This window comes from Perca flavescens, chromosome 1 (assembly GCF_004354835.1).
Source record: "Perca flavescens isolate YP-PL-M2 chromosome 1, PFLA_1.0, whole genome shotgun sequence".
Taxonomy (NCBI): Eukaryota; Metazoa; Chordata; class Actinopteri; order Perciformes; family Percidae; genus Perca; species Perca flavescens.
The window spans coordinates 13,871,573-13,934,260 of NC_041331.1; the positions used below are offsets into that span (position 1 = coordinate 13,871,573).

Consider the following 62,688-nt stretch of genomic DNA (forward strand, 5'->3'; position numbering starts at 1 on the left):
AGCTATTGTGCAACAGCTCTCAAGTTCATTATACACAGATTAATCGATAAATATTGTGACTCACGTTCCCTGAAACAATGAATAAAATAGGAAAACTTCCTATTAGAATAACCAACCCATTTTGTAACATCAATTGAAAGCGTAAAAACACTAAACAATCAACTCAGCAATAACCATCACTTTGTGTTGTGCCACAGTTTGAGAGGACAAAAACCGCCAAAACAGATTAATTCAACTAAAGCGCTCTGCCTTCGTTGTTGTCTGCCGAGAATCACATTTTTTATTGCACTTACGATAGCGAGAAGTCATTGTTGTATTTACTGTCTCATTTACTGTTTCTTCTGCATCTACCATCTGTCTGTGTGTGTGTGTGTGTCTGTGTGTGTGTCAGTCACAGGGAGAACTGAGCAGCTGGGCAGAGAGCAGACAGGATTTAAACAGCAGCAGCGTTCAGCGACTTTAGGGTGACAATCAATCTTTCAGGGTAATTAAGCTATGATCGAGCAACAACGGCAAGCACCACTGCTCTCTACTGCTGTGACAATCAGACAAATATTTAATAATAAAGTCCACCATGAACCAGATCATGAGAGTAACAACATAAACTCTTGCTAAAGGTACTCCAAGACGACAGATATTCCATTACGCAATGAGGTCTCCTCCGTTGACCCTGAACAGCCTGTTTAATGCTGCTGCTGCTGCTGAAGAACCCTTAATGTCACCATTCCATTAGAGGTGAACTTAAAAAGCTGAACCAGGCTGCAAACACACAAACACAATCACTTGGGCTGGACAAATCATGTACTGATAGAAATAATAAAAATCACTAATAAATGGTAAATTAAACTTTAGTTAAGTAGTAAACAGTGGTAAACAATGAAAGGATTCATATTTTTACTAATTATAACTAATGCTTTAATGTATGTTATAACAGTTTATTGTTGCACATATTATTAACGTATTTGTTAATAATTAGCATATGATTTGTAAACCTTAAGAAATAGTTTGTAAACTGTCAATAAATAATAAATTTGGATGGCTATTATAAAGCAATAAATGCAACTGATTATTTTATATCCTTTTTATAGATACTTTGCATCTCTAAACATTTAGAAAGCATTTATCAGTTCACAAATAATCAACAATCATCTCTTTATTGGATTACCATAAAAGGATTTAAAGATTTAAAAAAGATTTAATAAAACTAACTTTCTGTCATATTTGCTGAAACTGGCCCTATGTTCCAGTAGAACTACATGAAGCAGGTCATTTAAAAAAAAATAAAAAATCTGGCTCCTCTGGTACCACCTACAGCCTGTAGTGTGATTTGCAAAAATCCACAGCTGCCTGTTCAGAAGCACCAATCAGGGCCAGGGGGAGGGTGTCTAACTGCATGTCAATCACTGCTTTCGCATTCATTCTCCCTTGTGGGGGAATGGGCTTAGGAGAGCGTTTTGGGCTTTAGCGGAAAGGGAGGGACTGAGAAGTTGTCGAATTTTTTGGGCTAAGTCCTGGATCTTCCCAATCCTACCTACAGCACCTTTAATGGGGCCAAATAAATGTTTTATGATGCTTTATAAACACTTTTTAATTCACTAATTGTTATAAGCATTAGTGGCAAGTTAATAGTGGCCATAATGTTGATTGATGGTTTATAAAAACAATTATCAACCATTATCAAAGCATTAACTATATATCTAAATGTATGAACTAATTATTTTATATTACACTAATGATGAAATAACATCAATTAAAACATAATTTCACAAACAGTGAAAATAAACAGTGAAATGCCAATTGACTAAAGTTTAATTAACCATAACTTTACCATTTATTAATGAGGGTTATTATACAGTATAGTGTTACGGATACAACTGATGGAACAACAGCTAGCAGGAGTGCATGTTTCTGCAGTATGCACACTCCAAAATATACTGCAAACAGTGGAAATGGCAGCACGTTACCCTGCAATTTTGTTGCGCAGAGGCTTGCTGGGGATAATGGCGATCTCCTCGCACACCCTCTTGTTGGTGTGGAAGTCACTGCCCAGGCGTGTGTAGTATTTCTCAATGATGACCCTGGCGGCCTTCTTGACTGTCTTGGTCCTGACTCGCCCCTGAAGAGAAACCAAACAGAGATGCTTCAGTGTTCATACAACTGAGAAATATATGTTGCCTGATATCAGACAGAATTGTCAATTTGTGGAGTGGGCGGATTCAAAAAGTCTGGACATAGGCAAGAGAAACACAGTAACAAAACATTTCAGAAGAATATATTATGAGGAGAAAAGTCACATGTGTAGTTGTCTAGCTGATATTTATTTAACTGGACTGCACATATTTGGTCAAACTGGGAATATTTTCAGCTGCAATGGTATTTCAGAAATAATTTTGCAATACCAAAGATCCTCTATACCGTCTCTGGCGATACCTTACTATTGGTAATCAATTGTTTTGTAGTTATTAACTATCACTATCTCTGCCTCTTTTGGCAGACAGACTAACACAGCTTAATTTGCCACCAACTGTAATATCTAAAGTAAATATCAACAGCCTGAAATGAAAGCGGTGCATTTCCACCAAATCTATGAACTTTCTCACAGGAAGTCACTGTACTGAAGTCAACTGTACTGCAGAGGGCATTTTACTGTAGTCTTGGTACTAAGGGTGCCTGCAAGTGTTCTCAAATCCGTTTTAAAGCTAAGAAAAATGCATATTAAGAGCAATTTAATCACTTAATATCAGAAAGGCACACTTTTTAGTGTACCCTGCCCTTGCGCTGACCACCAAGTCATAGCACCATATATGTATACACAATTTTTAAGATAAAATGTTGAGTCAAACTGTCATTAAGAGTTCAGGCTATTGGTTTTGAAAGGATATTTCCAGTAAAAACAAAATCCTGAAATAATTGTAATTTGACTTGTAACGTAGCTATATCCTTACTATCATATACAACTTCAGTGCCCTATAACGACGATTACACTGACCGTTGAGAAGGCAATGCTTTCCTCTGTAAGCAACGACGACAAAGTCAGGTAACATTTAAAAAACAGAGAATAGCATAAACCGGTAGATACTTCATATAAAGAATTTTGTACAGGTGATATCCGGTTATGTTTTTGACCATTTGGTTGCCAGTAACCTGCGAACATTTTAGCCCGTGTTTACATATATTCAACGCCAATAAAGTGCCATCTATTCCAGCGTTTATATAACGTTGTGCCGTTTGTGTGCAGAGTGATGCTTGTAACCGCTTGATGGACGGACAGACATTGAGGATTGAAAAGGATTGTGAGGGCAGGTGAGGTAAAGTGTTCTCTGCGTTACCCACCATGTTGACTCGGACCGGTGGAAGAGAGGCCCCGGATGTTCATACAGGAAGTTTATAGTTTCGACCAGCTGTCACACATCACCACCGCGGCCAGCAGCGACGCCTACCGGCGGGAGGTGACAGGTGGACATGGAAAGACGAAGGAGGTTCTTGACATGTAATATTCAGACATAAGTAGTGTTTGTTCCTTCCGTGGTGATATGGATGAAACATTATCACACCTATTTTTTGAACGTGAGAAAACTAAAACATTTCTCAGTGACTTAAATAGTCACTTTGATCCACCTTACTCTCTCTTTTTTTATTATGATAATCCTGATAATAACATTTTAGAATATGTAGTGAACTTTTTTTGTTTTGCAACAAAAACAAGAATAAAATAAATGTTTAATAAACAGAAATGGCAAAAGGGACAGCCTTCCTTCCAGGTATTTAAGTTAGAAATAGATTTGCTCCTTAAATCACTTAATATCATTAAAAAATAACCCCCAAAAATGATCAGCTTCTTTGTCTCCTCTACACAGTCTGGAAATCCTGAACAGTTTTCCTCTTTATTTTGTTTTGTATTTGTCTTTTTTTGTATGGGAAATTGAATTGTCATACCATGATGTTTTGTGTATTTGTATCAATAAAAATAAAAAAATATCAATGGTGGATAAAGTCCTTACATCCTTTACATAAGTAAAAGAAGAAATGTCAGAATGAAAACTCACTTACAAGCAAAATCCCTGCATAAACCATTTTATGTACACTATCATTGAATGTACAGTAAGTATAACTATTTAATCATATTCTGGTGTATTGTTATAGTAGATTGTACATACACTTGACATATACTGTAGCCTGCTTATATGTATTTTATATATACAGTATATTGCTGACTTTGCTGCTACTAATAACACCACTGTGTCTCTTTGCTTGAGACAGTACTGTACTTAAGTTTAAGTACAACACTGCCCATGCATGTTACCTTGTAATTTTGATTAATTGCTCTTAGATACTTTCTATTTTTATATGACATACTTCTGTTATTATTTTTTGCTTTTCTCTATTGATCCATACTTATTTTTCTGTCCTTATGCCGCTCCCCTCTGGGGATCAATAAATGCTCATCGTATCTTATGTAAACAAGTTGCAATAAAATGTATTCAATCATCAAATGTCTTAAATATTTATGTTTTCATATTGACATGTTTTAAATTAAATAAAAAATAAAAATCTGTTTTTTCACTGCCTTTTACATTTACATTGTGGGCTTACTATACAATAAGTTAACCAATATAGCTGTATATGTGTAAAAACATATTTTCAGACAATATATAATAATGAATTTAAGTCTTATTCTACAAAGAAACTATTTAGTACAACTGTTAAATAACTGTATTTAACAAGTGTTGTAGGAAATGTACAATATATTACCTCTGACACGTAACATGCAGTGGAACATTTTTTGTAGACCCCAAAAAGATACAATATACTGAATTAAATCCTATTACTCTGAACGCACCTCTGAAAAACGTTACCACAACCTGCAATTTTGCAAGAATTTAAAAATGACAAAACATTTATTTTTAACAATTTTAAAAAAAAAATGGTGAAATGCAATTCCATGGGACTAAGATCATCTTAGCTTTAAGATGCTTTTGAAAATGAGGCTTAGTGAAATTATGTCGTACGTTTATCCCAATATTTATTTTTACTTTCTACTTCATCCCAATATTTATTTTTACAGTTTTCAAACTGTTAACTTTGTCTAACTTTTTTTTTTTTTTTTTTTACTGTGAAAGACCGGATAGTTAGACCTCATCCGGCCTCTAAAAAATATTCAAATAAAAAAAGTAAATATCACAACTCACTGACATACTGTATGCAACCTGTGACAAGGGAACATTCATTTAGAGGCATGCACAATCTCACCATTGACTACGACAACTCATATTGGAGTGCAAAATTTGCTATACACATTAACTATAATACGTTATGTTGTTCTTAATAAACGTGAAGAGAAAAATCCAGAGAATAATCAGATTATCCTGCAAACCCTGCTAAAAGCCCCCTCCTCTCTGAAGTCTAAATACTGCCCCCAAACAATTCAAATCACATCTTTCATTCACTCTGAAAACATCTAACAAGTTCCAAAGGGTCAGACTGAAATCCTCACACAGGCACTGAGAATCCATGAAGACAAAATTAATCTACGCTGAAATTAGTGTAAACTAGATCGATTCATCGACGGTGTATATTTTGCAATTTTAATTTAAGTCCAAATACAGTATCTGCAGCAATTAATACAAAAGTATCTCAAAAAAAGACATTCACACGAGGTGGAGAGATCATTTATTTTACATAAAAAAGGGTGCAAACTGGAGTTTCCCTTTAGGTGTGGAGGGAATAAAAAGTGATTTTATAAGGTTCATGTGACACATTGTATTGTATGAATCCAAGGAGAAAAAAAAACAAACAAACATAGGTATCTCAGATAAAAAGGACCTTTATCTTTCTGTAAATTAAAAATATGAAACCATAAAAAGCAGAAATGTGGGTCCTTCATTCTTGAAGCCCTTGACTAACTCATTCAAATACATTTTTGAGGTGACATTCATATTTCAACACAATAATGTTTATTTACAGTTTTAAGATTTCTCTTAATCATAGCTCTGAAAAAAAAAAAAAAAAAAAAAGAAATCAATGCTGAGGGGAGGATAAACTCTTGGAGCTGTACAATTTGATTTTCCACAGTCTGAGAGGAAAACAAAAATCAAAGAAATACATATTTTATATCCCAACAGAAAAAAGAAAGTGTAATTGTGAATGCTGTACAATTTACAAATAATCATCACAATATTGCAGTAAATGCCACCCTAAAACCTCTCCCTCAAAGAAAAATATACAGTAAATCCAAGACAATTCTACAGTACAGCAACAAGGAAAAAGTGCCAGAGAACCCATAAAGACCTAAGCCATTCATTCACACTTTTAACTGTCCTTTGCTTTGATTTACACAGCTTTGACACACAGGAATGTGACTTACACACAACCAAATGTATAAAACACCAGTCTGACTGAAGTGAAGTATATCAGAAATAATGGGAACTGAAATGGAATGTGCTGTGAGAAGACATGAAAAAGTTATTTGTTTTACATGGAGGACTGGAAGCCATAACGTCTTACTGACCCAACAGTATATGAGCTCTACAGGGGAGAAAATCCCCTGGGGGGGGGGGGGAAGAGAGAGAGAGAGAGAGAGAGAGAGAGAGAGAGAGAGAGAGAGAGAGAGAGAGAGAGAGAGAGAGAGAGAGAGAGAGCGAGCTCACTTGTCTCCAGATAAGCCATGCAGATACAAACCATACAGAGTACTCCTATATCGCTCTGTATGAGGCCCGGAGAGTAAAAAGTAAATACATTAGAGTAATATATCTATATCTACCATTTCAGCCGGGAGCCGAGGTTGCAAAGATGACCAGTCACAAATCCAACTCTGAAATCATAAACTTGGTCGATAAAATGGTGTTGGTTTCAACATTAAAGGGGAAAGAAACCAACAGAAGCGATTCATAAAAACACTCCTCCACCCACCCCACCCACCCCACCCACTCTTTAACAACACTTCCTGGTACTGAATTGAGCCACTTTGCTCTGCGATTTTTTCAAAATGACAGTGGAAACGTCAAGGACACAAGGTGTAATGCGATGGTCAAAAAAAACAAAACATTCAACTTCATATTTTCCTGGCACAGGTAAAAGGCATGGGCTAGTAGTAGTCTCAGGAATGGCACTCAGGGAATTGGGGTGGGGGGGGGGGGACTATATAGTCTGGATATCCATCGCGCTACACAGAAATACTTTTCCAACTTTTGTCAGGTAGCTGGGATGAAACAGCCGGGGTGTTCGCTAATGCTTCGTGGGGAGAATCGCAGGCAGCCGATGTCACAGGTTTGAAAACGATGAAGGGTTTCATCGACAACAGATTACATTACGGTGAGAGAGACTGGAAAGTGAGTTTTACCTGCAAACCAACATCTAAACTGCAACTTCTCTGGGGGAAAACATGAACTCAACCCTCACGCGATCATTTAACATCCGCTAGCACAGGACTCCTCCCCCCCCAGGTGAGTCTCACAACCTGTCAAACACACTCAAGAGGCACTGAGACATCGCAAAGAAATTAATACCAGTCATTCGAATAGCCTATTTTCCCACCATTCCCCTCGAATCCTACTGTGATAATGACCAAGAACATAAAAACAAACAAAAAAAAAAAAAAAAAAAGGTCCCGTAGATTTTCATATTCAAGTACTTTCAATAACACAATAACTTAGACCCCGGAGTAACCGACACGTCAGGGGGGTGAGAATAAACCAAAAGCTATACAGTGTAAATACACACGCAACAAGCAGGTTTACATACTGATTCATTGAGATAAGTCTACAACATTGTATTTCTGAAGATGATGGAGCAGGTCCACAAAACGCCAAATATAACACTCTGCTGAGAGTTGATTCATCCGGGACTTGATGTGTGTGTGTGTGTGTGTGTGTGTGTGTGTGTGTGTGTGTGTGTGTGTGTGTGTGTGTGTGTGTGTAGAGAGGAAAGACGGAGGGTGTCATGGCACAAAAAAAAAAAAAAAAAAGGAGTGGGCGGGGATAAAGGTAAATTTAAAGTGTATTCCCTGCACCCTATAGGAAAGGCCTAGCACACGAGGCAGCTACAATTAAAGTAACAAGCACGTTTAAAGTACAGTATTAAGAAGGCAGGGTCTCGTCAGGGAAAGCCGGGGTCAACAAATGTAGTGCAGTCATGGTCTTGAGCTTGGTTTTTTTTGTTGTCGTTTCCCTCTTTTTCCCCGTAAAACCATGGCTATTTGGAATGGAAAAACAAACCAAAAAAAAAAAAATTGCATTCAAAAAATTCACATTAGCAAGATATAAAATAAAAAAATAAAACACCTATGTACGTTAATTTCACTCACTGTTCGGAGGATAGGCAAGGTGAAATTTGAGGATATTGTTTCAAGGCAGTCCTCCATGACACTAAATAATATTAAAAAAAAATATTGGTATGGACATGTTCACTTATCCGCCCTCGCTCGCGCTTTGCAGCACAGGGGTCTTCAAACTGGACACAGGGTCAGGGGACACCTTTACAGATTATTACACCAAACCTTCAATTTGGCTTTGCTCTCTCTTGGGAATACATCCTCAGTGTTACAAGGGAAAGTCATTAACTGCTCTGACAATAGCTGGGGGGGGGGAACAGTCCTCAATTTTGGCCTTTATTATACAGGTGACCTAAAAAAAAAAAAAAATAATAATAATAATAATTGCACTGCAAACCTCACAACCATCATGCTGCCAACTCGTTTATCGCACTGGTGATGTGATGTGGTGGTCGACTGGTCGGGGTTAAGGCATTAGACAGCAGCGTTTGAGAGGCTGGGATTTAATTTCCAAAAGCACATCACGCCAGTTTCTCTCGTCACTCCAAAGCAACATCCTCCAGTGTCTACTGGTGTAGGGACCATTATTAACCATCACATTAAGATCAAGAACATGTAAGACCCTCCCGTCCTCTCATCTTGGTCTCACTTTTTTTTTTTTTTTTTTTTTTTAAACATTGGTCTTAACTCTTTAACTGCAATTTCCTTCCCCATGCGCATGACAGATTATATAAATGCTCCAAAGTCATTTACGTTTCTGTCCATACATTCAGTGTGTATGATTTAGAATTAGTAAGAAAACTGGTGGCAACCAAGAGATAAATAGCATAAATAGCATATAGTTTTTCAGCCCCATGTACAAGTGTCAGGTCGCTGCTAATGATCACAAAGCCAACACGAGCAAAACTGCATGTGAGTCAAAAGCGACTGTAGTGTGTTTTACCAGCGGCGTGGTTAAGGGGAGTGCTTTAACCAAGCAGCGTGAGCAGAAATCGTCCTCAGAGAACACAGTGCAGGAGGCGTCTCTGGTCTTCTGGTCTCTCAGGCCCGGGTCCCAGTGCCAGGGTTGGCCTCTTTGGAGGAAAAAAGTGCAGGGGCCAAATGGCAAACGGATGCTCTTTGTGCCTGAGGATAGGCAGTTACACTCTTGGCTTCCCGCGTGTTCAGGTTTACATTCAGTCCCACGTCAGGAATGACCAAAAGGGCTTTGTGTCCAAATGAGTTTCGCAAACTTAACGACGGGCAAACCACTTTGAACTGGGACTTGACAGAGGGGAAATGAAATCATGATTTTGTGATATTGTCAAACAAAGATATCGTAGTATGTAACGGGCTGAAGGTGGCAAGATTCCACATGTCGATCTGTCTTCTCCTTTGCAATACCACAGAAGGGAAACAGGAGCAAAAAGTCAAAAACGAGGAGAGAAAAATACAAATGCTGGGTGTCGGGGGAGGAAGAAAAAAAAAAAAAAAAGTATCCTTTGCAGAATTCAAACAAAAAGGTTTCCATTTGGACAACTGGCCTGCAAAACATTCCAACACATCTTGGAGGAAAAAAAGAAGAAGAAGAAAACGTGAAAAGGGACTCCCATCAAAAGACACAAGCATCTTGTACATCTCAACAAACCATTTTAACGGGTCCCCTCCAGAGAGCAATTCAATCAAGATCTTTCAGTTGGAATGGGACCTTATTGATTTCTGAAATCACAATCAACTGAGCCGGACCTTGGAGCGTTTCAGGCCGGTGGCGGATGATCATTTGTGCCTCGGCGTGTTCTTCTTCCGTTTTCGCTTGAAGAAACAGCAGCACCTGCGGACAGATACAGACATTAGACCGATATGTAGATAAGGGAGGCTTCAAATGAAGCAAACTAAAAAAAAAAAAAAAAAAAAAAAAAAAAAAAAAGCAAATTGGTATGCTGAATTTCAAATCAAACTTTCAAAATCTGAGCAGATACATGTTTTTGGGATCATAATAGTGTGAACTGCAGCTGGCAAAAGATTTGATTACTAGGACACAAGATGGATGCATTGTCATCCACCAAGTGTTTGCATGGTTCTGCACCTCCCACAGAAAAATGGCAGAGGGGACTCAACTACAAACTGCTGCAGTGACTCTGAAGGCAACATTTCTCCTATGCAAAACAATGGGAGCAGTGCACATACAGCACAAGACAGGGTGAGCCTAAATGGTCGATAGAACATACAAAGACAAGAAAAAAAGCTGTGGATCAAGACATAGGACAGTGACTGCGTACTCTTAGATTAATTCATTAATAACAAATAATGGTGCACCATGCAACAAGAGTTAAGAGACCTTTAATCTGAAGCCAACATGTGCTGCTAAAAGAGTGATATCTGATTGCCTAACCCAAATGGAATTTACAGATTTTTTGTTGTTGTTTTTTGTTTGCAGAGGTGATCCAGAATGAAAATCTGCAGAATTTAGTAGACATTTTTTTTTTCTTCTTGTGGTGGAGAGGTGTTAAAATTATGTTGTTTGTTTAAATCTGCGGAAATTCTGCGGAAAACCTGCGGGAAATCTGCGTTTGCAGATTCTGTCTGGCCCTGCTGATTTCTTACAAATGTAACAGGGGTACAAAAAAGATGATTTAGTTAACTTATATCAAAGTACTTTATATCAAAGTTGTATATTATTTTTGCACTGATGTGACATCAAGTTTTAAGTTAGTATGCCTGCTCACATGGCAGCACGGTTTACGGTATTCTTTACTCATCTGTCACTGAACAACATCGGGCGGTGGTGACAAAAAAGTAGAAAAGGGCAGAGACTTGATAGTACACATATGGTAGACAATATTCTCAGGGGTATATGGCACTATTGTACCAGTGAGAGTCTACTTAAAACGGTGTAAATAACAACTCCACTGAGCCCCAGCCTAGGCTGGTCCACTCCCTGTCCCATGAGTCTGATGTGGACGAGCAGAGAGGGACTCACCACAGGTTGAGCATTTTCACGCAGCTACAGAAGAAGAGAGAGGAAACAGTGTAAAGAGAAAAGAAAGATAGATTAATACAGCAAGACTAAGATGATGGGGCTGGGCACATGCCACACAAACATGCACACAAACAAACAGGACACCGGTGGACACAGAGAGGGAACGTTTGAGGTTAAAGGACAAAAGAAAAGGTTACAGAACATCTACTATGCAGCTATTTTCCCTGTGTTAGCAGAGTCCAGGAGCCCATTTAGGACGGAAGGTGGGTTAATTATTTCGGTAAAACTTTACTTGAAGGTATCTACATAAGAGTGACATGACACTGTCATGACACATGAACCATAACCATAACTCTAACCCTAACTCGTCATGACAAAAACCGAACAACACTTAATGGCAAAAGCGTTATGTCATAAATGTTTATTACTTGTTTATGGCACGTTCATGACAGTGTCATGTCACTCTTATGTAGATCCCTTCAAGTAAAGTGTAACCATTATTTATTGCAGAATTCCTGGCTATGAGGATGTTACAGTATCAAAATATGCTGTGTAATGTAAGCTACATTTGCAATAGGACCATCTTTTATTTTTTTTATTAATCTTTTCTGCTTGCTGAATCAAATAAAAATCAATAGCTCATATGATTTAACTGTCTAGTTGCTAATGTTGCCTAATGTCAGACATCTAATGCCAGGAGCCCATTTAGTCCAGGAGCCCATTTAGGATGGAAAGTGGGTTAATTATTTCTTGCAGAATTCCTGGCTATGAGGATGTTACAGTATCAAAATATGCTGTGTTATGTATGCTACATTTGCAATAAGAATGTGCATTAACAATCTTTGTAACTAGAAATTAGAAATTCTAACAAGAAATTGTTCTTTTCTGCTTGCTGAATCAAATAAAAATCAATAGCTCATACGATTTAACTGTCTAGTTTCTAATGTTTCCTAATGTCAGACATCGAATGTCCGTCTCCATTTGATAAAGGATGTTGGACACCGATGGAAATAAGTGCAAGATAGAGTTGACCCAACTATATCACTATCACTATTCTGTAATAAGTCCATTCAAAGTTGTTAGTAACTACTTTTTAACTACTGATTTACTAAATCTGGAAGCACAATTATAACTTAAAAATCTTAGCTAGTAAAGACTTCAAATCAGTTGCTAGGAAACATATGTAGGGCTGTCAATCAAAAGCAATCAACTAGGTAAACAAGAAGTAACTGTAGCATCACAACCATAAAAATAAAAATGTTCCATTTCATTTCTATGATCACAAGCTGTAACAAACTGGTCACAAATGAAAGTGAGCACCATGGCAGTGTTAAATTACAAATCAAGCACTTTATTTCAATGGCTACTTTTCAGGTTTATTGTTTTCTTAAATTATTTAAATGTGTTGACAAAGGACATTTTGTGATGACCTGATTATATCGGTCTTATAATATGTCAGCAAGCAATGCATCATCAAGGCTGTGTTGTAGATGTTGATGAAAGCCTTTCACCCTTGCACAGTTAACCATATGCAGTGCACCAATCCATATGATGCACATTGCACACATAATTTGGGTGATATGAATGTAAGATGATTGCAGAAGTGACACTGATCTGTGTTTTCGTTTTGTTATTTTTAAAGAAATGGCAGAGCAGATTCCGAAAACAAATCCAGTGTGGCAGAGTTTAAATTTTTATGATTTATCTGTCATCGGCTAAGGCTGATGAAAGAAAAGAAAAAAAAGAAAAAGAAAATCTGTATCGGCACTAAAAAGAATCCATATCGGTCGATCCCTAATTAATAATTAAAAAGGATGAAAGAGCATTAATTCACCACAGGAACCTGATATTCTCTAAAGAATTACATCAGACGCATTATTTGCATTCATTACTTCATGTCTTTGTATCAAACATTAACTTGTCTGACGAGGTATCAAAGAGACTGGCAGTAAACACACAATCAGCGTATCAATTGTGTGAATGGAGACAACAGGAGGAAGGCCTGTCATCTGGACCGAAATAGAAAGGAGAGCAGATTAAAGTGAACCTCTGGGAGATCAATCATTTTTTTGGAGAGGGAGGGACTGAAGCTAAATACATTAATAGATTTTTTTTATGTCAACATATACAAGATGCATTTGGATATATTGTGCAATAAACAACCATTTATTACAATGCTACATTGTGAAATCTGAAATTTTACCTTATTATGATTAACAGTTTTTATTTTGTTTTTAAACAAAACAAAACCTACAGCCCACAACATTCATTTACCTTTTTTTGATGTTTTGCTTCTGGAATAATTTCCCCTCATTTTAAATTGTCAGCTGGCCCATTACCTCTCAATAGACCACTTATTCAGCACTGACAAGTATTTTTTTGGAAACCATCTCCAAACTAAACGCACAGTTGCACAAACATATTTGGTAGAACCAATACAAATTCCACTGTTTTAATTGTTTGTTTACCAATTTTTGCATAATTTGACACCCAGTATTTACAGGGGCAAAAGCCATTTATCTGCCTTCCACAACCCAAACTAGGCCCACTTTGATAATATTTTACATTTATACATTTTTGGCAGAGTATTTCAACCATAATCATAAAAGTTTCCAACGCAGCCTCACAACAGGGAATAACTGTGCTGACCTGCACTATTGAGGTCCTGCTTGGTAACTGAGCAGACCGGGACCAGATCAAGGGGGGTCTCCTCCCTCAATTAAAGCAGAGTCTTGGAATACAATCATTGGCTTAACATGAGTATGGTCGTGCTGGCGACTAGAGACAGAGCGCCATTTTAAAGTGTCTTGGCATGTGTAGTCCTCAGCCTCTATTTTCAACCGCTAGGCACTTATTTTCTCCATTAATATACATTTTTTTCTCACAGCGAGTTGCGCCTCCGAAGACCTCTTCTCAGCTCTTTTCAGTCAGCTGAACCTCGTGACATTCAGTTTTAGCACAGCAGGTGGCCAGCCATGGCATCATTCCAGCTGCTGGTGCTGAAGACTAACACCAGTAGCTGTTTAGCTGGTGCTACCAGCGCTAAGATAAAGTGAATGAAACCAATGCTGATGCCTGGGGTTTTCATGTGTTTTTTTTCCACCCATGTTTGCCTCTCAGGGAGAGAAGGGAGTGACTGATACAATGAAATAATGTGCATAATTTTGTACATGTGACTAAGTTACCACGTGGAAAATCTGGTGTGATCTCAACTGGCTGCTACCACGATACACTGACAGAATCTGCTTTGCATTGATCATTACTGGTACTGTTAAAGACATGATGATTAGGTTGATCAACAGTGGCGTATTTCTTTAAGATGGTCAGGCTGCTAGAAGATAAAATAACATCCTCAGTTGCTGCCAGTGTGGCCTGTGTTTGGGGTCGACTGCTCAGGCAGGCTACATGTAGGAGAAGCTGAATTAACTCCGACTAAGAAGTTAGTATATATGGGCTTTCTTTCTTCAAGTTGGAATTGAGGGAACAGCATCAAGATCAAAAACCCTCACAATCAGACAGAAGATAAGAGGGGCAGTAGTAGGATGACAGCTGAGGGATGTCACAATTCAACAGCATAGCAAAAAGTGGCGAGAGAGAGAGGCAGAGAGAGGTAGAAAGGAAGCGCGGGAAGGAGAGAAAGCAACAAATGGACATGGAGGAGAGGTGTGGCAGGTGTATGACACATACTTGGCCTCGTCGACCACTTCCACCTCTGCCTGAGGTGTAATGGGCTGTGTGGAATGGACGGCCAGTGGATCGTCTGCATTCAGCTCCCCGTTGGTCGAGCTGACCACCTGTGGCGCAGACAGGGGTGTTAACTTCAAAAAGAGTTAAGACATTGGGAAGAATCAAAGTGAAAAACTCTTCCTGCTGGGGAGTTTCTCTGGTTAAAAACTAATGCATGAATGATGCTTTACAAATTCACTTTACTTTTATTGTCTTCTCTATGGAATACAGCAGCAAAGAAGAACACCAGATCAATAACAAAAAGCACTTTGTGTTGCATTAACTGCTCTTTCTTGCTTCCGTTTTGTATCCATAGCCACTCTGATTGTCCGTGTGTCCCCCTTATTTAAAGCAAACTTCGAAAACTTAAAAGTTAGTCCCAATGGGCAACAAGAGATGGGTAGAGGACCATAACAATTATGCAGTGGGATATCAGTAAATTGTAAAATCTTCATATTCGCCCACCCAGCTCTTCAAATTCTTGCCAATGACAATAGGCGACAATAAATTTCAACTAATCTAATTTATTTATGTGAACTTCAAGCTCATTTCTGTTTAAAAGGTGTAATAATCAAAGCTTTCATTTACAGTAGGTTTAAAACGTTGTACTTGTATATCTGCAGGGAGCAAATAGGACTGCTTGTCTATATGAATCTAAATTATTTTAATGGTTTCTGAAATTTACTTTCCAGTACAACAGCGTATTAGGGCAATTGGAGGGAAAAAAAAAAATTATAATTATGGAGCCGGGGAAAGGGGTTATATTTCGAGAAGATGTAACTAGGGACATCCTTATCTGTCCATTGCGTTGTAGTTCCGGACACTGGGTCAGGAATAGGGGGGGGCAAGTGGAGTTTTTGTCCCTCCACTTTCAGGTGTTATGGTATGGTAACTATTAACCAGCAGCAGAGCTGCAGGTGTGGAGAGTGTGCCAAAAACACATCTGGTCATTTTGTCGCCAGGCTTCCTTGGTGCACGAGTGGAACACTTGGGCACAGGGTGGGATCAGAAAAAGGTTGGTACATTAGAGGCTGTGGCAATCATGGCTTATCACATTCACCAAAGGAGTTCTCGCCGCCATGACAGTTTGGGAATCCTTTAGATTGTTTTCCATGGAGGAAAGTTATTGTCTGGGACTTGGGACAGATCCCGTATCGTGTTGCAGAGGGAACAGATACCTGCTGCCTTCAGATGGCTGTAGAGACAAGGAAAGGAATAACCATAATAATGGCAACACAGAACGCGAGTGTTGATATTTACATGTTAAAAAGAACCCTTTCAAGCGCCTTGAAAGGTAGCAAAAACTACACAAAACAGACCAATTCATAGCAATGTCTTAGAACAAGTCAGAATGCTTATGATAATATGGTGATTGTGGGCTAAAATCACTAGTATTTATTGCAATAAATTATGACAAGGTCATCAACTGCAGGCATAGTACATGGTAAGCCCCGGCATCTGCAGTGAATCTGCAGCAATCCTAACACCATTCAATTCCATTCATGATAAATCTCCTGGAGATAAAGTTGCTAGTCGCAACATGTAAACATGCAATTGTTGAAAGAACTTGTTTATTTTTATTACTGCATCTACCATAACCCATTCAACTTTGCACAGATATATCAGAACTCTGTTTTGGAGGAGACGAGGTGCAAGATGACCGTTACGTGTCTGCTGGAGGTGCTGGAGCTACTACAAGCGGGCTATTCTGCGTTCTTACCGTCTGTGTTAAAAAATTACACCAGGTTGTACCTTTAGGCATAATGGCCCTTTATGACTAAAGAGCATGCATTTAGCCGTCTAAGCCAGGTCAACCCTGCCATGCAAGAGGCTTCTTGATCTTGCAAGGAATGTCCAAGCGCCATGAGGAGTTGTAGGACCTAAGATCAAAATGCCACAGCCAGGGCTGCTGTTTATAAAGCTAAATCATATTTTCACCATCTGGGGTGGGAGGCACCAGATGACATGCATATGGTGGTGCAGAAAAATAACATTTCCCAGCCAGGGGTAAAAGGGGTGGGGGAGGTATATGGTTGTAGATCTGTCTCACACACACACTGCTAAAATACAAAATAAATGTGTCCTGGTTATAAGTCTGGGATTGTGCATTTACTTAACTAATCAGAAATACCTATAAAATTCTGGAAATAATCTTTTTGGATCAATTATGAGCTGTTATTTCATTAGGTTTTCTAGAGATGAATAACAATAAAAGATGTTTAGGGCGACATTGAAATTTGATCTCTTCTGTCTGACCTAGAAAGCATGTCTTAAAGTGTATAAAATAGCCTCAAGTTAATAATAGCAACCACATTTCCGAAATGCGGAATTACCATTTGAAAATGCCAAACCTTTCTTTAAAAACAGGTTAAAATATATGAATGATGCACCCGAGTATCGTTAGTTTCTTTTTTTTTTTTTTTTACTTGAAGTATTAGTTATTATTCTGGATTAGATCCTATGAGACAGATCTGACTCCATAGAGATTGGGTGGGGGTTGTGGTTGACCAGGTGAGGGGTGTATACCTGCACTGAGCCCCCGTGCCTATCCGCTGCCAGGTGGGAGGTCAGATAGGAGGAGTTTGCTTGGCGTGTGGGCTGCACCTCCCATGCTCCTCGTCGATCTGAGACCGCTGTCTGCTCAGGAGTCGGGGGCGTCGGTGATGGGAGGGGAAGTGGGATTGGGGGGAGGGGTGCGATGGGAGAGGGTGGGGGTGGTGATGGAATAATTGTGTTAGGAAAGATGGATATTTGGGTGTGCGAGGGCAGGTACCATGCAAAGCAGCATGAGAAATGGAGAATTAAATAAATAATAAATTATTAAATACAAGAGGGAATCAAAATCAAAACAAGGCTTCAGCCAAAGAACTGAACAAGAAACTAATGAGCCTAAAGCCAAATGGAGGTACGCTCTTACATCTCAAATTTTGGGCTTTATTTACATTTAAAGCTATAGTGCGTAGTTTCTGTCTCACCCATGAGGAGTTCTAAGTAATGACAACAAAACTGTCCGCGCATCCACATCACAAGCCTTCATTGAGATAGATATATATATATATATATATATATATATATATACATACACACATATACATACATATACACACACACACACACCTTTTAAAAATACTTTAACGAAACAAGCCAATTGTTTGACGAGTCCTCTTTGTAACAGCAATTAACAATAGTGATCACAGCAGAAGTGTTTACACAAACACAATGTAGAGTACATTCAGCAGTGAACTCACTAAAAAAAGGAATTAAAATCCTTAATTGGCAGAGGTGTTTGAATGTTCTTATTCACCCAAACCCTATATGGAGCAAGACTTTGCACCATAGCGCTGAAACATGTGTAAGAGTGAACTGCAGTCCCATGGAAATGCTGCCATTAATGAAACACCTGCGCTGACAACCTCAGCACATGTTCTCACCTGTTCCATCTGGTAAAGAAGTAAAATAATTCATCCCTCACTATTTTATTTCAATGTATGTGAATTATTAAAAAGCATTGTCTCAGTTATCTTTGTGGGCTGCTGTCAATCACAGGAATCCTTTTAAATTTCTGATCTAAAATAGTTGATTGATTAGTTGGTTGACAGTTGACCAAAACAAGAATATGGAAAGAATTGGGATTGATGGTTTAAAAACCATTAATCTGTTTTAACATCTATTTGACAAATTTCTAGGATGCTAACGCTTTGTGGACAACTTTGCAAGCAGGGGGATGTGTGTGTGTACCTCATACATTTCAGGATCTATTGAAACCCTGGTTTTCACTGGGGAAACACACACACACACACACACACACACACACACACACACACACACACACACAGTACCTGATTTCGAATTGGTTGGTGCTGTGAGGGCCGGTCTCTGTGAGCATGGCTCTCTCTCGTCACAGCAGATGCTCCAGAGTCTATATGGACAGACCCCACTGGTGTGGGCTGAAGTGAATAATCATCAGTTAATGCTGTGCAATCAAGCAGCATACAAAAAAAAAATAATTGTTGACCGACTTTAAACACATCTGTCAGTAGTTTATGTGCATTACTTACTATCTGCCTGCCAACCCAGTCGTAAGTGTAGTCAAAGGTGTATCCTTTTCGCTCAAACAGTTCAGTGAACAGAGTTCGCAGATATTCATAGTCTGGCTTTTCAAAGAAGTCCAACCGTCTCACATATCGCAGGTAGGTGGCCATCTCCTCTGAATTAAACAAATATACATATAAAAAACTGGTTTAACTTTTAAAATGGGTACTATAATTCTAATTATCAAAGTGCTCATATTATGCTCATTTTCAGGTTCATAATTGTATTTAGAGGTTTAATTTTCAGAAAACACCATATTTTTGTTGTACTGCACATTGCTGCAACTCCTCTTTTCACCCTGTGTGTTGAGCTCTCCGTTTTAGCTACAGAGTGAGGCATCGCATTTCTGTACCATCTTTGTTGGGAGTTTAAGTACTGCTAGCTAGTCAGAGTATGAGGGAGTGCCATGTTAGCAGCTAGGTGAGCATTATAATGTGTGTTACAAAGTGACGCACGTTCGTCACGGAAGTAAAGGCTGGACTACAATAGAGCTGTTTGGAGCAGTTTGTGAACAGTGTTTTCTGTTAAGTCGCTTTGGGGTGGACTTTGGGCCTTTTCACTTTGTAAACCTATAACGTGCACAAAAAAGATATAACAATAAAAAGAAAGGGGAAAAGCCAAAAAGCATAATATGAGCACTGTAGATTTTCACAAAGAAAGATCAAATCACAGCCAATCTCTATGTGATCATTGTCAAGCTTTACAGCCTCATCCACAAATTCATTCCAGCCATAATCAGTTTACCTGGGAAGTTCTCACAGAGGACCTCGATGGGAGTGTTTCGTTTTGTGTCCCCAATCTTCTGGTATCGTTCTTTCAACGTATCGGCCTTCAGTAGAATGAAAACAGAAAGACATATGAATCCATTCTGAACATTAATCAGAATTATGTGAAAACTCTTTCTTAATACAGGCTGGTTAAAAGCTAATCTTAAATCCTGACTGTACAGCCGATTGGATTACACAAAGTGATAATGAGTTCTTCTCTTCCTAATTCTATTTGCTAATAGCAAACATTGATAACAGAGGTCTTTATATTTACATTCTCTCACTTGTAATAATACTGAATTTGGACTTAAATACAAAACTGACTTTCAACACATTCTGAAATCGTTCATAAACAACTGCAAATAAAACAACAATACTGATCTGTTTATCAGACCATGATGTCAGGGTTGCCATGAAATCATGTCAGCTCTCAGATGTGTTTTTTTTTCTTCATGATAAATGTTTTCTACATAGAATAAAACTGATTTTGTAACACTTCCATGTACTTGGCATACCTTTAGTCCTTGCCACGGTAGACTCCCGCGAAGGAAATACATGAACATGTGGCCTAAGGCCTCCAGGTCATCTCGCCGGCTTTGCTCTATATCGATAGATTTGATAACATTTAACTGAGAAACTTCAAGAATAAAGCACCAAACCACATAAACATGTCAGAACACTACAGAACCAAAACAAAGCTATGAACCTAATCTTACCTTTGCCTAAATGTGTATTGATGGACATATATCGGGCAGTGCCAGTCAAACTCTTATGCTCCCTGTATGGAATGTGTTTTTTGGTCTCAGGGTCGATGTACTCTTTGGCCAGACCAAAGTCTATGATGTGGATGATGTGTTCCTTTTTATTTCCTTGCCGTCCGATGAGAAAGTTTTCAGGTTTTACATCTCTATAGATGAGGTTTTTAGAGTGCACGTACTCCATTCGAGAAATCTGAGGAGAAAGAAAACAGCAGAGTCAGCAAACGGAAACGTTGACAAAAATTTGAAATAATCAAAAAAAAACAGGCCACAAAGTCTGCAAAACAGGAATCAATGTATTAGAATACAAAATACTTAAAACTGACATTTCAATGAAAGTTGACTGCTGCATTATGTAAATGTTTTCAAGAGCATTGTGATATAGTATTTCATAAGGAATTGATGTCAGCATTATTTCATACTAAAAGGGGCACTCCACTGATATACCACATGTAAATCAGTTTACTAGTCAGGGGAGGGAGCTTTGTCAAGTCTGAGAAAATGACATAAGTGACATCACCTGAGTCATTTCAGCTTAGAGACTACCAATGTGTAACAGAAACCCTGCAGATGTTGTGGTCGGGTTGGCTCAGTGGGTAGAGCAGGCGCACATATGCTTAGAGATTTATGCCTCGACGCAGAGGTCCAGGGATCAAATCCGACCTGTGACGATTTCCTGCAAGTCTTCCCCCTCTCTCTCCCCTTTCTCAACTAGCTGTCAAATAAAGGCGGAAAAACCCAAAAATAATCTTAAAAAAAAATAACTGCAAATGTGAAGGGAAGGTCTCATGAAAGATGCAATTGAGTTGTATTATGGGAAATGTAGGATCCAGTGTTTCACACAAAGTAAACAATAGTTTTTTTTACGCCTCCGTCCCAGCGACATATCTCAGGAACGCTTTGAGGAATTTCTTCCAATTTGGCACAAACGTCCACTTGTACTCAAGGATAAGCTAAGATTGTGGAGGTCAAAGATATCCACCGTCGCAGGCTAATTTCCAATCTCGGAATTAAATCATGAGAGTCTTGCTAAAGTTGGGGGGGGCGCTCCCATCATGTAAATCGTTTGGTGTAAGGTGGTCATAAAACTCTGTCCCCTCTTGGCGTTTTGACAAAATCAAACGTGTTTGATATCATCCTAAGTTTTACGTCTTGGTAGTGAAGTTAAATCATGTAAACATTGTCAACAACCAATTGATTGGAAAACCTTGTCCATGGTTTTATGTTCAGTAAGCTTGACTACTGTAACAGTGTCTCTTTTAGGTCTCCATAGTAATCTATTACAGCTGCAGCTGATTCAGAACGCTGCTACTCGAGTCCTCACTAGGGTTGGGTACCGTTTGGATTTTTACGATTCCGAACCGGTACTTTTAAAACGATTCCGATTCCTAAACAGATTCTTGAAAAACTGAAAAATTATATCAAAGAAAGGCTCTTTTATGGATTTTTTAAAAATTGAAAATGATTTAAATTTAACAATATATTAACGTTTTAAAGTACTTAAAGTAAGTAAACCCAAGTCACCTAACACATAACTACAATAATTTAACAAATAACAGTTACACTAATAACAAGTAACAACAAAATAAATGTTGAGTTGGTATGCCAACCAGCTTCAAACTTTAGCAGTTCTTTTGCAGAAAAATGACCATATTTGCCCTCTCTGGCAAGATAGGACACCTCTCCTGACTTATGGCATGTCTCGCACAGGAAGAAACTCTCTCAGACGGTGTCCAAGAGGTCTGTACACACAGGTATGAGTTTGAAAGGGCAGACAATTTGGGGAGGATGTCCCGCCTCCCCCACCAACAGGCTACAGGGTCTTATCCTGAATGATAGATAACAGAGCAAACGTAATACGTTTACTAGCGATCACGTGCAGTGAATGGTTAATATGCTTTCATGTCCGTTTTGGTGAGCCCAGAGGGAAAATATGGCATTTAAAAAGTAGCCTACATTTATGAAAGCTAGCTAACTGTGGACTACAGAGAAAGTGATATTTTTACGTCCATTTCGGAGCGTGTACAAAAAGCTGTCTATCAGCAGTGATTGTAGTGCATGTCCGAGAATAGCGCGGACACGCACTTCACACCGCGAGCGGGCATGTACGCCACTCGGCGGAAAAGGGAGAAAGAAGAAGAAAAAAAAAGAGAGAGAGTCTGCCGCTGTCCAGAGCGACAGAGGGAAACTATTCCAGTCGGAAATTAAATTTGCGTTCTAATCCGGTCCGAATACTACTGTTTGCGTAGGAACCGGTTCCACTATGGAACCGGGTTCTGGTACCCAACCCTAGTCCTCACGAAGACCAAGAAAGTGGATCACATTACTCTAGTTCTAAGGTCTTCACACTGGCTTTTTCGCTCTCAAAAATTGATTTAAAAATAATACTGTTGCTTTATAAAGCCCTAGTTTAGGGTCAAAAATACATTTCTGATCTTCTGCTACATTATAAACCATCCAGACCTCTCAGGTCGTCTAGGACAGGTCAGCTTTCGGTCCCCCGAGTCAGAACTAAAGCAGTGTTCAGTTTTTATGCACCATATATCTAGAACAAACTCCCAGAAAACGGCAGGTCAGTTGCAACTCTCACTTCTTTTAAATCAAGGCTGCTTTCTGTTTGAAGCTGCCTTTTATTAAATCAAGTTTTTGTTCATTTCTTACACTGCACTGTAACTTTTATTCTTGTATTTTATACCTTAGTCTTATTCAGTTTTAGCTTGTTTTTATCTTCTATTCTCTTTAACGAATGTTATTAATTGCTCTTTAATGTTTTATGCAAAGCATTTTGAATGTCCTTGTTGCTGAAATGTGATCTATAAATAAAGTTGCCTTTCCTTACCCTGAAACCACACCTCTTTTTTTCTACTTTTTGGCACAAGTGAGTTACTCCAGCTCTTATTGTGGTATCACTTACTTGTGCCAAAAAATAAAAAGGAAGAACTATGTGAATACAGAGATACTGGCTGAGATTCATGCTTTAGCAACTCTCGGTTCTGCAACATCATGCTTATGTTGTGCCGTTTTTTAGGTTTCCTTACAAATTTGCAGGGGCTATCTGCATTACAAGAGCACTGCAGATTTTGTGCTGACAAAATGAAATGCTAGAAATTTTGAGATGTGAGGTGCCTAAAAGACTGGGGAAAACACCCTCTGAGCCACTCTTGACACAGTGAGATTCAGTGATGGCTTTGCTCTTTTTGACAGCCTACATGACTCTGATCAATAGTATGCGTATACTGACAGATTGTTAATTTGCAGACTCTGCACTGGTAGTCGACCTGCTCCATGGACCACCGTAAGCAGCATAAAAATAATGTTGGGCTGAATGTACCCAAACACTGTAAAACAGCTATGCAGTTTATTGAATATAGTACATTATATATATATATATATATATATATATATATATATATATATATATATATATATATATATATATATATATATAAAAAATTTTTTTTTTCTGTTAAATTCATGACGATTGCTGAGCGGCGCTCGCAACCGCCAGCTATGTTAGACAAGCCACTATATCCATGAGGACTGGTGGATTAAATTGGCTGCCATACACACAAAGTATGCTAGAAAGACACACAGCTGACAACCTCGCAGCTAAACGAAATTGATGCGGTGGCAAAGACAGGCTCGGACAGATGTTCCGTGTGCGCCAACAGCTGGGAAAGTGGCTGCATGTGTCCACGACATTGGACGCAACATCGTGGCTGCGCGACGTGCAGCTTCCTGCAGATGCTGAACACGGAAGGTATGTGCGAGCCTCCAGAACAGCTGAACTGGGACTCAGTTACCTGCTTGTCAGTTAATGGTCAATGATCAGTCAACAAGGATCGACAATGAGTCGGGGGGAAAAAAACAATCTAAGTTAGCATCCCTACCGCAAAGTTGAAAATATTTCCACGAATAACATTGGAGTTAAATTATGAATGGTTGTCAGAAGAGGAGGAATGGAAGGAAAGAAGCCTGGATTCTTCAGTGCAAACCTACAAGTGTGCTCATATGACTGCGGTAACCGCATCAGTCAACATCAGTTGACCTCACGCTAGACAAATTAGAGAAGAGCAAAACTGAAGCTAACGCTAACACTTTAAGGCTAACAACAAGGGCTTTGAACGGCTTTCAGACTTGGCTCAAAAATATCTCAAAAATATAAACATTCAGTCCGTTAAGAAGGCCGAGCTGAATACAGCCTGTAGAGCAAGAAACGTTATTGTCTGATCCAGCTGTTAACTTGTCCGAATCACAAATGCCACCAAAGCAACTGTTGTGTTGGGTTTCCTTTAATTAAGCAATATCAACGCTGTTGTACTGAATATCATCACGACTCTGATTATCTTTGGCACTCTGCCAAGAGCCTAGGACTGAACAACGTAGTAAACAATAGCACTCCCTCTTGTGTGATACTGTTTAATAAAAGGAAACACAACACAGGATCCATCTTGGGCGTGTTCTTGTCAGTTCATTCTTGTCCTTGAAAACAGTTTGCAAAAGCACCTTAACTCTAGGTCCACTTTTTTGCTCATTTGTCAATTTGTAAAGTTTGAGTAAACAAACTCCACCTGCTAAGAGAGTGTGCTTAGACGCTCCAGCAAAAACAAACTGGACAGGTAGACTATGTGTTTAAAAAGAAATGGTCAAAGGTTCTCCATCTGTTTCACATCAAAAGCCATCCAGTGATTCACTGGGGAAGAATTCTTTCAAAATCCTGGAAGGCTTTTATTGTCAAACATATGCACAAAGTGTTCAGTTTTATACTAACATTTCACCAGTAAGTCACCAGTTTGAACTCACCAGCTGAATAGCTATCATTAAGACCGTCTTCAGTGAAAAGGTCCGGTCGCAAAGGTCAAAGAGGTCCTCTAGACTTGGGCCCAGCAGTTCCAGAACCATGGCATTGTATTTCCCACAGGGTCCAAAGTAAAACACCTGGGGCACGCCTTCAGCTGAAACACAAGGAGAAAGAAATTAGACTTACAAGAGACACAAATCCCAACTCAGTGGACACACCTGTACTAATCCTTACATTTAGTAATCCAAAGTCTTTATTGTTTTTACCAAGTGCATCCAAAATATGCAAGATCATTGTAAATATCTTAGATAGCAAACTGTTGGAGGAAAAGAAACTACTATTAGCTATTTGCTTTTCCTTAAACAGTAGTAGTAGTAGTAGTAGTAGTAGTAGTAGTAGTAGTAGAAGATGAAAAAAGTAGAATATGCCTTCGATGTTTTCCAGTTATATGGACGTTAAGACTATTAGGGAGGCAAAAGTGTTTATTATTCCTGTCTCCCTTGACTAATGATATTTCTAAGTTAGGTCAAAAGTGAACCATAACAGGCCTCAAACTGGTCTGGAGGAGGGGCATCACAAGGTTACTGAGAACAGAGAAAGCTGCTAGGTAAACATTTACCCTGATGTAAAATACAACACAGTGCCCACAAATTACACGGTATCACTCCTCAACTGCAGGCTGAAAACTAATCTTTTTATTGCCTCATACTGCATCCTCCCAACTGAATCATGTCCTCTTTGCTCTATTCACTCTAATTGCTCCAAAATCCTTTCCATCTGCCACCTTGGCTCTTATTTTACTTCTTGTCACAGTGCAGTTTAGTGTTGTGCGGTAAAGTCTATTGCAACAGTAATAATGGTAGGGCCGGTGCTCTGACCCGTATACTCCTTCGTATGGGTTGTTTGTAATGCTGCCGATCTGGGAATTAAAGCCCCTCGTACTGTTAAACTTCTAGAAAAGTGTTTGCGCTTAAAGCCTAAAATTGTAACGTGAAGTGATGGCAGGGTGTGAACCGTTTTAATGGTCCCTTTATTCCTGCAGTTTGTCATGAAATTAGACAGATGGCACACAAAGAGGATTTCTCAACGTATAACAAAAGCCTTATTATCCTGCACACACAGTATAACATTCTAATAAATCTAATGTAGTGTTTTGCAGGAAGTTTTACGCAAATACAACTCCTAGTTATTTATAATTATTTGTTATCTGTGATATTCGTATTCTTTTTTGTCTTCCTGACCAAATCCGGACAGGTCAACAGGAAAACAGGTCAAACGGTTTATTGCCTTTGGGGGACGCATGATTCAAAGTTTGACTTTGCTTAGTGCTAGTCAGAGTCCTATTCAAAAAAGGTCCCCTCATACTCAAGAAACTTCAAAGAAATGCTGGAGGTTCAATCACACAGACCTTCATCAGACTGCTTCAGCTGTGTAAAATATAATTGCCTAGAACAGGGATCTTCAACAGGGGGTCCGGGATCCTCAGGCGGTCCTCAAAGGCAATGCAGGGCAGCCTCCAAATTATTGTCTTAACATGAATCAAACATATTAGCAAATATAAATCCCCACTGACGATAGGCTTACTGGCCTATAGGTAAGGTAGTCACTAAGATATCCATCCACAGATACAGTTAAGGATTTAATGTGCCACGTGTATGTTTAACATTAAAACAACAATTATTAGGGTATTTTAATAGCTTAGTATTCTATGCCAGAAAAAGGTGAAGGTCACCCTACACGATATTGTAGGCCCAGTTTGATATGCAACTTAAGTTCTACAATCTACAATTCTACTACAATTTGTAGTAGGGGCTCCCTGCTCCGGCTCTCTTTCAGTTAAGGGGCTTAAAAAACATTGAAGACCTTTGGCCTAGAAGTCAAAAAAAAAAGAAAGCTGTCCGTTCCTAAATCCCGTCCTTTAACACTGAGTATCTGCAGATTCTGAAATAAGAAAGACTCTTTGGGAGCATTACTGTATACATAGTAGCTTTGTTTCTCTTGTGTTCATACTTGGTGATGTGTGTATCTGTGTAGCTAGGGCTGTCAAAATGAACGCGTTAATGCAACTTCCTTTTAATGGCACTCATTTTTTTAACGTGTGATTAACGCATGCATGTTCTGTGATTTCACTAGTAGTAGTAGTTTGGGAAATCAGGAAGCTGCAGCAGTAACGTGAACAGTGTTGCCAACTTGGCGACTTTCTCGCTAGATTTAGCCCTCTTAGCGAAATTGAATCGATTGACAGTCCTGGTTTGAGCAATATTTATTTATGTACTGTATATGAGGTGCATATATGTATAGGTTATCATATTTGCCATTGTTCCTCACCTGTGAATGGAGAGCACACACACACACACACACACACACACACACACACACACACACACACACACACACACACACACACACACACACACACACACACACACACACACACACACACACACACACACACACACACACACACACACACACACACACACACACACACACACACACACACACACACACACACCTTTGTTGTGGTCTCAATCAACTCTTGAGGAAGTGAACTGGCTCCTCAGCTGCTAAATGTTCCAATATGTTCACCAGCTAGCCCCTAACTTCTGTCTAACATCTGCCTGTTATTTTTGCGGGGCAAGTAAGGATTGTACTGTAGATTTATCAGCATGAGAGTGAACCAAAACAGTTAAGTTGCTGGCCTTAAAACCAAAACAATAAGCTGAGGGTAAAGACGCTCTATAGAGCTGAGGAGAACGGAACTGAACTTTGTGAGAATATTCGGTCACTATGAGTAACCCATTTCACATTACACGTAATCATTTGAACCATTGTTATAAAAATATTGATTAGAGCCGCTTTTGTACTAAACTATTTCTAATTTTCTTTTTAGTAACTCCCTAGACGAGAGCTGGTACATTTAGTTTCTGTCCTTAACATATGTAGTATATCTCAGTCTATGTACAGGCTTGAAGATTTCTTTTCCTCTGGACACATACAGGTGAAAATGTTGGACAGGCTGCCAGCTGACAATATACTGTATTGGTTGTGTGCTCAGTTTATTCATGTTTTGTGTGCCACGACGAAGGAGACGGCTCTAAGACATGAGTTTGGACAGTAAAGTTTAGTGAAGGGACCAAATTGCCATCATAACATTTTTATTTTGCTCAAACAATTTAAGCAGAGACTGATAATGAGAAAACTAAATACTAATACTGATGTAGTGGGTTCGAATATTTATACTGAATATGCTGCTGAAGACATTTGACTTGCCAGCTGGGTAATAGGAAATACACTACAGCATGAAAGGTCGCATTAATGCTGTCAGCTAGCATATGGACATGTAGGAGTCCTACTGTGCTCCATCTTGTGTTTCTGGACATCATTATGCAGTTCTGTGGGTTGCTAATTGTACCATAGGAATGAGTGACTAGAAACCCCGGGAGCCTGTGGGAGGCCTAAAAATGCGTCAGATTGAAGATGTGCTGTAAATAAGTGGATAAACGGTTGTTCAAATGAAAACAAGGTTGGTCAAGCTTTTTACTAGCAAAGGGGAAACCGTGGATAGCAGAAGGATCATTATCTACAGCAAAACAGTCCTCATATAAGATCAAATATGTGTGTCCTGTACGGCAAAGTATACTCTAATTGTACAGGAAGACTCAAACTTTAAAACTACCACTTTTGTAGGTACCAATTTTGACTTCTCACATTCAATTTTCTTAAAAATAATGAGAGCAATTCCTGGGTGTAGTTCTAACTTGGGCTTCAAGACATTTCTACAGTGCTTCAAGCAAGTAAACGGTATGTGGCATAGACAAACAAAGACAGCCGTCTGAGCAGAACAGCACGGGGTAAACAAAAAAGAAAGAGGTTGATTTGCCTCTATTAGAGCAATATTTTGCAAGTAAGCTTCTAAAAAGGCTGCTGACTTGATAGATACAATCATGACCTGATTGTTTTGTCCTGTGTTGGGTTTACAATGTTGTTGGCATCTGGTGGTGCTTTTTCTGTGTATGCGTTTTTAGACGTCCTGCTGCACTCTAAATTTCCTTTTCTAAGGATTAATAAAGTGGAACTTGAACTTGATTGTTACTTGAATTTCAGTATTTCATGCTGGGTATGATGTCTGCTCAAACCTTACAGACTTGACACATTCTCCAGACATACTATTTGAAAATAGAGTTAGCTTTACCTATTTTAATAAACTCAAACTAAGTATATACTATGCACTTGTATTATGTAGTAAAATACAAATATTGGATCAAGATATATCATATACACGTATGTCATTACTTAGAGCAGCAGTTCTGTGATCAGAAAAGAATAAATCAGCATAAAAACCATAACTACAAAAAAGGTATTGTATCAGTTCTCCCAGCCATTAAATAAAACAGTCTGTCGGGTGTAAAAGGATAATAACACATTTCCCTATGCATTAGTGCAATCTAATAGGAGGTGCTGGCTGCAGTCCTTTACAACAAAAGGGGAATAAGAGAAATTTGGGATGAATGAATATGACTATATGAATCTGGTTAGAAGCCCGACTGAAAGGCACTCGGCCAACTTACTTCGGGTGCAATTTTTCAACCAGCTGTCAAAAATCAGATCTTTCTCTGGACTCTATAATTAGATATGTCCTGAACTTGGATGTTTTATTTTGACCATCTGGTAGTAGTTGTTCTGTTATTAATAAATTACCCGTCACTGTGACACTCAAAGTCTATATATATATAAAAAATGTATTTTAGTCATATATGTGTTTCTTTTGCACCAATAATTTGTAGACCTGTTTCATCATATTATAAGATTATTAATGCCAGAGCAAAACCATGCCACCTCACAAGGGCTATGCTCAACAAAATGTTACGGAAAGAGAAACAGCGATTTCTTCGTGCATGTCGGTAACATCAAGTATGTTTCTTTTTTTTGAATAATGGCAGAAAACATCACAGAAATGATGTTGGGATAACTGTGCGGTGCCTGTATGTGTGGAGTTTGCATGTTCTCTTCGGGCCTGTGTGGGTTTCCTCCCACAGTCCAAAGGAATGCAGGTTAGGTGAATTCATGACTCTAAATTAAACTGTAGGTGTGAATATGAATATCTATATCTATCTATCTATCTATCTATCTATCTATCAGTCCAGGGATAGACAAGTCACCTGTCCAGGGTGTACCCCACCATTCACCAGGGCTCCAGCCCCCTGCGACAGGATAGGCAGTATAGAGATTGGTGGAACGATGGATTTTTGCATTGTAAGTTTATGTCAAGTGTGTGCAAAAATTGTGTCATAAAAGTGGATGCGTAGAATAAGGAGACAGGCAAACTGCAGCGGCTCTGCAGAATAATCAATGTCTCAAAAAGTCTACTAGAACGCAGCTCTCTAGTTTCTCATGCCCTATTTTTTCACTCAAAGTAAAACATTGTCGGAGAGGGATGTGTTCGCAGTAGTGGGAACAGACATCCAGCATAAGTCTGCCGGCCTTTCTTTTAAATGTTTGTAAAATCTAGTAAGTTGCGTCACGGCGGGAAATGTTTACTTTTGATCGCAATGGTCACAGAGGTGGTGTAGGGTTTCATGACGAGGTCTGACTGCGAATGCCTTTAACAGCTCAATCGTGTCCACCCACCCTTGAACAAACCCTCTTGATCTTCAAAAAAAAAAAAAAAAAAAAAACATTTTGTCCTCTGTCCTGCTGTCTTGTAAAACCAAAGCAGCAACAAAGCAATTATTGACTGCACTGATAAATATTCTCACATAGTATCTGGAAGAAGATGCTTAATTCCTAATTGAAACATCCTAATTAATATTCAGTGACAGTTGGTTATGCACCAGATCCAACACCTGATTGAGCATTTGAGTTTAACCACACTAAGTTATTAAGACCGTGTCACACAGACACTGTGACAACCACATTGGCTGAGAGGAATGTGGCCCAGTACACAGCCAAGAAGAAATGAGGTCACGTTATCCCATCTGGAGGAGAGGACAGAGGCAGGTTAGTACTAAGAAAGGCAGACCCACTCTCTAAATATTTAATGACTTTCCGCACGGTTGGCCTTTTCCAGCCCTTGCCTTTGCAAAACAATAGCCATTATAGTCCCAGTCTGGTTATCATATATGCATGTAGAGCTCTAAAAAGCACATCAAAATCCATACATCGCAAAAACGTGGCTTTATTTTCCATGCCAAACTATGACTGATGCCATCCCTGAACTGTAACAGCGTGGTTTTGTAAGGAACATCTTAATTAATAAATTCACAAGCCAGATGATCAAACAAATCTCTTATCAATCTCTAGCCCCATTTAAGGTGTATTCATGACTACCAGCGTAATGTATATGTTATTATTCTAACCATTTTACCAGAAGAGCAACGAACAACTATAAAAAAAAATGTCTTCTATTGTTCCATTGTTTCTAGCGTTCCTACCCATTTCCTCTGGTACCAAGACTAAAAAAAGTTTGCCCTTAATTTATTTCTCTGTTGTCATTTAATCCTAACAAGATTCTTGTCACTGGTTGCAGTGACAAGGATGCGTCAGCAGACCTTGACTAATCTTTCATGACGAACTGATAAATTCTCAGGGAAGCAGAGTTAAGGGAAGAGAAGTCAAGAAGCAGCTATTATTGTATTGTCTTTCATTTGGAACACAAAATAATAAAGTGTAAAGGGCACAATTTCAGAAAAGAAAAGGTTATGAGTTATGTCAGTGTTTGTGCCGTTAGTGTTGTAATCACTATTCAACACCATGAGAAACGGTCGCCACTGGCCATTATGAATCATTTAAAATGTATTCAAAATAAACACGTAGTGACTTGTAGGATATACCATCACAGGTAAGGTATCAGGAAAAACTACATTTGACAGTGGAGTCATTTGGGCTTGGCTGAATGCAAACAACATCAGAACTGATAAAGGAGTGCTAGATTAGACACATTAGTATTGCACTAAAATGAATCAGCAGTCATATTGGCTGAAATGGCCATGAGGTTATTGGTTATCTGACATCCGCTAAGATTTATGGCATGCATATTAAATATATAAAATAATTAAAGACCATCTGGTGATACGTACGAAGTATTAGAGCTAACCTTTGACTACATGAAATAGCTTTACGCAGTGACAGTACCTTTGGTCATCCATTTACGGATGCTTTAATAAAACAACAAAAGGCTATTTAAATTATTACATTACATGTCATTTAGCGGACGCTTTTATCCAAAGCGTCTTACAATCGCTATACTGTATGTCAGACGTAGCATGCCTCTGGAGCAACTAGGGTTAAGTGTCTTGCTCAGGGACACAATGGTTGATGTATCGCAGTGGGAATCGAACCTGGGTCTCCCACACCAAAGGCATGTGTCATATCCACTGCGCCATCACCACCCACTATTGAATTCCTTTGCTACAAGCAGCACAGTGACAATGTATAAGCCTGCTTCATACTGAAGAGGTCAAACCTCACAATTTCTTACTGCGAATATAATCAATATTTTTTTTTTTTTAAGAGATGGGTCAAATGACTGTGTAATGCGAAAGGGGTCGTTCGTAGTGACAAGCCAACAAAGAATCATACGTCTGAATTGCTGCTCAACTAGAGCTCCTGTAACACTGACCCGATGTGAACACGATGGTTTTACCACTGACTTTCTGGCGTGCTGCCATGTACTGTATCTGACGTCGTTAACCACTATCAGTCAAAACATTTAAGTTTATAGTAAAAAAAAAATCTACGTAAATAGATAATAAAATAAATTATACAATGATAAATGATAAGGCATTGACTTACATGTTTAATCATATGGAATGTTAGACAGCCCGGTTTTATGAAAACTTTCCAGCGGTAAAAAACTTTTTTAAAGAAAAAGTGAGAAAACGCAATTATCTAGAGTAGACTACTTGAACCGGTTTTAAATTAGTCTGATAGTGTGAGCCTGAATTGACCTTTATGGAACCACTTTAGCACTTGTTGTTAGGTTCATTCAAGTCAGGTGCTGGACTTTCTTAGCGAGCTTTATGGAATGGGCCATGGGACATTGGACATGTGCATTAAGTCTACTGCAGACAATAAACCTAACATATTTATAGAACATAATATTGTGTGCAACACCTCCTGCATATTCTGCCTCGATAACAACAAGGAAGTCTTTTCAGTGGATCGGTAAAAAAAAAAAAAAAAAAAAACATCAGCTGCTGCATCTGTGTTGTGGGTGTATAAGAAGCTTTGTGTCAACACATTTCATATTGAATTGCACCCCTGGCAAGCCTATTGTCAAGCAAGGTCACTGTTCAACACACTCTCTCATGCACATAGGCATTGACGAACTCATGTACACAAAATCCTGGAGATTAAATCAAGTAGCTGACCCAGCTTAATATCAATACGTAACCTGAGTGGAGTAATCACTTGTTGTGGAAATGATGCAATCGTCTGGGCCGATCTTCCAAAACAGTCAAATCATTGTCATGCAGTCACACACAAAAAAGAACTACCCTGTGGTGTTGCAAACACATCTGTGACCTTACCTGTAGTTCCCAGTGTTTTGTAGAACCGGTACTCTAAATGCAACTGTGGTGCCCTCGACTTCACCGGTTCCTACACAGTGGACACATCCAAACCAGTAATCAGTTAATGACAAACTGGAATAAAACAGTGAAAGGAAAATAAACAACTCTTTTCTCTATCCAACTGAATGTGAGAACAGAATTTGGGATGACCCAGGAAAACCCTCCCATCGTGTAAAACCAGATCTACCAAACTGGCACTAGCAGCACGAACGTCGTCAGCGATGTGGATTTGAGTGTGAGTTTTGCACGAACATCAACAGCCACTCTTTCTTCTTACAAAAGTTTAAACATGTAGCCTAAATGATGTCCCGTCAGCTCAAATTTTTTCTCCTCCTCCATAAACTTTGTTAGAGAAGACAGCAGATGACCCCATTATCTCAGTCATCATAAAAAGTTATCATCCGTCTCTCCATTTTGCAGGTTTTGTCCCAGGTACTTCTGAAACTTAAGTCTTCTTAAGTTCTCAACAGCCATTTAATAAAACAAAATGTAAATTGTATGAAAGCACTACATCAGTGTCTGCACACCATCAAGCAGTGTAAGCAATTAAAAAAAAAAATTTGGCTTAGTGAATTTAATACTATTGTAGCTACTGTATTTACTACTCTCTGTCATGATGATTTCCAGTCTAGCAACCACTGGAAAGACACACATCCCCAAGCAGCTACACCTCGTTCCCATTTCTCACTAAGACCAGAACAGTTCAGTGTTGACAACCACCCCACTGTGCCACCCAAGCATAACCTGAGAGTCATATCTGGAAATCAATGGCAAATGGCAATGAAAAACATGCAATTTGTGTCTAATAACTGCTTAATAACAGCTTCCCTGTCTGAACACAGCACGGTCATTAAAGTGACTATATGTAACTTTTAAATGTTTCTGAAATGGTGTAATATTCTATCTGATGATCATAAATGAGCTGTAACAGCAAACAAGACTAACAGTGAAAAGAACGCTATTTGTATATATTTTTTTATTAATGCCTTTGCCCGGGTCAGATTTTTCGAGCCAAGTCACAAAATGATTTTTGGTGGGTAGACGGCGCTACAGAGCACACGTTCTGACGGGTCACAGATTTTGGCGAAACACAAGCCTGCGTTATATGCAGGTAAAATGTGGTAGGAGAGTTCTACAATAAGCCTAATTGTATTAAAATTGTATTTTAGAAGTTATGGCTGATACTGGGGCAGAGCCATCACAGAAAAAAAGAAAAACAAACTAAAAGCTGAAAGTGAAATACGGCTGGGCGAAAACTGAGTCACACTCTTCAACAGACGGAGACAATTACAGGACTGTAAATAGGGAAGGGGATCGTTCATTTTTATTGATATTGATTCCATTTTTGAGACTCAAAGTCTTTATCAATACTATTAACGATACTTTTCCATTATTTGTTAAAAAGACGACAGATTCTTAATCTTATTGCTTTTATTGCAAAAACTGTGAGTCTGTGACTGTTTGATTTCTTCTGTCTCTGTTGCTGATTAAGCGGCCCACGGAGCGGTGATCTCGGTAGCCAGACCGACTAGGTTTTGAATGACTTGCGGTGGGGAGGCTAGTCTTTACTTATATGGTCTTTAAGCACACACACTGTGCTCGTAAATTATTTTTCCGGTTCGCCCACGTATCTATTTTTATAGATAACTTTATATGATCCACTAGTCTCGATAGCAGTATCGATAAGTTCGGACCTTATCGATTTTTGAGAAATTTGGGGCCGGGTCCTTAATAGAACCGGGTCTCGAGACCCATCCCTAATTGTTCATAATTCAAAACCAACCCTGAATTGGCCCTCAGGTATGTAATATGTCTATTTCATTCATAAAATAACTTTAGATTGAGCGATGTGCTTGTACGTCAGTAGCCGACATTAAATGACGTCCCCCTTCCATTTAGCGTTTTATTCCTTTTAGTCCGTGTTTGCCTACTATTTTCTTTTCCCTTGTCCCCCTGTACTTGTGTAAAGCGTCCGTTGGTTTCATGAAATGCGCTAAATAAATCAAAGTTATTATTATTATGTTGGTTGCTACAACGAACTCTTAATGCTTTCGCTGGTGACACAGTGATAACGTTACCCGGTTTAGCTCACGATACATCTAAAGTAGGCTAAGTTACCGTATGCAACATTTGAAATGCAGTGATGCATCTGTAACGTATTCTTATTGTAAATGAATAATTCTCTGAGCAAAACATTCATCGCAACTACCGTATATGAGGCGCCAGTAACGCTAACTCGGTAATACAGTGGGCAATACAGCACCTTTAAGAAAAGACCACAAAAGTGTGGTAAAAACACTACTGCTTTTGTCAGAAGTGGCCGCTGGAATCAACACAAACTGAAGGTTACATATAGCCACTTTAAATAATTTTAATAACATTTTCGATGCATCACTACTCTCGGTTCTTCATTATGCATCTGTGTAGCTGTATTTTACCTATCATTTTGCAAAGGATTTTTACATCAGCAGAGGTGGGGAATCAAGCAGAGAAAGAAAGTGTGCACTTACCAGTTTAATAGCTACATACTCGTTGGTGTAGAGATTTTTACCTGAAATAAGACAGGAAAAACCGATTAGATTGCTTTAAAAAGAAAAGTACACCATTTAGGCTTTACAACAGGTTCACCAGGGAATAGGCAACTCTGTAACTGATTGTGTCTGACTGAGTGGAGATTTGTTATTTAAATTTCTTGCATATTTTGCAAGATCCATGTATAAAACATAAAAATTATCTAATAGCGTTCCTTTTTTCCCCCTCCAACTCTACTGGTATATACTCCATTGGCAGGTACACACGGAACCATTAAGAACTGCTACAAAAAAACATCCACTCGTCAGTTATTATGTCTTGAACCATTTAACACAAGATTTAGAGTCAACTTACCAAGCTTCAATTCACCAAAGTTTCCACAGCCGATCTTTTTGCCCACACGAAAGTTTGGCCCCACCATGAGAACCCCAGATGAGCTGGAGGAGCCAGATGGTCGGGACGAGTGTCCGCTGCGGCTTCCCTGGGAAACTTTAGTGCTCCTGGCGGGCCGCTCGCCATATTTATCTCTCTGTTGATCCATGGTGTGAGCAGCACAGGTCAGCAGGGGCCTGAGAAGATGTACAAAAAGGCCTCCTGGGCCGGGCCCACCACAGCCACAGCCCTGGTCACTGGCAGTGCCTGGATGGCGCAGTCACTCTCATGAGACAAAACCTGGTGCAGCTGGCCGACACTCCTCCCCCGTCCTCACCCTGTCACCTCTAACAGTTGAACAGACTGATCTCTGGCCTCAGCATCTGTCACAGGAAGGAGAAGGCGGAGGACCTGTAGCAAACACAAGAAACGACAAAGCCATTAACTTTCCACAGAGAGCAGCACATTGAACGTGGTTTCGTGGTGCTAAGGTGTTGTCTCCAATGTTAATCTGACCAAGTCCTGCAAAGAAAATTGGGTTTAAGGAGCACAAGGTTTAGTCCTCAATGCAGCGGGCCCGGGTTCGACTCCGACCTGCATCCCTTTGCTGCATGTCATTGCCCCCCTCTCTCCCCTTTCATGTCTTCAGCTGTCCTGCCAAATAAAGGTCTAAAATGCCCAAAAAATTATCTTTAAAAAAAAGAACACACTACCAGTAGGCTTGTAGACTGGTCCTTTCCAGTGAGTTTCTTCTTAACAAAAGCTGACAGTAAACCGTGCTAAATGAGGACAGGACTGGCTTACTGTAACTGAGCTGCTGAGCTAAAGAGATAGTCATCAAGTCACAGTGGTCACAGAAAGCGCCAGTAAACAGTTCTAACATAAACACAAACCTTAAAGTCATAGTTTGAGATCATGAATGCATCTCAAGACTCTCCACCACCCACAGCTAGAGCCTGGCAGACAATGACAGCAGGGAATATTATGTCAACAATTATATAAAGCTACATCTGCTCGCAAGGACACCGTAGCTTAACTTGATAGACACTGGTCGGATTTCATCAAGTGCTCAGTATAATAATTGAGTAAAAGCAGTTTAGTGTAAGATTCAAAAATCACTTAGAAATAAGAAGTTTTATCAACTGCAGGCCTCTTTTCTCAGATTACCAGTTCCATTAATTAGCCACCCAAAAATGCATGTAAAAAAAAAAAAAAAAAACAGCTACTAATGATTTCATGACAATGCTGAAATTCCCGAGCATGGAAAGGCTGCTGCTGTAAAGTATTTGTGTGTGTGTGGGCTTTCGGGTGACTCATGCTGAGTATTGCCCGCACACATCTCAGCATCAAAGACAGCTACTTTGCTCTCAAGGGCAACTGTGCACTGTTGCTATTACATAAAACCAGGAACAGAACAACACGGCTATAAAACAGGTTTGCAGCAACGACAAATGGTGAGCCGTTACAGTTTCCATTGTGCAAACAACATTTGTAGGCCAGTCCAATCCAGTGCGAACCAGTGTTTAGATAAGCTCGGCTAGGTGTTTCCCCTGATTGAAGACCATCTTCACACACAAACTCGGTGGTGGGCGCGGGATGATAACACACACACACACACACACACACACACACACACACACACACACACACACACACACACACACACACACACACACACACACACACACACACACACACACACACACACACACACACACACACACACACACACACACACACACACACACACACACACACACACACACACACACACACACACTGGATGCTGCTGTCTGTCCACCAGACCGTGTATGCAAAACACAGCTTGCGACTTTATTCAAAGTTATATTACTACAATAATAAGGTTACACCGAAGATTCAAGTGTGGTTTTAAGGAAGAGAGGCATGATTGATTCGAACTGGTCAGCAAACACTGAGGCGTCACATTGACGGTCATTTGTTATTTCCACTCATGTGCTTTTGGGTGTAAATGAAGTGTGATCAAAGGTTTCAAAATGTTGTTTTCCACAATAATTATGCTAAATTCTACAGTATATTAAACTCTTCTTTTGATTTGAGACAAGAGTCTGTTGTTACAGATGATAACGCAACACACAGGGATGACCCAAGGCCAGTTTTACTCCAGTTTGTTTGGAGCCAATTATATGCCAGCTTTAGTTTTAAGGTGTTTTTACATTAAATTTCAGAGTATGAGAATATCACATTATAACAAATACCACAAAACTGAATGTACAGTTTCTCTGCCTGTTCTACGCATTTGTCATCTGTATTACTTGGGAGATTATTACATCCCCATTGTATTTCAAACATGTTCAGACATGCCTGAGGATTATGAGGCAGAAATGAACATCAAAGTGGGACAAGAACTTAATTCATGCTACGTAAAGCAGCAAAACATCTGAAACCTTTCATTTTTAAAAGGCGTTTCACACTATATGCTGTGATGAGCCCTTAGGTATGATTTAACTACTTGTGTATCCTTTTCATCTGATTATTGATAAATACACTGTGCTCATTTTTGAATACATGTTCAATTTATTGAAAAAAAGCTCATCTTGGACAAAGTAATATCTACTGCTATAGACATCCACTATAATACAGCATTTGTAAATGTTCAATTTCAGCTGAAACTGTACAACTCTTTATTTCTTTAGGACATACTAAGTGGTGGCGTTGTTGTGTATGGTATTATTTTAGAAAGTGTCCCTGTAGTTTTGTTAACCTCATGTGTTTAAAAGGGATTTTCAAAATAAATGTTATGGAGCAACTATGTGTAAATTCGCATCAGCTGAGCGCCCAATTAATTAAGTGAACAACAAGCAATCCACTGGACTTTTCTGTGGTCTCTACAAATGGCTTCTCCAGTTTTGATGTAACATGGGGAATCCCCGGCCTTTATCCCTGTGGAGGCACCATGTCTCCTGATAAAGGAGGATATGTTTGAGGATACACACCTTTTGGCATCCGATAAAAGTAAGGTGAAAGGTAATTTTGTTTCTCAGAAGGAGAGGACATAAAAGGAAATCATAAACTAAAATCCCATTACAGATTTAGCTTCTTACCCCTTTTCTTTCCATTTTGTTCAACAATTCTTTTTTGCCAGCAACAAATACCGCAAACAAATAAGTACATGTTGGTTTGGCCAGGCTTGCTTAAAATTGGTTTTGCAAATATAGCATTTTGCCCTTGTCCACTTTGGTAAAATGTGTGCAAACATTTACATTTAAAGCTACTTGAGGCAAATTTGTGATTTTCGGCTATATAAATAAAACTGAAAAAAAAAAAACATATCAGATGGTCTCAAATTAGAACGTCCTGATGTAATCAATATGCATGCCCTATTAAAAAGGAACTGATATTGTCAGAGCTGCATGACTACCAGGAATCAAACACCTCAGAAACAGTCTTCTCCAGGTGAGAGTGCAAAGTGCAACAGTTGGGCTGATGAGCATGTTGAAGAAATGCTGAGGTAGTGTTCAGTTGTTGTTCTATAGTTTGAATGTCATACCGTAGTTTTGAAGTGGAAACTTAGTTGGGTTCGTGCTGGACTAGAATAGATAGGTGGTAAATGTAGCTGCCTGTGTAGATTTATGATGGCACTGCGTGGTGTCTGATATAGTGCTCATTTGCATAAAGGCATTTCATTTGACTCTGGCTTGGCCTGTATGAGTGCTCAAAGAAAAGTAACAATTATGTGCATTGATTAGTTAACCCTGTTGAACATTAAACACAAGAAATAGTTTACATTCTTAAAATGTGTACCGGTACATTAGATTAGATTTTCATTCCTTTTGCTTCCTGAAAATTTGCACTCAAAATTTAATAGATGAGCTTTGAGGTTTCAAAACGTACAATTGGGCACAAACCATGTGTAAAAAATAATACCATTGTATATTTTGAGCAATCACACACACTGTCATTCTGTTCAAATATAACTGTCCATCTCTACCGTGAGGATATCCCACTGATTTGAATTAAACTCATTCTGCATGAACAAGAAATGTGTCATATTACTCAAGGTGCTCTCAGAATTGAATTCTTGTAACTACAATCAATAAGCTCTGCTGATCTCACATCTGTGTCACATCACCAATATTCTTTCAGCTAAAAACATCATCAGACTATTTCATTTTATAGTTCTGGTCCTACTGGAAATGATGAAGCAGGAAGTTGATGTTATGGACAGTATTATTTTAACAATGCGGTTATAATATCCAAGTGAAATGCGGAGAAAGCGTCAAAGCATACACATTACTGTTTAATCCCTGGCACAAAGTCAAAGCAGCAAGGGAGCCTGACAAAAAAGCGGCAAAAGGCCGGTAATCAAAAACTAAACATTTCAAGAGTTTAGGAAAGTTGATGTGATTGGTTAATTGATGGTTTGAAAATCCAGCACTATTCACTGGTACATCCCCTTAAGTAACACACTATGGTGCCATTGAAAATGTATTTAAGACTCCAGAAACCTTGATTACAGTCCACAAATTCTGCCTGTCAAAATATCTTGAGAAACTGAGATGCTTATAGCTTATTAGCATCTATTTAAAAAAAAAAAAAAAAAAAAAAAAAAAAAAAGACTAATTTGTTGACCTCTTTTCATTTGTACAGATACATAAAGGCTCTGAGTGTAGTGATTAACCTTCAGTGGAAAGAGCAGCCTGAGAGGGGGGCTTGCCAATAATGCAGACTCCTACTGTGGCAATGCCAGCCAACAGCTGCCTCTCTCTCCTTAAAGCCAGCTCTTATAAACTATAACTGGTGGGAGTTTAGATTATCCAGTTTTCCTTCTCCATCAATTCATAGAGAACCCCACATGTATATATACACACAACAGTTGTGTGCACCCACATCCATGACAATAATCTAATTTTTCCAGAGTTAAAAAAATCAACAACAATAAAAAAAAAATAAAAAATCATACAAATATTGCACAATCCGCAGAAATATATTAACCTGACTCGCCAGATGGATTGCTTCGCATTTGCTCAGCATATCCATCTGGGAACTTTCCGTTGGAGAACTTTGGGAAGGGGCGGAAATACTGGTTAGCCGATTGGATGAACCATCTGTCTATCACCTATGTTGGTGATAGACGGGCCAAATCAACCAATCAGATCCACGAAGCGTATGAAAATACAACCACAAGCCCGCCCCTGCTGCTGCAGGCAAAGCATAGCTCGTAAGCTCAGCAAGCAAGCAACATGACGGTAAAGGATATTTGCCGTTTGTGTAACAAGAATTTAGGAATAAAAGACACCATTTCAGATTCCCGGACCGCTGTCTGAAAATACTGGTTAGCTGATTGGATAAACCATCTGTCTATCACCACCTAACCCACCTCAAAACCAACGCTGATTGGCCCGGTCGTTTGGCTAACGGCTCCAAATTTTCTCTACCTCAAGACGCCAGACTGATCTGCGAGTGGAAAACTGGAGCTCGCGAGATCAGGACGGTCTCACGAGGCTAGAAATATATATCTTCAATTTTGTAAAGACAACTTATAGCTTACTTGAACTGTACTGAAGTAGTCTACATTCTGTAGTAATGAACTGCACATATGATGACGGATAAGCCATTGACCACAGCTTTGTCACGTCAATAATTACCTGCAAAACCTAAAAATAATAATAAGCAAATGTTCTAATTATACATGAAATGCAAATGTATTTAAATGCAACACACACAAAAATGTTACTTTAATGTAGATGTTCCTAAGTTGAGGCCTGTAAAAAGTGATTTTTTTCAGGCTTGCATTTAGTGAAGTTCATGAACAGAATGCAAACTATTTCATCCAAGCCTTTCCTTAAGTGGAACTCTTTTAAAAAGGAAGCAGTAATTTATTATGGATCCACATAGCCTAGTTTGGGCAAATGTCCAGCTAGTAACATATATATTTCAATAAAATAACTTCACAAGTGCTTGCACCACTCTCTTAAAGCCCTGTGCTATTTAGTGGAAAATGACCCGAACCAATTATTTAAATAGATGAAGGGTAACTGAATACTCTATTGATTCAATAATAAGCCATCTATGCAATTGAGGAAGGAACATTTGCATTGAGACTACCGTATCTAACAGTATGCTCATTTGCACATTGGGAGGTAACGTTACAATTTAACCTGACATTTAACGTTACACCTGACAAAATCAGAATAACTTGCACCAGTTAGCTTCAATACAACTCTGCCCACTGGCACCAGGCTGAGGAAGGGGACTTAGTTAAATGCATTTCATATTCTGTGCCATCCTGTCTTTGCATCCGTTACCTTGCACTGAGAAGCAGCTGTAACCTACGGTTGTTAACACTTTGTACGTGAGGAAGTGTTTTGTAGAGGCATCTGAGGCTAATATAAAGATGACCGATCCTTTGTAAGCGGGCCCTCCGGTTAAATCAAACCAAGGAAGCGAGTTGTACGCCAATGTTTCCTGGACAAAGCCTAACATTAGTGACGGTCACATCGATTAACTAGCCGTTAGCCAAGTTAGCTTTCCAGCTTGCCAAAAGAAAAACCTGACTGACCAGCCACGAAGCTAACGTTAGCCAAACATTACTTAGCCATAGTGACTGCTCTGGTTTAAAATGTGTTCAGCTGAAATTGGCTACACAGACATGTTTTTATTAATCATAATATTGGGTCACATAATTGCCACCAAATAAAGCAACCAGACTCCTTGCTTGGCGTTAACGCCTTAGCTGGTGGCTAGCTGACAGCTGGACCGAGCGCAACAAGGAAATTAGCTCCGTTAGCAACGAAAATATTAGCTCACATCCAAAAGCTTACTATCAAAATGTTGCTTTGCTAGCTCGTCGCAAGCAGACACAACAGTCTTACCTTCGCTGTGATTAATCCAGACGACCAGGATACAGCTTGCGTTATTTGTCACGCCAAAATGTACACGACTGCCTGAGCGGAGCTTAATGTAACGTTAAAGCTTTTTGCTGTTACTTGTTGTGACTGATGGTTCACGCTAACAGCGGAGCGTGTCGTTAGTTAGCAGCTCTCTCCTTCGCATAGACAGAGGTTCGAACCCACCGGATGTACAAAGACGGCACCGCCCGCTTTACAACGCACACTTTCCGGGTCAGTACCACAGGCTACAGTCTATGGTCGGTATGGGTACTGACACAGGCTAATTTAGACATTACGTTTAACTATTCAAAGTAGCTCAGTAGCCTCAAAATAACATTATTTGAGTAAATCTATGGTACTTGTACCTTGCTTGAGTATAGTAGAGGAAGTATTCAGATATTGTACTAATATATAACTGTACTAATACCACACTGTAAAATACTCTATTACAAGTAAAAGGCCTGCATTGAAAATGTTATTTAAGTAAATGTATAATCAGAAAAATATATTAAAGTATTAAATTATTAAAAGTACTCAATGTAGAAAAATCACCCTTGTGACTGTTGTACTATTATACAATATATCATAGATTGTTATTATTACTCATGCATTAATGTTAAAGCAGGTTGTAGTTGGTTGAGGTAGAACTAACTACTATTTTGTATAGGACTGCAACTAATGATTATTTTTTTATTATGGATTAACCTGCTGATTTTTTTTCTCCATTAATTGATTGACTGTTTGGTTTATAAAGGCTCTTAAATAACAACAAATGCGGTCACAATTAACCAGAGCCCAAAGTGACACCTTTACAATGTTTGTTTTGTCCAACCAACAGTATTACATTAAAGAAGTTTGAACCATAGGTTTGTTTTTGTATAAAAAAAAAAATAGTTTTTATGAAAAAGTTTTTGCCCTTGTAGTCAAGTACAATATTTCCTTTAGATGTAGTGGAGTAGATGTAGAAAGTGGCAGCATGTACATGTTTTTACTACACTACATTTATTTAAGAACTTTACGTTACTTTGCAGATTCAGATTATAACACCAAATATTATCAACAAACAATTATGAGTTGTTATTATTACGAATACAGATGAGATTATTGATCCCTGGTGGTACGTTCACAAACTACCCAGCAGTTTATAAAGTTTGCCCCTCCTTTACCAGCTGCCACGTTTAAGTGATAGTAGTGATGTACAGATTAACACATCAATAATTATAATCCAATAATATAACAAACATTATTCTGAAATGGGCCGTTCTGAATGAGTTGTTTTTTTTTTACCTTTGTATTTGTATGTTTTGATACTAATACCGTTTTTTATATTCTTAGGTATCATTTTGAATGCAGGATTTAGTATTTAGCAATACTCTCTTTGTCTTTTTTACTTAAGTAAAACATCTGAGTACTTCTTCCACCCCTGAAAATCAGTAAAATAAAAGATTTTATCTGTGGTCCTTGGGATGCCAAGTCATCTTTAACAGCTCAAAAAACAATATTTTAACATTGTTTTATCGCCTTGACACATCATGATTTTTTTTTCTAATTTTATAAAAATAGCTCAAAAAAATTATTTTGAACTCATGTTTCAAAAGTAAATTGCAGAATATGAAGCATTACTTCTGGTGTTGACATTACTTTTCTACAAACACTAACTAATAAGTCAATTTGGATTTCTGTTATCAACGTTTTCTAACGATTCTAATCGTTTTGAGGTCTAAAAGGGAGTTTATGTCAAACAACTAATGTCACAATGCAAAGTCCATTTAGTATCTGTTCTGGAGGTTTCAATCCTATCACATGAACCTCATTAGCAGATGTAGTCATGAAATTGTAAATGTTTAAATTAAAAATTGGAGCATTTTAAGGACTTGCTGGCTTAAACATTGAGCTCCACAGTTAATTTAATATGAAAAAGGGGCTTGTTAGTGCCCTTGCAGAAAATTCCTAAATTCTAACAGTTCAGACAGTTATTTCTGAAAAAGACACACATTGATTGCCATTGCAAGAGGGCCTAAACACATTAAAACCAGGGCCCCGAAGCTTAACCAATCATATTTATTTTGTACATCTTTTTAGTGCTTCCAGGAAAATGTGTGCCAATGCAAGGTGGTTACAAAAATAAAGTACATTCTTACGTAAAGAGGACATGAAAGAAAAACCACTCTTACAAATGCTGAATAAGAAAATAAGGGACCATATCACTTGAATGTCTGTGCTTTTTGTCATCGTTAAACAAATTTATCAAAAAAAATGTATGGCCACTAATATGACAGTAATTTTATGATTCAATTAAAGTACTGTACATGTGTACATACATGTCAATAGTCATTTATAGACAGTAAACAATCTCTGCAGCAGTTCCAGATGAGTTTGTGCCTCAATCTCTGATACAAGAAGTACTTAAAACTTAAATTGCAGAAATTGATTAATATAATAAACATGATTCTAGCAAATACATCATTGTAGAAAATACCAACAAAAGCAGTGACTATATTTTCCCAACTTGCATCCACTGTAACTTTACATTTCTTTTATCATGTTGTAACAACTCTGACAAGAGTTGTTTGAATAGGATTTCTATGATCTAATATGCATTGTGTGATACATTAACAATGTGCTAATACTCCTGGTGAATGAGCTCAGTCAGCAATAGTGGCATTTTATTAAAAAACAGCTTTTCCAACTGTACAATGCATTTTAGTGCATCAAAACATTTTCTGACATGCATCCATCAACATAAGCTGTTAAGAGACTGGAATGACTTACATACGTTTATCTTCTAATGTAAACTATAGACAAGGTTACTCTAGGGCAGTACCTCAGTGTTAACACTTTATTAAAGTTTAAGCAAGAAACATCAATATACACCCCTTTGACAGAGTGGGTTTTCCAAATAGTAAGACCGGATTAATCTCCTGCTTTATACCATCTTTCAGTCAAGAACATAAACAAGGAATTGTGCCAAAAAAAATAATGTTGTGTAAATGCGGCAGCTTGTTATATCAAAGAACTGTACTAGGTAAGAGAATACACTATGATTAAAAAGACAAAAGAGAAAAAAAATGGATGGAAGTTTCTTGTGTGTTGCAAAATTGTCCTCTCAGTTTGTGGTCAAGAGGTAAAGTGTTCAAAAAAGGCAGTTGGGGTCTTTAAAAAGTCTCCCTCTTCATTAAGCTATTGCCTTTGCCTCAGGCAGGAATGCCTCCCAAAACTTTACAAGCTGGAAAACAATCAGGACGAGAAGAATAAAAAGACGGTTAAAGTGTGTAGTGAGTGATCACTCAATAGTTCAATGAATACTAATTGTAACCAATATTTCAAAGTCAGTATCAATATACAAATAATATAAATTCTATGTTTAGTTAAAGGTACACTTTGGTACCCCCATGAATAAAGCAAAGAGTACAAAGTGTACGTGATGAATATAATAATTGATATAATTAAATATTTACCCGTTGTTGAGACTGCAGCATGGCCTCCAAATATTTGACTATCTGGCTCCTGAAGTCCTTGGCTTTTTCTTTCTGAATAGACAAAAGTGTTGTCACAACTCAAGATGTTTTTATTGGGGGGGTATTTGTAGGCCTTTATTTCCACAGGACAGTTGGAGTCACTGTTCCATTATCTTTTATTGTGACTGTTATTGCCACTGTTTATCACACCCCCAACCGGCACCGTCAGACACCGCCCACCAAGACTCTGGGTCTGTCCGAGGTTTCTCCCTAAAAGGGAGTTTTTCCTTGCCACTGTCACACTAAATGCTTGCTCTTGGGGGAATTGCTGGAATTGTTGGGAGTGTGGTCTAGACCTACTCTTTCTGTCAAGTGTCTTGAGATAACGTTTGTTAGGATTTGATACTATAAATAAAACTGAATTGAATTGCTCTGTTGATCAGTGTTGAAGAAAGTCACATCAAATCTACCTTGATCAAAAGTTGTAGTGAGACAATAAAATATTCAAACTTACTTTTTGTGACAATGATAAAAACATAAACATACCTCAAACCTGAGAACCTCCTTGCGTACAGTCATACCAATCCTGTCGAAATCTCTCTCGTGCTGAGTAACCCTCGCCTCCCACTGAGGGCAAACGTGAGGCGGAAAACACAAAACAATTAATGTCTTGATATTTTACAATCAATTAATCTATCAATTTACACAAATAAAAAATGTCAGTGAAATGTAGAATGTATGCATTAAAAACAGTAATTGTTCAGTGCTGCAGCAGCTGTATGGTCACTGTGTCTGTTACCTCAGTGATCTCTTCTTTGGCCTGCTGGAGTTTGTCCGGCTTGTTTGCCCACAGCAGCTTGGCCTCGGCCTCTCTCTTCTTCTGGAGTGTGCTCTGAGCCTCCTGCCATCGTTGCCACGCCCGCACACGCTGGTCGAAACACCCCTGTGGACAGTCAACACTTGATCGGGCCACTTACCAAACAGAGAAAAAGGTAGCACACTTGCATTAGAAGACATCTGTGACATGATAACGATTATTAAAGAGTGCCCTTACTGCTGCATTTATGTCGCTCTGACAAAAGTCAGAGTGACATTAATACAGTTGTAATTTTTTTTAATTACAATTTCAGTTCTTGTATCAAGAACTACTCACGCTTGACTTTTCCAGGCCTCCCTGCTCTATCTTATCTTTACTTCCTCCTACTGTAAAACCATTTTGCAGCGGTAAACTTACGCGCATAGCACCCAGCAGGCGAATGTAGTCGGCCAGAAGCTCTGCAAAGATGAAGAAGTCACTGGCTGCCTGCTCCTGATGCAGCTGCTCCATCTTGTCCTCCACCTCTGCCAGCTGGGACAGGGCCCGCGACAAGGCTGTGTTGTCCTCAGAGTTTCCCAACATGGCCATACTTTTGGCAAATACTGCCGTGCTCCCACACAGCTCTGGGTATGGAAACAGAAAACCTTTATTTTTTTTCTCAGTTTGCTTGTTTCACCTTAAAAGACCAGACAGCTGGACTGTTCTCTTCGGTTTCCTCTGTTTAAACAATGTGATCAAAAGAAATTGTGCAGACAAAGACAAGTCAAGAAAGGAAGACGTAGCTCACCCTTTCTGTGGTTGACCAGGGAGTCGACCACCGCCTGAAGCTTCCTCAACTGCTGCTCCTCGTTCTCCACCTCCTGGAACTTGTCCTCAAACCACTGAGACACACAGTAAAAAAATATCAACAAAAAACCCACAAACAAACAACCTCATCATGCCTAGAAAGGCCTGTCTTGCTATAATTTCAAGTAAGGCCGTTGCAAAAGCACAATGCACTGGGATTAACAATATAACCATGAATAATTAGTGGAGTTTCAGTTCAACTGAAAACATTTTCTTATTTGCCTCTACTATCCTACTTTTGGATATTAATTGCATCGCCGTTTAAATACTCTGGTGCCTCCACTGACCTATCGGTAGCTCCAACAATGGATTTTTACAATTCTATGGCAAAATTATAAAATGTATCTCCATATGGAGGCCACTTGCACATCAGTCTCCTAAAAACACTTCATCTGGAGTCCCCTTACGGTGTCGGACTCGTTCATCTTGATGGTCATCTTGTTGACAGCATCTGATGCTTTATTGATCATTTTGAGGAAGCCAGCTCCACTCAGCGCCTGAGTACTCACTGCCCTGGGTAGCTGAAAACACACACAGACACACACACACACGTCTCAAAAGTTATTCTCAAGAATCTTAAGTAATTATCCAGCTTATTGCTACGAGAATTTCTTTTTATAACTTAAAATACCCACCTCCTCTTTCTCCAAGAACTCACGGACGTCAGGATCTTGGAGTAACGATGGGTGAGACACTACTCTCTGAAGATACCTACAAGAAAACACAGTGGGCGCAAGATAAAGTGAGAAGTTAAGAAGCAGTGGTGCCCAAAAACAAACACAAAACTAGAGATGTTCCGATACCGATACCAGTATCGGCTCCGATACTGCCTAAAACGCTGGTATCGGTATCGGTAAGTACTGGAGTTTATGCACCGATCCGATACCACGTAATAAATCCCTAAAGAAAATCTACATTAAAGTAGTTTATTTATGTTCTTTTTCCGTTATAACTGACTGTCAAACTGGAGAATAAAAGAAAGTTCTGTGGCATTCATTGTTTGTGTTTGTTCATGTTTCACAAAGAGTTTAACCTGAGCCAGACAGACAACAAAGATAGAAATCATATCACATCCATACTGGGACAGTAGTATACAGCTGTTAAAACATAATGAAATATATGAAACTCTGGTATCGGATCGGTACTCGGTATCGGCCGATACGCAAGTTCAGGTATCGGAATCGGTAAGCAAAAAAGTGGTATCGGGCCATCTCTACACAAAACATGCGCACACACACACAAAAAATAGAAGGCATGGATAGAAATATAGTTTAAAAAGGCCCGGTATCAATATCAACTATAATCTCATTAATAACGTCGCTGTATCAAACATGTATGGATCCTTGCCTCTCCAGAGCTGCTCTTCGTCTCTCCACAAACTCTACTGATGACGGGTCGTCCATTCCCACCTTTACTTTGGTCATTCCTGTTGGTCCAAATGACAGTCACAAAAGAGACAAAAAAAAAAAAAAAAAAAAAAAAAGACAAATAACAAAACACATACTTTTGCATACTTTGTTTTTGCTTGTTTTAAATTGTAAAATTTGTCTTCTTTACATTTTCAGCGCTTATTTCTACATCACATATTTTCTGATATCAAACAAAAATTGAAAACGGGTCAATTTGACCCTAAGTCAACAACACATGGATTAAGACCCACCTACGACACTTTTCTCGGGTGGTGGTGGAATGATGCAGCCGTGGAGCGACTGCTTAACTGACAGCTTCTCATAAAGACCCAGGAAGTCACTATAACGCCTCCTCACAGAGAAGGTTTTACTCCTGAACATGGCCAAGGAGGTCTGGAAGTAGAGACAGGGGCACAGAACTTGAAAAAGTAAACACTTAGAAGTAGTAGTGAAGATTTAGACATATTCACAGTTTTAGAAGCAATGTAAAATATATATATATATATATATATATATATATATATATATATATATATATATATATATATATCTCAACACAAGCTTTACTACAGACCCTGGTGGATACTTTGTAGGCCACATATGCATTCATGCCATCTCCTAGTAGGACAGAAACATTGGAGAAACATTAAAGACAATAATTACTGGAGGTTTCAGCCTGAAATAAATGTGTCAGTGCATTTAAAGGCTAAATTAAAATAAGCTAACTGTACAATGTTATAATTAATCAGCTACTTCCCAAATAATAACATCTTAATAAACTAAGAAATTATTGATTGAACAAAAAGTATGCAAAAAAAAAAAAAAAAAAAAAAAAAAGAGACTGACCAATTTTCTCAGGGTTGGTGACCGCAACATCCACATCAAAACTATCGTTGGATTCTTCCTCCTCCAACTGTGATTAACAAGAAGAACACATACTGGTTGGTTGTAGTTGGTGATTACACAGTAGGCATTACAAAAGCATTAGTCTATATCAACAACGTTCCACTTCCGGGATTGTTTTTGGGAATTGCCGCCGGAAATTCTGCCGGATGTCCCTCTTTTTAGGCCGGACGTCCCACACCTTCCCCTTTCTTTGTGTTGGCATTCTACATCCATGTTCTTAACTCTGGCGGATTTCTGAGGACTATGGTTAACTGCTCCTCAGATCTCTGCAGGGGAAATCCAGACAGCTAGCTCGACTATCTGTCCAATCTGAGTTTCCTGTTGCACGGCTAAAACAACTTTTGAACGTACACATGTTCCACCAAAACAAGTTCCTTCCCGAGGCTATTTTGCAGCGGCACCGTCATTGTGTCCGGGGCTTAGCGCCGCCCAAGGCGATTGGTTTAAAGAAATGCCAATAAACCAGAGCAAGTTTTTCTCACATCCTGGAATGTGGTGTGGACTAGCCACAATGACAATGCGAGACTACAAAAGCTTGCGTTCTCAGTTACGCCATTTACCTGCTCCAGAGATGTGGGCTGCATGGCTGCAGGGCTCCGAGTGAAGGAGGAGGCGGGACGAGGCCCAACGGAGGTGGAGGGCTCCTTCCGGGCAGAGCTGCCAGGTGTGTCTGTGCTCAGCTCAACGTGTGCCTCTTCATCTAAAAAGAACAGAAATTACTAAAGTGTAACTCAGACAGGATCACACAATATCATCACACCCGATTCGTCCAGTGCACTGCTGCTTTGGAAATTATTACTTTACAGTACAAAAGCTGCAGTTTACACTACGTGGCAAATGCGTTTTGACAACATCGCAACTTTTTAATAAATTGTGTGTATAAGACTTTTTTCAATTCACTCACTACAAACAGATAAATCCATGCACAATGAAATTCCACAAAAATGTATTTCAACCTCTTTTATTATAACTATTTAGTTTTTTTGTTGACTAAACAACAATAATGGTTTCATCGATGATCAGTAGTCTGTGGTTGCAGCCCCACTTCGAGCCCAAACTGAGATGACGTCATCTGTTAAGTGTTTAGTACACCTTGTGACGAATAAACTGAGCTTGATGTGTAAAATCAGAGAAATGCTCCTCTAAGATCTGCATAAAAATAGCCTAGCGTGTCTTTGGCTTGTTTATGGTTCTGTGGAGGCTCCACGCAGGGCTTTCGCTGTAGCCTATGTAAGTGGCCTGATGTCTACCCTGTGTTTTGTGACCAAGGTGGGAAATCTGTAGCAGGAAAAGTGAACCCTCTCCTTGATTTCATGTTGTTTATGGAGAACCAGGAAATGACTCTGGGGAAATCATAGACAGTATATAATGGACCAATAGACCCCGTTGCTCTGGACGGAGACCAGTGAAGGCTATTAGAAGCACTTTTCCGGTGATGGCCAGCTTTACTGCGCAGCCTCCAACTGAGAGAATGTGACGTGAGCAACGTGTCTGAAAGTTGTAAGTCTTCTGGTAGCTGTGCCAAGAGAAATCTCAATCATTCCCAATCTTACAGATACGGAGACTGTAGGTGTATGTAAGGAGATAACATGGGCACAGGCTAATTATTGATCACTAACATGCTAGTTAACATTAGTAATTAAACCTAAACAGCTAATGTAAGTCGAAACTGCCTGCGAGCTTCTCCTGTACTATACGGTAATTCCTCTACTATGCAACAGTAAGTCACTTGGTTATGACACAATCGTTAGCCTATTTTTACAAAAACGTCTGCTACGGAGCCATAACGTGAGGTACAAGGTAATGGAGCCTTTTATACATTGTCGTGTTTCTTTGGAACTAAACAACGGACAAATAGAGTCTTTAAACGCTTCAGATGTAAAGTTATTCGCAGTCAAGTGACGTAAAAAAAAAAAAATGGCGGTCAGCGGAATGCTAACAGGAGGCGATGGCCAGTTAGCAACAAAATGGCGCCATGATGGCTCGAGTTCTGAAGCGAAACTTACCCCCTTGGGGGAAATGCAACGCTACCAAGCCACGGCCGGAGCGACGTGCGACGACGCACGTCGCAGCGACGTGTAGTTACATTTTTCGAGAGGTGCGCCTCAGGCTACAGCGTAGACGCAGAGGGCTCTGCGGGGGTACGCTGTCGATTCGACGCACAACCATAAAAAGGCCTTTAGGCTTAAAATAAACTATTTCACAAGACTAAATTCTTTTTAGGAGCCGGAAGCAAAAACGACCGTAAAAGTGAGTGGGATAAAATGGACATATATTGTTGGTAGAAAATGTCTCCTAACCAGCAAACAGGTCGTTGTCATCATCAGAGTGAACTCCGTTGGATTTGACAGTTGTGCTGCTGGCCTCCTCCTCATCACTGAACAGATCTGGAGGTTCTTCGTTGACATTGTCCGGCTGAGAAACTCCTCGACTCACAGCCATAGGGTTACTCTGAAGACCAGACAGGAACGACACGTTGTAAATGAACCACAGAAACACAGCAAATACATGTAAGGGAAATGTAACGTAAGTAGTATATTTAATTGTGATGGCATTTCTCACTACTAGAACTTTTTCAAACCATCCTTCAAACCGATCATTAATCAAGCAGATTAATCCATTAATTTCATTATGGATTAATCTGCTAATAATTTTCAGAAAGTAGTGAGAAATGCCAATACTTGGAATTGATAGTGGTGGTAAATATTCATGAAAAAGGACAAGTTTGTGAACGGGGCAACACAGATTTTGAGAATGAACAACTAAACACGTTACACACTGGACCTTTAACATTTTCAGTGCAGGATTTTTACTTGTACAATAGTATTCTGAGTACTTCTTCCAGCATCGGTAAATACACAAACAGAAGGGGTGGGTGGGAGGGGGAGGCATTTGAGCCAGACCTTAGCAATAAAATTAAATTCCTGATATAAAAAAATATATACGAGCCATTGAACCGGCCAAATTAATTTTCCTAGGATGGCGAGGGGATGATCCGCCCTGCTCTCTCTCTGATTGGCTAAAACTCGTCGTCTGCTCTAGTTGGGTTGGCTAGTTTTAGGCAAGAGGAAAGAGATTGGTCAGGGTTCGGGTAAGAATGCCAGGCTAAGCCAATCAGAGGCAGAGTAGGGCAGGATATATCTTCGCCATCATGGGTGAAAAAAATACACGCGAACCGGAAATCGAAAAAAGAGCATCTTTAACCACCAGAGTAAAAAATAAAAAAATAAAAAAATAAAAAAAGGCCAAAACTTACTAGTTACGAATAAAACCTGCTCATTTCTGCTCGAATTAACTTCGACTAACTTTATGAACGAATTTTGTTGCTTTTTATTCAAAACCTGACCTAAATTCTCGCCTCCCTGTCAGTGGCTCCAGGTTATTTGGGCTGCAGGTCAGATCAGATAAAGAGGCTGGCTCCCTGTCTCGCGTACTGAATGCACAAACACGTTATAATTCATAAGAATGAGCTGTAAACATATTTCACTGACGAATATGTCCTCTCCCTCGTCGCTGTCTCCATCTGCCACGTCAGACGGTCCGACTCCCGGCTCCTCCGTGGCGGGGAAAGGAGGAGGAATCCGATCTGAGCTGGCCGCCATATTCCGTGTTGTGAAAGGGAGTGACGTAGGCGGAAGTTGCCGGAGCGAGGAAAACTGCTGCAGCGACACCTTCTGGCCGCCGAGCAACACGACAGGGTAAAGACAGAATTTACTTTTTTAGAAACATTTTTTTTACTTATTAATAATTAAAAATAATAATGAAATAAAGGACCCAGAACCTTATCCCTATTAGTGAGAAGAAGGCTAGTACGTAGACCTCTAGTATAAAGGGAATATACACTACCGGTCAAACATTTGGGGTCACTTATACATTTCCATTCCACTCCATTCCAGACAGCTAGCTAAGCTAAGATCAGGTGCATTGTTTTTTTTTTCAAATCAGTGCAGCAGTTTTCAGATTACATTATTTGCTTACATCATGGCAAAAGGGTTCTCGACTGTTGTAGAATGAAGTGGCTGAAGAAATGCTTGAAATTCCAAGCTTTTTGGTCTAAATGTCATACCCAAATTACAACCCCAAATCAGAAAAAGTTGGGACAGTATGGAAAACACAAAAAAAAAAAAAAGTAGTGATTTCTAAATGTACTTTGACTTGTATTTCATTGCAGACAATGTGAACACAAAATATTTCATGTTTTGTCTGGTCAACTTAATTTCATTTGTAAATATACATCCTTTCCTGTCATTCAGACTTGCAACACATTCCAAAAAAGGTTGGGACAGGAGCAATTTAGGGCTAGTAATCAGGTAAATTGGTTAAATAATGATGTGATTTGAAACAGGTGATGTCAACAGGTGATTGTAATTATGATTTGGTACAAAAGCAGCATCCAGGAATGGTCTAGTCCTTTAGGAGCAAAGATGGGCTGACGATCGCCAGTTTGCCAACAAATATGTGAGAAAATTATTGAAATGTTTAAAAACAATGTTCCTCAAAGAAAGATAGGAAGACGTTTGCTTATTTCACCTTCAACAGTGCATAACATAATTAAAAGATTCAAGGAATGTGGAGGAATTTCAGTGCGTAAAACACAAGCCTAAGCTGAACAACCGTGATCTCCGATCCCTCAGGCGGCACTGCATCAAGAATTGTCATTCATCTATAAGCGATATCACCACATGGGCTCAGGAATACTTTGGCAAACCTTTGTCAAGTACCACAATACGTAGTTACATCCACAAATACCAGTTAAAACTGTACTGTGCCAAAAGGAAGCCCTATGTTAAGTGTCCAGAAGCGCCGTCGACTTCTCTGGGCTCGGAGGCATCTGGGATGGACCATCACACAGTGGAAACGTGTACTGTGGTCAGATGAATCAGTATTTCAGGTATTTTTTTGGAGAAATGGACGCCGTGTGCTCCGGACCAAAGAAGAAAAGGATCATCCAGACTGTTACCAGCAACAAGTCCAAAAGCCGGGGTCTGTCATGGTATGGGGTTGTGTCAGTGCCCTTGGCAAAGGTAACTTGCACTTCTGTGATTGCACCATTAATGCTGAAAAGTACATGGAGATTTTTGGAGCACAATATGCTGCCTTCAAGAAGACCTCTTTTCCAGGGACGTCCATGCATATTTCAACAAGATAATGCAAAACCTCATTCTGCACATATTACAAAGTCCTGGCTGCGGAGGAAGAGGATACGGGTACTTGACTGGCCTGCCTGCAGTCCCGACCTGTCTCCAATAGAGGATGTGTGGCGCATTTTGAAGCGCAAAATGCGATAACGAAGACCCCGTTCAGTCCCTAAACGTCTTTTTAAGTGTTGTGAAAAGGAATGGCAACGTTACAAAGTGCTAAATGCTTTACTGTTCCAACTTTTTTTGAAATGTGTTGCAAGAACCAAAATAGAAATTTTGCTTTTGAAAAATAAAACAATAAAAATCATGAGGAACACATTAAATTATGTGCTGTTGTATTGTCTGCAATGAAATACAAGTCAAAGTACATTTAGAAATCACTACTTTCTTTTTTTATTTGTGTTTTCCATACTGTCACAACTTTTTCTGATTTTGGGGTTGTAAAAGTGGTACAGCTCCCATATACTTGGACACTCAGGCGTGTGCCTCGGTACTTGTACTTGAGTATTTCCATTTTATGCTACTTTATACTTATACGATACTACTTTTTACTCCACTACATTCCTCAGTAACTTAACTTTCAATACAAGATATACATCTATAAATAAGTTATGCAACATTAAAGTGATGAACATATTAATGCAAACCAGTAATATATTATTCTGAAATGGGCCATTCTGCTAGCCTGGATGCCAGCCGAACTTAGCCCCGCCCACAAAATTCGAAGTCGACTAGAATCTGAGTATGACCACGTCAGGCTACCATTCTGCATTATGAGTACTTTAAAAAAAAACTTTTGGTACTTTAAGTATATTTTGTTGCCAATTCTTTTGTACAAAAAGTAAGTAGACATAGTATTCATACACTGTAGCTTTTATTTCCAGCATGTCATATCTAATTTATTATTGCTGTTTATATCTTGTATTTTTTTATTAACACTAAATGCCAAAGCAAATACATCTAAACCGGTCGAGGCATTGTACTGTATATACTATACTGTAGTTCATAATTAGATTTTATTGAAATGTGTTTCTCTAACTATTGTTTACTCTCCTTCTATACTTTTCCTTTCCTCTGATCTAACTTTTTTGTATCTTTGTCGGTTTTCTGTGCTGCTGTAACATATTTACCCACCTGAAGATTAACAAAGTGTTCTCCTTTTTCATAAAAATCTCTGTAAAGTTTGGATCATCATTTTTTTTAAGGCAAGGTTATGCAGGTCTGCCTGAGCCTGTGTTCATATGAAAACCTTTTGATGCATTACTGTTAGTTGCATTACATTTATTTTAATTTTATTTTTTAACCTTTATTTATCCAGGTAAATTGATGGAGAAAAAAATTCTCATTTGCAACAACAGCCTGTCCCATTCACAGTTCCACATTCATACCTGGAAGCTGCCCAGTACAACCACAGTCTGATCTGCTGGCCACTGAGCAGCTCCACTGGAGGGGTTGGGGTAAGGGCCTTGCTCAAGGGCAGGACCTCAGTGCTGGTAATGAGGAAGGGACAAGCGCTTCTCTTTCACTTTTCCCACCCAGATTTTTAATTCTGCCAGTCTTGGGATTTGAACCAGCGACCTCCCGGTCCCCAGCTCACTTCTCGACAATGTGCTACCAAAATGTGATAACCGCATTTCCAGATCAGAGGGAGCTATTTTGTTACGTTTCTTGGCTGTGGAGACTGCCGTTCTCTGGATTAACAGCTGTTAAAAAACAGGAAATAGAGTCACATTTAAATTGAGGAATACACTGTGCTTTATAACCGAGATTACAGTATATCCATTTCCTTTCGTTAATTGACCTTACCTTCATACCGTCGCGTCAGTTTCTCTGCAACTTACCTGATATTTACTTTATTGATACCTTACCCAGTGTAGTGAAGTGAAGCCATCTCATAAGCATAAACTTTTCTATTTCACATAATACAACTGTATCAGAGTAGCGAGAGAACACTTTTGTGCCGGCGTGTAGAAACAAACTCATGTTTACGGTCAGTTGATCTTTACAGCATTTCCAGAAATCTTTGTGTACTTGAACTCTGCTGTCCATGTCAGCGTTTTTAAAATGTCACGGTTTATTCAAACGTGTTGCAGATTAATTTAACATCACGCCACATTTTCCACTTGGAATGGGAAATTAAAACCAACTCCCGGCCAAATGCTGAGTGAGTCAGTTGCTTCAGCAACTCGAGCAGAAAGCCAGTTTTTGATGATAATAAGAAAACCAAAGCTGGGAAATCTGATTAAACAGTTACTGGTTGACATGGGCTTTTAAGAATGTGTGACTGTACAAACTATGACCCATTAACTGAATACAGTCTTTATCTGAAATACGACGTCTGTGTACAAAAGAGGCTTTCATTCTTTAACTATGGGAGGCTGAAAAATCGCTAAAATGACAGCTGTCCTTTTGTTTAGTTTTCTCATTCGGAGCAATTTAAACCAAACCCAAATAAATCACCATAATAACGATTATCTTCATTATTGAATAATCTTGTGACATTTTCTCAAATCAATGAATTGATTGTTTAAGCCATAAAACTTTAGAAAATAGTTAACATTTTGAATATTTAAATTGATTATTTCGTCTGAGCAACACCCAAAGATATTCAGTATATACACTGTAGATTTTGGATTGTATATTACTGATAACAACCTATTTCTGTCCACTTCAGCAGTGGTGGAAGAAGTACACAGATCTTTCCTAGCAATACCAGTGTATAAATACTCAAGTTACAAGTAAAAGTCCTACATTCAAAATCATACTTATGTAAAAGTACCTATTAACATCAAAATATACTTTAAGTAAAGTAAAAGTGCTCCTTATGCAGAATAGTCCTTTTTAGAATCCTATCCATTAAATCCCTTGATTATAATTATTGATGCATTAAAGGGTTCATCATTTCAATTTCAAAGCTGGTAAAGGCAGAGCTACTTTCAACTACTTTATATACTGCTGGGTACCTTAAAGGGATAGTTTTTTTTTTAAGATCATTTTTTGGGCATGTGTAGGTCTTTATTTAGCTGAAGAAATTAAAAGGGGAGAGAGAGGAAGGGGGGAATGATATGCAGCAAAGGGCCACAGGTCGGAGTCGAACTTGGGCCCACTGCGTCGAGGAGTAAACCTCTATACATGGGCGCCCGCTCTACCAACTGAGCTATCGGGGCGCCTTTAAAGGGGTAGTCTGAATATTTTGAAGTGGGGCTGTATGAGGTATCACAGTCAGTGTATTAGCTACAGTAGATGGCAGACCCCAGGCCCCCAGTTTGGAAAAGCAGGCAGGAGTACCGACACAGAAGCTAAGCAACGTACTGCTATGGATGGGGGCAGCATTTTTTTAAACCTACAATTGGAATATTTTCACCACTTTACCTTGCCGTCAGACAGCCCTTTCCTTTGCCACTACATTTTCTCAACTGTAGAACATCTGTATTCTTACGCAGAAGCGCAGCTGTAGAACACCGCCGATAAGCTGTTTGGGTTTGACTTTCAACGGTTTACGGAAGAAACATCAAATAGGCTACAAGAAAATTGAAATGCTTCCCCCATCCACAGAAGTACATTGCTTAGCTTCGGTGTCGGTACTGCTGCCTGATCTCCAAAGTGGGGGCGTGCCGACCACCATCTACTGTAGCTAATACACTGACTATGTATATGGACCTCATACAACCATACTTCAACATATCCAAACTAACCCTTTAATCCATAATAACACATCAAAGTGTAAAAAAAAATTGTGTAATGCTATTTTGTATTACAATCTGAATCCGAAAAGTAACTAGTAACTAAAGTAATCAAATGTAGTAAAGAGTAACACTTTACTTGAAGGTATCTACATAAGAGCGACATGACAGTGTCATCAACACATGACACTGTCATGACACATGAAGCCTAACTGTGCAGATCCACCTGCAACATTTCTGACGCACTCCACTTTATTCCATTGACATATATAAAATGTAAGATGATAACATAGGCACACGCTAATTATTGCTAACTAAAATTCCAGTTAAAAGGTCCCATGGCATGAAAAATTTCTCTTTATGAGGTTTTTTATTCATTAATATGTGTTTCCCCCAGCCTGCCTATGGTCCCCCAGTGGCTAGAAATGGCGATAGGTGTAAACCGAGCCCTGGGTATCCTGCTCTGCCTTTGAGAAAATGAAAGCTCAGATGGGCCGATCTGGAATCTTCTCCTTATGAGGTCATAAGGAGCAAGGTTACCTCCCCTTTCTCTGCTTTGCCCGCCCAGAGAATTTAAGAGTAATTTCTCTACTGTGCGACAGAAAGTCGCTTGGTTATGACACAATCGTTAGCCTGTTTTTACAAAAACGTCTGCTACGGAGCCATAATGTAAGCTACAAGGTAATGGAACCTTTTATACATTGTCGTGTTTCTTTAGAAATAAACAATGGACAAATAGAATATTTAAACGCTTCAGATGTTAAGTTATTCGCTGTCAAAGTGGCGCCAAAATGAATGGCAGTCAATGGGTCAAGTCTAACGGGAGGTGATGGCCTGTTAGCATCAAAATGGCGCCAGGAGGTACGCGTTCCGAGGAGAAGCTTACCCCCTTGCTTTATTCCTATGGGTGACGTCAAGCGACTTTAACGTGCCCGCAAAGCATCCTGGGAAGGCGGCGCTGCATTTGAAAAAATGCTGCGCGTCAAAAAGCTGGCCGATGCCCATCTTTATGCAAATTAATCCGTTGAACGCGACGCGACTATCCAATAGAAGTAGGTCCTCGGCTCGCCTCCTCTCAAAATCCGATGAAAATCTTTCAAACTGACCTTTGTCGATCTGGAATGAAGACCGATTCAGCAACTGTATGGCCCGTTTCTTGCTGATCACGTTAGATTTAAAAAAAAAAAAAAAAAAAAAAAAAAAAAAAAAAAAAAAAAAAAAGACGAGCAGAAACATTTACTTTGTTAGTATTCATAATAGTTTGTATACACAATGTATAGGAGCACCAATAAAAAAAACATTTTTTTTTTTCCAAACATTTTTTCAACATTTTTTAAAAAGCCACAGATTTTTTTTCTACAGAAAGCAAAGAAAGCTCTGTACATGAACAAGCAACAACAGAATTCCTCATCACTAGCTGCGAAGTAAACATCTCAGCTGCTCAAATTCATTTCATCTCTGAAGCAAAAAAACAACAAAAAGAAAAACATGACCAGCTGCCTGCTGCTTACCTAGGACACTACGTTACACAAACAGCTTTTGATATTTAAAACACAAGATATGTAAGAAATGTACTTTTCAAAAGTTGTGAAAAAGTGCAATACAGGTTCAACTGTTTACAACTCAATAGATTTTTCCCAAATGAAGTCCGGTCCTTTTTCTCCCCCCCCCCCCCTTTGTTTTCAATCATGTTTTCCCCAAAACTTGTTCCTTGCGTGTATCCATAGTTTAAAATCTCTTACAGTTATATTGACATTCATGACGATGTACATTAATGAGAAACATGGTATTCACAAAAGTAGAGCAAATTACTGACAAATTTCTTTGGGTAAGAGGGTAATGAAAAACTAGTTTCTTAGATGAACCTTTTTTTTTTTCTTCCTTTTTACATCGGATTTGTGTATTGAACAAGCTTCTTCTTCTTTTCTTTTTTTTCTTTTCTTTTCTTCATACAAAAACTACCATGTAAAAAAAATCTGGGAGTCCCATTCAAAAGGCCAACATCTTTGCGTCTTTGTAAAGGAACCAGGGCATTTGATGAAGTACAGCTGGGAAGAAAAACAGCAAACGCACGCTGTGGGAGAAAGCACACATGGTTCAGCAGTACGGACGTCTGAAACCAAATATTGGTTTTTGGATACGACACACACATTCGATCGAACTTCTCGTATAAAAGATGACTCGTCTTTTGCAGGTGATTGATTGGTTGGTTGGTTGGTTGGTTGGTTGGTTGACTGGGTGCCATGTGAGGTTTTCTTTTTTTTTCTTCTTTTTTTTTTTTTTTTTTTTTTTTTTAGGAGGGGTGGGGTCAGCGCCCTGAGTCCTAGGTACCCCTGACCTGTAAGGAGAAACTGTCAAGTCCCACCGAACTACACAGAAACTGCCATGGCAGCGCACGACAACACAACTCCCGAGTGACATCCGCAAAAGAGCTGAGACGCCTCGACTGTCCAACATACAAACACGTTGGTAAGGCTTTTAAAACGGAGCTCCCACAACAAAGAAAAGACTGAAAAAGAAGATGTTTTAATGTACAAAGGGGGGCAACACAATGCCAAAGAACAATGTACTGTAAAACACATCAGGCTTCTCTCCCCCTTTTGATATGAAAAAAACCAGAACTGAGCTTCAGGACTAACTTGTAATCCCACTTTCATCTCAAATAAAAATAATGAAACGATGGGAAACATCAAAAGAATGAGGCAGT

At 39.1% G+C, this 62,688-nt stretch overlaps 3 protein-coding genes across 6 annotated transcripts in view; all 3 read right to left on the reverse strand.

The window, feature by feature from the left end:
• LOC114560254 (40S ribosomal protein S17) overlaps window positions 1-3,438 on the reverse strand; it is a 9,095-nt gene extending 5,657 nt beyond the window's left edge. Inside the window, exons 1-2 of one of the 2 annotated variants that reach the window (XM_028585528.1) lie at window positions 3,334-3,438; window positions 1,965-2,116 (exon numbers count right to left, since the gene is read on the reverse strand). In XM_028585528.1, the coding sequence (XP_028441329.1) occupies window positions 1,965-2,116; window positions 3,334-3,336 (155 nt within the window). In that variant the 5' untranslated portion in view covers window positions 3,337-3,438. Of the gene's footprint in view, window positions 1-1,964; window positions 2,117-2,989; window positions 3,170-3,333 lie in introns of those variants that run through there. The other variant, XM_028585520.1, reaches the window with a different exon arrangement.
• Window positions 3,439-9,755: 6,317 nt separating this feature from the next.
• csnk1g1 (casein kinase 1, gamma 1) lies at window positions 9,756-43,887 on the reverse strand. Of its 2 annotated transcripts, XM_028573936.1 has the most exons (13): window positions 43,704-43,887; window positions 36,832-37,260; window positions 36,456-36,496; window positions 33,904-33,973; window positions 25,375-25,526; window positions 20,530-20,764; window positions 20,329-20,414; window positions 19,791-19,875; window positions 19,013-19,161; window positions 18,794-18,901; window positions 17,481-17,591; window positions 14,916-15,022; window positions 9,756-10,079 (listed from the first exon to the last, which is right to left on the reverse strand). In XM_028573936.1, the coding sequence occupies exons 2-13, from the start codon at window positions 37,016-37,018 to the stop codon at window positions 10,025-10,027; spliced, it is 1,386 nt and encodes a 461-aa protein (XP_028429737.1). In that variant the 5' UTR covers window positions 37,019-37,260; window positions 43,704-43,887; the 3' UTR covers window positions 9,756-10,024. The 2 variants fall into 2 exon arrangements, with proteins under 2 accessions (XP_028429737.1, XP_028429745.1); XM_028573944.1 differs by lacking the exon at window positions 17,481-17,591.
• A 1,876-nt stretch (window positions 43,888-45,763) lies between these two features.
• Window positions 45,764-54,816, reverse strand: LOC114561336 (sorting nexin-1). 2 transcript variants are annotated; one of them, XM_028587430.1, is made up of 15 exons: window positions 54,649-54,816; window positions 53,458-53,608; window positions 51,718-51,851; window positions 51,098-51,164; window positions 50,826-50,869; window positions 50,503-50,644; window positions 50,190-50,268; window positions 49,478-49,553; window positions 49,250-49,363; window positions 48,784-48,877; window positions 48,414-48,619; window positions 47,979-48,122; window positions 47,726-47,806; window positions 47,180-47,251; window positions 45,764-46,947 (listed from the first exon to the last, which is right to left on the reverse strand). In XM_028587430.1, the coding sequence occupies exons 1-15, from the start codon at window positions 54,757-54,759 to the stop codon at window positions 46,897-46,899; spliced, it is 1,566 nt and encodes a 521-aa protein (XP_028443231.1). In that variant the 5' UTR covers window positions 54,760-54,816; the 3' UTR covers window positions 45,764-46,896. The 2 variants fall into 2 exon arrangements, with proteins under 2 accessions (XP_028443231.1, XP_028443155.1); XM_028587354.1 differs by having other exon boundaries at window positions 51,718-51,857; window positions 54,649-54,815.
• Window positions 54,817-62,688: the final 7,872 nt, after the last annotated feature.

What these genes read in the sequence shown, in the direction of transcription:
- LOC114561336 (XM_028587354.1), bottom strand. Translation starts at nt 54,759, where the DNA reads ATGGCGGCCAGCTCAGATCGGATTCCTCCTCCTTTCCCCGCCACGGAG. An exon ending in CCTACAAAGTATCCACCAGG is followed by an intron (nt 50,645 to 50,825) that starts GTCTGTAGTAAA and finishes CTCTACTTCCAG; the next exon opens with ACCTCCTTGGCCATGTTCAG. An exon ending in GCCTGCTGGGTGCTATGCGC is followed by an intron (nt 48,123 to 48,413) that starts GTAAGTTTACCG and finishes GACTGTCCACAG; the next exon opens with GGGTGTTTCGACCAGCGTGT.
- csnk1g1 (XM_028573936.1), bottom strand. Translation starts at nt 37,018, where the DNA reads ATGGATCAACAGAGAGATAAATATGGCGAGCGGCCCGCCAGGAGCACT. An exon ending in CTTTGGTGAATTGAAGCTTG is followed by an intron (nt 36,497 to 36,831) that starts GTAAGTTGACTC and finishes GTCTTATTTCAG; the next exon opens with GTAAAAATCTCTACACCAAC. An exon ending in CCTCTGTGAGAACTTCCCAG is followed by an intron (nt 19,162 to 19,790) that starts GTAAACTGATTA and finishes TGTTTAATTCAG; the next exon opens with AGGAGATGGCCACCTACCTG.